A 72,089-nucleotide genomic window follows, 5' to 3' on the forward strand; every position below is an offset into this window, starting at 1 on the left:
TGTCGAGCCTGCAACTTTTGTTGCAGAAAGCTCGACATAGGGATAGTGATCCGGCGGCGGCTACGGCGGCGGCGGCGGCGGTGTTAGCTCACTTCTTAAAAGCTATATATTTTAGAAGGTGGAAGACCTGGATGCTTCATATTTTGTATATAGATGCCTCATGTTACGAAGTTTCCGTCAGTCACATGTCCATTGTCCTTGCCCTCATTTTCATGGGTCAGTGACCACTTGAAAAAAAAGTTCAGATTTTTTGTAATGTTAAATTCTCTCTTACTGTAAGTAATAGGATAACTATATTTAGTATGTGCGTACCTTGCAAGGTCCTCATGCCCGTCAGATAGTTTTCACTTGACCTCGACCTCATTTCATGGATCAGTGAACAAGGTTAAGTCCATATCTCAGATACTATAAGCAATAGGTCTTGTATATTCCGTGTATGGAAGGACTGTAAGGTGTACATGTCCAACTGGCAGGTGTCATCTGACCTTGACCTCATTTTCATGGTTCAGTGGTTATAGTTAAGTTTTTGTGTTTTGGTCTGTTTTTCTCATACTTTATGCAATAGGTTTACTTAATTTGTTGTATGGAATGATTGTAAGGTGTACATGTCTAGCGGGCAGATGTCATCTGACCTTGACCTCATTTTTATGGTTCAGTGGTTATAGTTAAGTTTTTGTGTTTTGGTCTGTTTTTCTCATACTTTATGCAATAGGTCTACTATATTTGTTGTATGGAATGATTGTAATGTGTACATGTCTAGCGGGCAGATGTCATCTGACGTTGACCTCATTTTCATGGTTCAGTGGTCAAAGTTAAGTTTCTGAGTTTTGGTCTTTTTATCTAATACTTTATGTCATAGGTCAACTATATTTGGTGTATTGAAATATTTTATGATCTATATGTCAGTCGTGCAGGTTTTATTTGACCTTGACCTGGTTTTCACAGTTCATTGCTCAGTGTTAAGTTTTTGTGTCTTGGTCTATTTTCTTAAACTATAAGCAATAGGTCAACTATATTTGTTGTATGGAAGCATTGTTAGCTGTACATGTCTGTCTGGCATATGGTTCAACTGACCTTGACCTCATTTTCATGGTTCATGTTAAGTTTATGTGACAGTCGTAATAAAGCTTTATATTTAGGAGTATCAACATAATATCATTGATTAGTAAAGAAGGCGAGACATTTCAGTGTGTGCACTCTTGTTTTTCACAAAACTACGAAGTGGTACTATGAAGTTAAATGTTGAGGTGGGGCGATATACAAATATACCAAGAGAAACCAGATTATGTCCTTGCTGTAATATGAAAAGTGTATAGATTTATACAGCTGCAGTTTTTACCAAACTATTACTATTCGTGGCCAAATGGGACAAAACTGATGTATTCATATCAAACAAAATCTAGATCTTTAGATGGAAAATTATGTAATTACTTGAAATCTGCCTGGCTGATTAGATAACATCTAATAAGTTATTTGTCTATTGTAATATCTTATAATATTGTTTCTCTGTTGTTTATTATGTGTCACAATGTAAATATGTGTGTGTTACTATAGCATGTAACTACTGCTGTGCAGATAAAGAATTCATTCATTTGAAATAATCATAGAATTAATGAAAAAAACAAGATTTAAAAAAAACCAACAACAACATGATCATACTATGTGCGAGTAAGAAATCACAGAGGAAATGCAATCCAATCTCTTCAAATAAAACAACACGAATGTTAAAATCATGAAAAATGACGAAATAATATTGATAGATCATACACTCAACAGTAAAAATAAATAAATGTATAAACATGACGAATGTTTGATAGTTAAATAGCTGACACTTTAACCACTTGCTTAAAGAGTTTATTTTATTATTCATATATTATCGTATACATTTTAATTTTAAATTCTATCCATGATAAACAGAAAAAGGATAATAATCAATAGACGGTGTGTGTATTTGTGTTTGTATGTGTGTTGTAAAGGTGACTTAGTTAAGGTCATATATTCTGAAATGGACCAAAGTATGTCGTTTTTAAGATAACGAGGAACACTTTTGTAAGTGAAAAAATACTTTTCTTTCCTAAGAAAACCAATATACGCCTGAAAAACTAATATTTGACTTTCATGAAAATTGACTTCTTTATTTTTCTTGCAAAATCTTTTAACGGTTGATGTTTTTTATATATGTTTTCTATTTCTTTCGTAAACCATACTATCTCAAGTCAAAGGAATGTATAAGTGAACAATTTCAGTCAGTCTGAATATTTTATTCAGACCAGCAATGCCACGCCATCTCGCCATGGCCGGTCCAAGCAAAACCATATGGTTTGAACAACGATATCACAGTTAGTATGAACTTGCACCAAACTTTATTTCCTGAAGGCAGCAGTTGTTGATATTTCTCTGAAATACTGTAAACAAATGCTGGAATGGTTTTATCCGTCAACTGGACTTTGCATTTTCTTCTACAGATTTGCTAATATCGTTATCTGTTTCACGTTTGATTCTGTCATTATCAATGCTGTCCTCTGTATCTGTAAAAGCTATATCGTCTTCGAGATCATTACTTTGGTCTCGTTTCTTATACCCATATAGAGACATACCACCTAAAGAGTCTATGCCTCGTTTCTTAAAATCGTGAAATCCCATATTACCAAGTGTATCCAATCCTCTTTTGTAATCGTGGAACCCCATATTACCAAGTGTATCGAGTCCTCTTTTGTAACCATGGAATCCCATATTTCCAAGTGTGTCGAGTCCTCTTTTATAATTATGAAATCCCATATTACCTAGAGTGTCGAGTCCTCTCTTGTAACCATGGAATCCCATATTACCTAGCGTATCAAGTCCTCTTTTATAACCATGGAATCCCATATTACCTAGCGTATCAAGTCCTCTTTTATAACCATGGAATCCCATATTACCTAGCGTATCAAGTCCTCTTTTATAACCATGAAATCCCATATTACCTAATGTATCTAGTCCTCTTTTATAACCATGAAATCCCATATTACCTAAAGTATCAAGTCCTCTCTTGTAACCATGGAATCCCATATTTCCTAGTGTATCTAACCCCCTCTTTTTAAAGTCATGGAAACCCATATTTCCAAGTGTGTCCAATCCTCGCTTCTTATAATTATGATAGCCCATTCCACCTAATGTGTCAATGCCCCTCTTTTTTAATCCATGGAAATTCATTCCTCCAAGAGTATCTAAACTTCTTTTCTTGAAATCATGAAATCCCATGTTACCAAGAGTATCTAACCCTCTCTTTTTAAAATCATGAAATCCCATATTACCAAGTGTATCTAACCCTCTCTTTTTAAAATCATGAAATCCCATATTTCCAAGTGTATCTAACCCTTTCTTTTTGTAGCTATGAAATCCCATATTCCCAAGTGTATCTAAACCCCGTTTGAGGTAACTCATTCCACCTAACGTATCTAGTCCACGTTTTTCCTCATTGTTTTTCTCTATATTTGATTCTAAAAACATTCGCAGCTCCTCAGCACTATTTGGATTCACTGTATCTTCCAGAACTATTTGATCACCCGGTGACAGTTCATCTAGAAGTTTTGCATCCCATGATCCATTCTCAGAATCAAGTAACCTTTGTAGTTGTTCCTTTATCTTAGTCCAATTAATTTCTTCTTCCGTTTCTCGAACGTGCGTACGGTGATTATTAACGCCGGAAATCCGGTCCAATGGTGTAATTGGTGTTGTTGTTAATGTCCATTTCTTTAATTCTTCCAATAGCCTACTTGAGCGTTTTTGTCTGAATTTGTCCTAAAAAAATAAAGACAAACATTGAATAACATAACATATATAGGAAAATTAAAACATAAAACATCAAGGGCAATTTCGTTTGTAATATTTGGAATTCCATGCCCCGTTTGATAATCGTTAAAGATATAGCAACTATATTTACAATCTATATGTGCCTCTCCGGGCCAAGGCCGGTTATTCATTGGTTGTCATTGGTTTGTGTTTTTCCTTGTTTGGTGTTTGTTGATTATTTCATAAATGAGGTTGTAAGTTTTTTGTTCGAATTTTATAACATTTTCTCATCTCGAGGTTTATCATAGTTGACAATACTGTATGTTCTTTCTCGTTGTTAAAGTCGTATGCTGTCATATCATTGCTTACATCTTCTCCATTTTAATTCGGATGGAATTGCAATTACAGAATATAAAGCATCATATGGTACCTATTGCAATCATATAAAAAAACTTTCTACATGTGTAACAGAAGATAATTCGCCTTTTCAGAATCTAAAGGACTCATTGTTTGTACACCAAAATGAAAATAACGTTACGTCATTGGTTGGATTTCCATTGTTTAGAACATTTAGAACCAATCACAACGTGTTGATGTACGCTTTTGAAAATATTACCCAGAACGCATCAGATTCTGAAATGGCGAATTTACTAACAACAACTGTTTGCCTTAGTAACGTAGAACCTGCTAATAACTTAAATGTAAAGCAATGCAGAATCTTGTAATAACGACTAAATGTGTGGTAACTGAAATTCTACTAGAAACAAATCATGTTTCAACAACGCTTGTACGTGTAGTGACTTATATTTCCCTATCATCGACGTTTTGTGATAGTAACGAAGATTATCTTAGAAATAGCTATAGGTGTAAATGAAAAAACTATTTTGTATGCCCCATTTCTGGGCATTTCTGGGCATTTCTGGGCATCATATTTTATGGTCTGTCCGTCCGTTTTTCCGTTCGTCGTACCGTTCTTTCGTCCGTCTGTCCCGTTTCAGGTAAAAGTTTTTGGGCGAGGTAGTTTTGATGAAGTCCGATCAACTTGAAACGTAGCACACATGTTCCTTATGATATGATCTTTCCAATTTAAATGCTAAATTTTAGTTTTTATCTCTTTTTCACGGTCCACTGAATATAGAAAATGATTGTGCGGATAGTTCATCCGTGTATTAAGAACACATTCTTGTTTTAAATGAAAATACAAACCTAGATTTTAAATTATTTCAAAATTTATTTTGAGAAGATTGACTTGTTTAGTCATTGGTTGTTGAACATGAATTTAAATCTTATTTCCCCTGTAATTACCGCTGTTTCATTAACTAACAACTCAATGCAAAAAAATAGGGTAATTCAATTTAGTTATTATGCTTGTATAAATAGACTTTGATGTTGAATAATTTTACTGAATTTGATCATGATTCTATTTAAGGGTGTGTTGTGTTGTATCAGAAAGTACTTTAAAGTCAAATTCATTTAAATGCATTGTTAATTTTGACTATGATAGAATAAGAGTTGCAATTCACAGTTCAGTAAGGTTTACCAGAATATTTAGGAAACGCAAACTATCAATATAACAATATTCTATGTTAAACACGTTCATAATGTTACCGTTGATTAAAATTTGTGGGTGTTTAAGCTCTACACCTGCGTATTGGACTTGATGTTTCAACTCAGTTAAATATGGCACTACTAATGAGTCTTTTGTAGACGAAACGCGCAACTGGAATTCCAAATTATAGCCCTGTTAGTGGATGAGGTTTTGGTCTCCTCAGTAATTAATTTGAAGAAAAGAGTCATCTATAACATAAAACCAGATAAGGTTTTAGAGCATACGCTCATTGAATTTTAAATGAACATTTATATGAAAAAGTAAAATGACAAAAATACTGAACTCATAGGAAAATTCTGTCCGAAAAGATCCTACACAAATGGCAAACAGCCAAAAAATTTAGACAGAAAATATAATGTTTTGTTACTAGTCACAGAAATTTCAAAATTGGTAAATTTTGTCCCAACTTGGAAACTCGGGAATTTATAAAGCTAGTTAAATTAAATACACTCCTGTCTTTTGAAAATGACCTAAGGAAAACGTCTGTGTACCTTCAACCGGACGTTAGTGTAGTTCGGATGCTATCTTAGTTCTAATGCCTCGAATCGGGCGTTAGTGTAGTTAGGATGCTATCCTAGTTCCAATGTCTCCAATCTAGTATTCAAACTTGGCAAACAAGGAGGTATTGACATTTCTATCTTCAATGCTACAATAATCAACTTTAATCAGATATCATTGTGTAAAGGATGTACACCCTTATAAACGAGCTTATTGTATTCCAATCAAAGCATATTTCCCTTGAGAACATACGGTCGCAGTTGTAATTATTATATTTATTGTCACCGGAAGACGCGTGGAAATTAATTTTTAAGACACGGACAGTCAATGTATGAAATGATTCATTAGTTTAATTGAAATATTCAGAAATGAATGATCACTTGATGTGATTGGTCAATCATTTATTACTTGTACCTGAGGTTTATTCCGTTAGAATCAATAGAAGGAGATGTTTCAGAGAGATAGCAACCAAACAGAAGTAATATCTAGAAATATAGCCACTATAACGAATTTCTATTGGTTAAGTACAAATTTTATAACCAAGTTCAATTAATTGATTATTTAAATTAAAATTGTAAATTACTATGAGCTATGAAATTGATTCAACATTGAGATGAAAATACCAAGAGTACAATCAAAAACCACAAGTCGACAATACCATGTTCAATACAAATGTTAGGCAGACAAAAACAATCAAAAAACGAAAAACTCTTCAAAATTCAGGGGTGAATTCTTATTTACTAAATTGTATATAACCTTATATCAATGATTGCATTATATATTGGTAATACCACTCATTCCTACTTAAAAATTGTGCATATTATATATGAAAACATTCACGTTACAATTTAGAAGTACGAATGATTCTAAGCATTAAAATAATAAGGCATTTTATCTTTGAAGTCATAATAAGATTGATTTGTCTCTATAAAATCACATAACATTTAAAATTGAAAGATTGGATTCTTTCATTAATTAATTACGTGACGAGACACCGATTATTATTGAGGTTTTGGATGACGGCCTTATTTTCTATATCATTTAATTTTCTACATCATTCTTGTCTCTATTTTACAAATGTTGTCTGTTGCACCTCATTATTTTCCATTGTTTTTTTTTTGCTATTTTTCATTATTCATTCGTTTTTTATTTGGCATTTTATTCTGCAAATTTTGCCCATTATTCTGTTTATTCTAAAAACCCTTAGCGACGTGTTTTCATTAAACACTTTTTTGTATTTTACTGTCCCTGCTTTTTTCGCAATCAGAAACTGAAATTTCAAATGTTTTTATAATTCATCAATTGAATTTAAATTTCTCTATCTTTTAGCTGAACCTTGTATAGTAACTTTATCATGAAATGCTGACTTGACTACAATAATTAAGCGAATACTTAACCACATACTACGAGGAGAACACAAAAGATGCCTTAAACTCGGTCAAGGTAATAGAGCTCATTTGTGTTAAGTGATTCAATTAAGATTATAGTCACGACAAGGGTAGTGTTATAAATTGATGTATAGTTTTAAGCTTAATCAATCTGAAACATCTGCTATGTCGTAAAAAATAAATGAGATACAACTATTTGATGCTAAGTTCTTAAGAACTAACTATAAATTTAACAAAAGTTACCACTTAACTAAACAAGAATATGTCAGTTCTGTGGAATACGATTTTGTAAGCAGAAAAAAACATAGTGAATTTTATTGTCTTGATGGTGTATACAAATTATGTTAATAGTCATTCAGTTTGCGTTTTCGTTACTTATATTACCCTAAAATATAGGACTCTACAGTTATATTTCTACCATTTTAAATCCACCTTTTATGTCACACTTTGTTTATACAGGCTCTAATCGGTCTTCATATATATATATACAAAAAGTAAATAACAGATATACCGAACACCAAGTAAATAAACTCATCATAAATACCATGATTGAAATTTAATATATACGCCAAAATTCAATACGAAAAGTCTCAAATGGCAAAATCAAAAGCTCAACCACAGCAAACGAAAAGAAAACAATGTTTCTTTGACATTGATCTTTCTATCTGAGTGTAAAGTTGATCGAATTCGTAAGTGTCACTCTGATTCATGTAGAAAAGAAAGAAATAAGATGTCATCTAACGGATATACGTCAACGCGCCATTAATGCAACAAACAGTGAATTTAAAAACATTTATCATTTACAAGCAGACAATATGACAATGTCACATCATATGTGAATGCAGATTTCGATCGGTATCAAGTAAAATCACAAAAATATCGAACTCCAAGGAAAATTCAAATCAGACGGTCCCTAATCAAATAGCAAAAACAAATGATAAAACGCATCAAACGAATGGACAGCACCTGTCATATTCCTGACTTGGTACAGGCATTTTCAAATGTAGCAAATGGTGGATCATACCTTGTTTTATAGCGCTAAATCTCACTTGTATGCCAGTCGCATCAAATTCCGTTATTTGTACAACGATGTGTGAACAAATTAAAACAGACATAATCAGTAAAATAGTCAAAATATGGTTACAGCAGTCATCACTGTGTTACAATCTCAAAACAAACAAAAAAGCACAAAAAAGCACAAAATAATCTATCAAATTAGAAAAACCACATAAATTGTTTCGCGTGTTTGGCGTCATAAAATTGTTAACGTCACATAGGAAGAAATTTTGTCGTTCAATTTATATTCAAAAAATATAATTCTATTAATGCATATGTCTGATAATATTTTGAATAACGTTTTTGATTTTTTTTATATGATTATTTTCCTTAGTAAAAAAGTGCTTTCCTGCATTTTTCGTGGAATGCTATAAAGACAAGATAGAACAGGAAGTAGGAATTCTCATTAGAAATAAATTTAATATCCATTCCACACTTTAAATGTGGAGAAAACAATGTCCCAATAATGGAAGATAAAGCTTGACAAATGGGACAAATACAGTAGACGGCTAATTCTTTTTATAAATTATCACTTTCTTTACGATGTGAAACGGACGAAAAAACAAGAGTAATGGAGGGTCAATAGTCATTAATAATTCAATGTTCATTTCCGTATTACTGTAGTGGACATCAACTTCGTCAATGGCTTCTTTGGTCAAATAAGTATTCACAAGGCGTATAGTTGATGAGCTGTTGTTGCCGCTCTAATTAGAACGCTGTCCAGAATTGAGGAGTTTTACACAGAGTAATTTAATATTAACTACACCATTTTGAGATCATAAATAAAGTTGAATTGTATACATAGGCTATTTTTTTCTACTATTCATGTCAAAATAAGCATAGTCTATCTCAGTATGTAAAACAGTGATATGTAAAAATAAGCATAGTTTATCTCAGTATGTAAAACAGTGATATTCAATGTAAATTTTAGAGGATTTACAGTTTGATGGGGTTAATGCCATGTTGTTGAGAAAAAGGAGAAGTCAAATATCGTTTCATCCAAATTGATGATGAAGTTTCTTTTGATGACTGAATATGAGATACACAACATATTGAATTACACATATATGTTGCGTTCAGTGGCAATTGTGCTATGTAAACAATTGCCTGCCATACACAGCGTCATTTTCTTTAAAAGCAGAGAAAATAACGAAACAACATCAATAAGTTAACTAATGCGTTGTCAAGTAGACAAACTTTCAAACAATACTTATAAGTATACACAAATCACATTTGATATTCACTATAAATGAAGATGTATAATTAAAGGTACTTGTCGAAAAAGAAATTGCCACTTATATACTTATATAACCGCGAGACCCATCTTACTGAAGTCATTGTACAGGAATTGGCTCTTGATATCGACGCGACCACTCGGCTGTTGAGATCGAAGCAATAATTTTGAATTTGAGATTGACGCCTTGTGAAAGAGTGAACACATTCAAAAAATGTTTAAGGCAAATTTCATATTGCTTAAACTTGAGTTTCTGTGAAGCATGTTTTCCTGTTGTCTGTTTTTGCCTTTTCATTTTACCAAACTGATTGTAGTTTTTCTATGACGTGTCACGGTACTTTTTTTTATCCCAAATTCATGTATTTGGTTTTGATGTCATATTGGTCATTCTCATCGGATTTTGTCTAATGCTAATTTGTCCGTTGCAGTGTGTGTTACATTTTAATGTTGTGTCGTTGTTCTCCTCTAATATTTAATGCGTTTTCTTCAGCTTTATTTTGTTACCCCGATTTTGTTTTTTTTCCCCATAGATATATGAGTTTTGAACAGTGGTATACTACTGTTGCCTTTATTTATTGGTATGATTGCCTTTTTTATCACATACTTTTTGAAGATACGTAAAAAGTACTTCAACATAATAAAACTTTTAGTAAAAGACATAGTCTACCTCCATATGATATTCCATCTCCAAGTAATCAATAACAATCTCATCAATATAACATTTTCACGATTCACTAAAAAATTGAACCTAAATTCATTTTAATTTTAGTTTAAAATACCAATTGTACTTTTTGAATACTATCAAAAGTTACATTGTATTGAATCAGCTTTGTACTTTTGTTCTATTAACAATTACTACTGAGAAGAGTCCATTAAATAACAATGTCATTAATATATAACATAGAATCAAAATGCCAGTATCTGAAACATATCTTAGTAAACATGTTTCTTTTAGTATGATTAATTTTTCATATGATATATGGCAATATTTCACTTGGGATGCTATTATTACATCGTTGTTACACTTTAAACGGTGACAATTAAGTTTAAATAACTGTAAAAATGAATTATATTTGTGACATAGAATTTTCAAATCAAATTATAACAATTACCCAACCGTTGCGTAAGTTCATTACATTCATATGGCCGTGTTTTTCGCCGATCGAAAGATTTATTGAGCATTGTTGTAGAATTTAATATTATAGTCATCTATTTAGATCCTTTTCATTGATATTTATTAGTAACAGATTATGTAACATGAGATTAATATCGGTGATAAAGTCGAGACAAAAATAGGGGGAGTGGTATCTGAGGATTGTCACGAAATGAATGGGAATTAAGGATACTAAAAGACGAAAAACGAAAATGAATAGGTGTGACTTAATAAGGATAACAAATTTTCATCCTTAAGACCAAAGATCAAACATATTAACAATTACCAGTGACCGTTCTACCTTTACAGTGAGAAACCCGCATATCGTATAGTAAATAGTTCTCAAATGTCCCAGGATTATAATTTAGTACGCCAGACGCGCGTTTCATCTACATAAAACCCACTAGTGACGCTCATTTCAAAATAGTTATAAAGCCAAACAAGCACAAAGTTGAAGAGCATTCAGGATCCCAAATTTCAAAAAGTTGTGCCAAATACGGCTGGGGTAATCTACTTATAGGATAAGAAAAATCCTTAGATTTGCGAAAAATTCAAAGTTTTGTAAACAGCTATAATAGGCTTTGGTAAGACAAACTGTAAAACACTTGTTAAGAAACAATCATCAGCACTGTGTATGCTACAACAAAGGAAAGCAAATACGACAAAAATAACCAACTACAAAACACTGGATAACAGTTTCGTGTTGCTTATTCTTTAGTTTTCTATGTTGTGTCATGTGTTCTATTGCTTGTCTGTTTGTCTTTTTCATTTTTAGCCAGGCGTTGTCAGTTTATTTTCGATTTATGAGTTTGACTGTCCCTGCGATATCTTTCGTCCCTCTCTTTCAAGCATTGACTTATTAGAAACTATTGCAAATTGAATCATTAGTCCCAAGTCGTCGCTGGGCTTTTAAAATGTCGTATATGACTTTTTGGCTAAAATACTTTTTGACACCAATGGTCTTGCGGGAGGAAATCTTTGGTATTACAAAATAGCATACATTTAGACCAATCAAAATGTGTGAAATAAGACATATTACAACGTTGCCAATGTCAGTTGTTTGTAAAGTTTGCTTCCAAAATGTTGTATGAAAACTTGAAAATCGTTGTAGAATGGCTTTAGGAAAACAATAATTGTTCATTTCTTTATTTCTGTGAAAATAATTTAAGTTGGATAATCCAGAAATATCAAAGGTTTTATTTCACTGCTGCTATTTACAAAAATGTTCAAGTTCACATACGACATTTTGGAAGCATGCATTTTGTCAAAATTTTCAAAGCCTGTTTGTGAGATATTTTTTCTTGATAATTTGGTAATTTACAACATTTTAGAAGCCCAGCGACGAAGTGAATTACCCATGGAAATCCAAGAAGCCAGAGCTACTGCTCTATAAGACATGGAAATCCAAGAAGCCAGAGCTACTGCTCTATAAGACATGAAAATACGAGGAAGTTTAAAATAACAAAAAGAGGAGCAATAGAACAGATAACAGTGTGATCAAAAGAGGAACAATAGAACAGATAACAGTGTGATCAAAAGAGGAACAATAGAACAGATAACAGTGTGACCAAAAGAGGAACAATAGAACAGATAACAGTGTGATCAAAAGAGGAACAATAGAACAGATAACAGTGTGACCAAACGAGGAACAATAGAACAGATAACAGTGTGACCAAAAGAAATAACAAATAGAAATCTTGATTGCTGCTACAAAATATATACAATATTGAAATCAAACGTTCTACTCAAAACAGAAAGACTTAAATTATATGCGAAATAAGTAAAAGCTGCATGAGTGTTTATGTCAATTGTTGTAAGGTTATTAAGATCAACAGGGACGCATAATGTATTGTTTAGTGTATATGTTCCTGGTGTTATTTCTAAAAGGTTACACAGGTCAACAGAGTCGCTAACTGTACAGTTAAGTATGTTTCTGGTATTATTTCTTAAAGGTTAGGATGGTAGAAAGGTGGCTACCTGTGTTGTTTACGAAGTTCCTGGCATAGTTTCAAATAGTGGTTTGAGTGGTGCAATGTTTCTTGAGTTGGTTTATACTGTCGTATACATTCAATATGATTTTACTAAGTAGGTGATATATGTTTCATTAAAAGGTCAGCAACTCTTATAGAATTTGATTGCACAAACCGTAAAGCTGTAAACTATCACAAAAGCTATTTTCGTTTCATTATTGTATTTGAAGTGAAATGAACAACAAGTACACAGTCAACGTATTATCAGATATGTCAATAGTTAAGTATGGGATATTTTGTTTATAAATAAGGACTATGCAGATTTGATATTTACTTTTAAAATTATAAAAAAAAGAATGAACGCAGTTTCGACAGTGCTAATATATATTGATTATGTTATTGGAATTGTACCTTTGTATCCTGGATCTAAAAAGGTCACAAAGAGCAGTCGGTACACAAAGTAAAATAAAGAATATAGCAAGGTCAGTGTAGAGAGGCCATTCTTAGATAAAGTCGTACAGCATTCATTATCTACGAATCTATCAAATATAAAAAATAAGAAGATATGAAGGAGGCAATCAACGCATTACATTGAAAATACAATAAGATATATCAACAAAATAAAATAGAATTACAGAAAGAAGCAAAAAGACTGGGAACAATTTCCTTGGAAGTAATAAGGCAAAACTTTAAAGATATCAGGCTTATCATTTGTTTCGCAAGACTGGCGTTCCGTTTTCATGAGACTCATGAGTGGCGCTCGAAATTAACCAGGTGAAAGGCCAATTAAAAACGAAGGTCAAAAGTCTTTTTCCAACAAATCTTAATTTTCCAACTGCAGTCTTACTTTTATTGTCCTTTTAACATTTTCTATTTGATCGTCACAAGTGAGTCTTTTGTAGACGAAACACACGTCTGGCTTTCAAATTGGTCAGCCAAATTGATTCTACAACAACAACAACAACAACAACAATTTTTTATTTGTCAATTAAGACATTAATTGCCTAATCGTATCAGAGATTACAAAATGTAAACTTTATAAAATATCGGCTCTCAATGTCAATTATAATTATATTTAATGAATCTAATGATTTTGTACTGTAAATGATAAATCAACCTCGTACATGTGAAGTAATGTCATACAAAAAGGATACAATCATCCACTCTTATTTGAAAAGTGTATGCTTAAAGTTGGGAATGTCACCTAACATATTAAATATCCGATGAGTTTGGACTTTTGAACATATAAATTCCATTAGAGTTTAAAAGATTGATTATTTTCTTTTTTTCGGTAGAAACATCAATGTGATTTTTACCAATTCTAATTAAAGTTCTGTAATGAAATCAGAAATTTGTATGTCAGGTTTTCATGACAGTTTCATTATTTGTTTCATTAGCCCCCAAAAGCATATTGCAATACAGAAAACATAAATGATAAAGAATTTATTGGTGACCTTCTACATTTACTTGCATGAGTTTTAAAGAAAATGAATTAGGTTTTCAACCTGTCACGATGTTAAGAGCAATTGAAATGAATTTTAATGGTTTCGTCCTTGATTGTATCAATACCCTTGTAATCAGAGATCCGGTTGTGACAAGGCCCGATGGTGACATGTATCAAAAGCCTTGTAATCAGAGATCCGGTACTGACAAGGCCCGATGGTGACATGTATCAATAGCCTTGTAATCAGAGATCCGGTACTGACAAGGCCCGATGGTGACATGTATCAATAGCCTTGTAATCAGAGATCCGTTACTGACAAGGCCCGATGGTGACATGTATCAATAGCCTTGTAATCAGAGATCCGTTACTGACAAGGTCCGATGGTGACATGTATCAAAAGCCTTGTAATCAGAGATCCGGTACTGACAAGGCCCGATGGTGACATGTATCAATAGCCTTGTAATCAGAGATCCGTTACTGACAAGGTCCGATGGTGACATGTATCAAAAGCCTTGTACTCAGAGATCCGGTACTGACAAGGCCCGATGGTGACACGTATCAATAGCCTTGTAATCAGAGATCCGTTACTGACAAGGCCCGATGGTGACATGTTTCAATAGCCTTGTTATCAGAGATCTGGTTGTGACAAGACCCGATGGTGACATGTTTCAATAGCCTTGTTATCAGAGATCCGGTTGTGACAAGGCCCGATGGTGACACGTATCAAAAGCCTTGTAATCAGAGATCCGGTTGTGACAAGGCCCGATGGTGACATGTATCAAAAGCCTTGTAATCAGAGATCCGGTACTGACAAGGCCCGATGGTGACACGTATCAAAAGCCTTGTAATCAGAGATCCGGTATTGACAAGGCCCGATGGTGACAAGTATCAATAGCCTTGTAATCAGAGATCTGGTACTGACAAGGCCCGATGGTGACATGTTTCAATAGCCTTGTAATCAGAGATCTGGTACTGACAAGGCCCGATGGTGACATGTATCAAAAGCCTTGTTATCAAAGATCCGGTACTGACAAGGCCTGATGGTGACATGTATCAATAGCCTTGTAATCAGAGATCTGGTACTGACAAGGCCCGATGGTGACATGTTTCAATAGCCTTGTAATCAGAGATCTGGTACTGACAAGGCCCGATGGTGACATGTATCAATAGCCTTGTAATCAGAGATTTGGTACTGACAAGGTCCGATGGTGACATGTATCAATAGCCTTGTAATCAGAGATCCGGTACTGACAAGGCCCGATGGTGATATGTATCAAAAGCCTTGTAATCAGAGATCCGGTACTGACAAGGCCCGATGGTGACAAACCATATGATGTTCTGTTAATTTACTGTTTTTACAATATAAAACATAATTATAACTACTATTGATTTTATAAACACAGATGAAAGCCTCAACTAGATTCGACACAACCTTTATATAAATTTAAGTTTTTAACGCAAGTGCAACGATAATCTTACTAACACGATACGCCAGTCTGATGTACTTAAATTAAAAAATTTAATTCTTGTGTCTTTGATTATTTTGTCACTAGATCATTATGCTGCCATAAAGAAACGAGACCGAATTAAATGTAGTTAATATTAAAATAAGAAAATGAGGTACGATTTGCAATGAGACAACTTTCCACAACAAACAAAATGATATAGAAATTAAGGACTATAGGTCACCATACGGCCTTCAATATTGACCAAACTCATACCTCATAATCAGCTATAAAAGTCCCCGAAATGACAATTCAATCGAGAAGACTAAGTGCCTAATTTATATATAATAATAACAGATAATGAACGAAAATCAAATAAGATACATAGCAAAAAACAAAAACCACTGAATTTATTTTATTTTATTTAAACTGGAATGCAATCGGAACCGTTACACAAAGGTTTTGTTCTATAATTTGAAATAATACGAAGTTACAAACAGGCAGCCGCAAATTATGAATTTATGGTAAGCATAGGTTTGAGAGAAAAAAGATGAAAGGAATCTAATTCTCTTTCTACATTGTATAAACAGAAATTGACGACAGAGAAACTTGTCACGTGCCCACTTAATACTCACGTATACTTTGGATGTTAAAATAATTCATATAATAAATCGCATATATACCTTTTACTTATCCTATTAATAAATTACTATTCAAACGGACTACTTTGTATCCTGAAATAGAAGATACTTATATACTTTATTTAGATACATTATCTTTCTTTTTTTAGGTTATTTTCTTTCTTTCAACCAGTTTTCTTTCTCGAAATTGTAATGCATACAACATTTATTACATTTTCTATTCGACCATTTTTTTAAGCTATCGAAGGATAAATGTAACTACAAATATGGTATGGGGCGCACCAGGGGAAATTAATGTTGGGTATTCATTCTATCATTGTATCAATATTAGATCATGAAATTTATGTAAAAACAGTTCAAGTGTAAGTAGCATATTCTTATGCATTGTCATCTTTCTATCACACCATTATATCTGTACTTTATATGACGACTTATCTAATTTGTTATATTTTGGCCACGAGCATCACTGAAGAGACATGTATTGTCGAAATGCGCATCTGGTGCAACAAAACTGGTACCGTTAATTTTATTGTTTTAAGTATCATTTAAGTAGTGTGTTCTATCTATAGCTGATAATTTCTATCGGAAACACCTCCAATAACCACGTAAAGAGTCTCAAGGATATAATAACTTCCCACCATTCATTTTACCGGATGTGCCCCATAATATATTTTTAGTAATGCTCAGCCTTTGATAACTCATATAATCGAATAATTTGTTACATGTTTAGAACTTTTAATCATAAGTACATCTCTGTAGATACAGTCTCATTGAAACATCTGTATCAAACGCTTTCATCAATTATATCGGAAATAAATTTGAGACCATGCATTGCCTCATCAATTGTATAATGATGGATCTATTTTCTTCAATAGTTTACATGATAGAAATAGTTGGTTTTGTCACCTTTGTTGACATCGACATATTTCATTCATAGATATCCACCATCCTTCAGTAATATATTGAGATTGGATCGTAATCTATAACATTTAGTTAGGCTTTTGTATTTGTGGTTTTATCATCAAAATGAACCTTTAGACCTTCGGTAGTGTTATTCATCATGTTACGAAAAATTATAACGTAATTTGTAATTTATATACTAGTATTTGTTGCAATTTTCGTTAAAATGTTCCATTGCAGACAACAGAAAAGGAAGAAGAAAAAGAAGATTAAAAGAAACTAATAGCCGACTCTATATGATACCATTAAATATAACTTCTTATTGGTTCCGTCGTTACTAATTACCTTTTGATTTTCTCTAATTAGTGCCTTCGATTTTAAAACGTGACAACATATTTCTAAAAGTTGATCATTGTTCCGATAACGTTAATCAGTGCATGATTTTTCTCTAAGCAAAACTCCTTTTCATGCTTTTAATGCTATGCTAAGTGCATATAAATCCTTTTCAACAAAACCTTTGTCAAATGAAGTGAAACATGAGTGAAGAAATGTAATCCAATTTCATTTAAAAAGTTAAGTACAGTACAGTTCCTTCATTGTCTCTGACTCTTAAATCTTAGTGCGTCCCTTTAATCTAAGAACACTTTCTTAATGTGTAACTTACTAGGTCTAACATAGTTATAGATTAAACACATAGATAATCAAAGTGACTGTGATGAAAATTTGAAATAAAATATATCCAGATTTTTTGCGATATTACAACAGTTACTGTATGTTTATACTCATTTATTCATAATTTGAAATTTATGCTTTTGCTTCAAATTATTCATGATTTAGGTTTGAGAGTTAGACTTTAAAAAGGATACTTTTATCAGTAATGTGTTGTTTACATGTACCAAGTTTGGAAAATGGCAGTTGTTGTTTACTTGTTATTGTGATTGATAGCGTTTGATTTTGTTTTTAATTTTAAGGACGTTACCTTTTTGTATGTGTCTTGGAGTTAGATATTTTTGTAATACTTTTGTCTTGAAATTCAGATTTGTTTTTTATTACCAAACACATATCGAAAAAATAAGTTTTTGTTCCCTTTATATTAAATTCTCTTTTTAGTGAAAAGATTTCCTTTAGAGTCATGTTTATTTTTACTTTTTTGTAATGGTTTATATATATTCTCATCATTTTATTTTAAATAAAAGTACGCGTGTTTTAAAGACAATTTATATCTTATATTTATGACTTATATTCGAATAGTTTTACAATCAATCAGACCTTTAAATTTATGAATACATTTTCCTGATTATCACAGTACCTACTTACATTGCAGAACCAAATCTTTGTTATTGAATTTATACAAATTAAACGTCATGGAAACCAAACAGCTGGTACCTTCTCTTGTTTAACATTCATATAAACATTGTTTTACATCTCTCTAAGAAAGTTTGTTCCTGGATGTTAATAATAATCACATTTGTATTCTGTCTTTTTATATGCAAATAAGACATAGTTTCTTATACAGCATGTCCAACAAATCATATTGGAAAAGAAACCTTTTATAAATATGTGTCCGTAAATGACAAAAGACTTCCAATCGTAACTACTCGGCCATTCTCGCTACGCAGTACAATAGCCTCGTATGCACTACGGAGAAATTCTTCTTAAATTGTTGGCCGGAATTGTAGTGATCCGCGACACAAAGAAGTTCTATCCTCCAGGTGGCGCTATAATTTGGTTACATATCACAGTAATCAAGAACTTTAACTCTGCCAAATATTTTGGCGCGAAAGAAGGAGCAAAGTAAATAAGTAATGGTAAAAAATTTGTACCATTCCAGTCGAAAAAATATAAAATTCAATCGGATCGGAAAATTTTCCGGACAGGAGCAAGTTAAATCAGTAGTGGTAAAAAAAATGTACCAGTCCAGTCGAAAAAATATAATTTTGAATCGAATCGGAAAATTTTCCGGACAATGATTCCTCCGCCTAATGCATACGAGGTTATTTCTTCGTGCAACCAGAAAGGCCGAGTTGTTCCGATTGAAAAGACTTTTAGAGCAACCGAATGACTTCCGGAGCAACCAGGTGCACTTCCGGACCAACCGAGAGTACGTCACTTAAATGACAACACTTACTTCTTAAGTAAATGTTACATGATCTTACTAATTTAAAAACTAACTGTTTCACGACCTTACACTGTTTATAAAATTACTGTGAATGACTTAATTGTTTTAGAATAATGTTTTACATGATCGTACTGTTTTAAAATAAACTGTGACATACATTGATTCTTATGGTTTTAAAGATAAACTGTGACTTGATGATACTGTTATGTAAAAAAATAATGTAAAATTATTTCATTGTCACAGATTCATGTAAAACATATTTCGTGACATTTTTTTTTTCAGAGACTTGTGTCTTTACTAACACGCACAAGGTATATCATATGGTTATACCAATTTCTATTTTCTTTTTGTTGATAACTGAAGATGGAAATTGTGAGATGCTAATAACAGTAACACTATCGACAGAAATACTAAGAAGATATTACACCAATGTTTTCTACCTCCAACCTATTCAAGAGTTTTGAATAGATTGTACAGTCTAAAACAGGTCCATTAACAACAAGTTCCCTTTAAGGACAGACACATTTATAAATAATTTGCGACAACACATGTCAATATTCCTCATATGAGACGGACTCGTTAGCATGATTAACCATTTTCAGTTACTTTTTTATGATATGGAACTATTATTCCAAACTGAATTCCTATCTTCGGTAAAACACAACAAAATAAACGTTACAGTATTTGTTAGATGGCATTTTTCAATAACTTAGTATTTGATATATTGGATTGCTTAATAACTCACTATTCATTAGAATGTATTTCATAAGTTTTCGTTATTATCCTTAAAAGGTTTACATATAGAGGCACTAACTTAATTATTTCAGAATCTTTAACAAATCAAGATATTCCAGGATGCCAATGAGACAACTCTTAACCAGAAACTAAAAGACAAAGAAGCCAGCAACCATAAGTCATCACACGGTTTTCAATAGTGTACTAAACCTTTACCACATAGTAAGTAATAAAAGGTTTAAATGACAAATATCAATCGATTCAAACGAAAACAAGAATATGATATACAGAAGCAAATGAAAACCACTGAATAAAAGACTCCTGACTTGAGACAGGTACACACAGAATGTGGTGACAAATCTATGTAACCTTATTTATAACAATCCACAGCTAAAACATTTGACTTTTCTACTCTTTACACCAGTATTCCACATTCCAAACTAAAAGACAAATTGAAAGAGTTCGTATTGCTTTGCTTCGTAAAAACGAATGGCCAACGTAGATACAAGTATCTTGTCTTAGGGAGGGATAAATCCTACTTTGTAAAGGATCACTCTGATTCGAACAAAAAATTCTCTGAAACTGATATTATCAAGATGCTTAATTTCTTGATTGACAACATATTTGTTACTTTCGGAGGACGTGTTTTTCAACAGACTGTCGGCATTCCATTGGGAACAAACTGTGCCCCTCTACTTGCCGACTTGTTTCTTTATTATTATGAAGCTGACTTCATGCAGGAACTTCTTAGGAAGAAAGATAAGAAGTTAGCAATATCCTTTAACTCTACTTTTCGCTATATAGATGATGTTCTTTCACTAAATAATTCAAAATTTGGTGACTATGTGGAACGCATCTATCCAATCGAGCTAGAGATAAAGGATACTACAGATATCTCATATCTTGACTTACATCTAGAAATTGACAATGAGGGTCGGTTGAAAACAAAACTTTACGACAAAATGATGATTTCAGCTTTCCATTTCTAAGTAGCAACATTCCACATGTTCCAGTAGCACCTGCATACGGGGTATATATCTCCCAATTGATACGATATTCCCGTGCTTGCATTTCCTATCATGATTTTCTTGATAGAGGGTTGCTGCTCACAAGGAAGCTATTAAACCAAGAGTTCCAAATAGTGAAGTTGAAGTCATCCCTTCGTAAATTTTACGGACGCCATCACGAGTTGGTTGACCGTTATGGAATAACCGTTTCACAAATGATATTGGATATGTTCCTTACATCGTAGCTACAATCCCCTTCCCTTTCATGAATGTGACCTACCAAATTAGACTATTTACCGGATTTGATATCAAATAAGCAACACGACGGGTGCCACATGTGGAGCAGGATCTGCTTACCCTTCTGGAGCACCTGAGATTACCCCTAGTTTTTTGGTTGGGTTCGTGTTGTTTATTCTTTAGTTTTCTGTGTTGTGTCATGTGTGCTGTTGTTTGTTTGTCTTTTTCATTTTTAGCCATGGCGTTGTCAGTTTGAATTAGATTTATGAGTTTGACTGTCCCTTTGGTATCTTTCGTCCCTCTTCTACAGTTTAAACACAACTTAAAAATACCAGTCAGATTTTACAGAAAGCAAACCAAACTCACATTAATGGCTGATATACTATCATGATGTCCTACCAAAGTTTACTACTGTACTTTCGAGAAGATGTGATACATGTACAAGGGAATTAAAGAGACCTACTCAAGGATCGTCGACTGAAATTCCAAATAGATTGTATACATGTACAGGGAAATTAAAGATACATATAACCTACGCAAATGTTGACAACTGTTGTTCTGACCAAAGTCTGGAAATGTATACAGGGTATAGGGAAATTATAGAAATTGAATGACGTAATGAAATACTAGACACCATATTAACTTTCAATTGTGTGTTATCTCAAATGATTTCCTAAATAACTGTTATTTCATCTGCCAACAGCTAGACATTTGATCCTCTTTTCAACAATATTACGACTTCTCATCACTTTAACAATCAATATATTTTCATTATCTTTCAGAAATGAACAACTACAAATTTAAAAAAAGTTATAACAATATATGAATGTCATTTGGGTTGGACATATTGTTGGGAAAGAAAATAACCTGAAATCATTAGAATTTCTGCTGACATGTTCATAAATGCATTTTATCTAGATGACATGAAAACACTAAATTTAACAGAAATAATAAGTTATCCCTTTTAAGATCATCACAAAAATAATCTATATTTATCAAAGTCGAATTTTGTCAATACAGATTGCAATGATATCAAAGTCAGTGACATTTTTTTACTCCTTTAGAATAATTGATCCTTTTAACCCCGAGACTAGCGGATAAATAGGAGCATCTAATATATTAAAGCAGCTTACACAGCTTATTCTACATGAGTAATTCCTTTTAACATTAACATCGTATAACATATAGTTTGTAATACAATTGTCAGTGTTTTAATTTTTTTTAAAATGACACTGTATAGATACAAGCCCTTAGAGATTGCAAAATACAATTGATTTTCTCATAGGTGTAAACAGTAGCATTACGAGATTTAGTTTTTCTATAATTTGATAATTTGTTAAAACCAAGTATCAAGTCAAGAATTGTTTTCCATTTGTTCGGTGTGTTTTGTCATCTGATTAAGGACATTCCGTTTTGAGTTTTGCTCGGAGTTCGGTATTTTTGTTATTTTACTTCAAATGGCAAAATAAAAAGCTCAAACACATCAAACTAATGGATAACAACTGTCATATTCTTGAAAATGGTAGATTGAACCTGGTTCTATAACTAGACATAATAGATCAATCTAAATCACATTCGTTCAACTAGCGCAAGCAAGTTTAAACCATTGAACTCAAACAGAATTTGTCATTGACAGATTTCAGAGATCTAGATGATGAAAACAATCTATCACCTTTTACCTAATACAACATGGCAGATATCTTTTATCATTTTTTATTGTCAATGATGATCCTTGAACCGTGAAGATAAAATCCGACATATCGGACATACAGACAGAATAGAGTATTGTATAGAAGAACACAAGACAAGGACTATTTAACATGTCATTGTATAGTTATAAGAGGTTATTAATCGTAGAACAGTTGTATACATTTCGGTAAAGATTAAACTAGGTTAATGATCAACATAGATATAGCTTAATATTATCAAACAAATCATCTAATTAAGCTATCTCACAAAAATGTATTATATTATATTTCACATTTTCTGGAAATGAAAAAACAGCAAAAACAAATACAAAGCAAACAGATTTAATTTAATAAATGAAAAAAGAATTAAAACAAAACAAAAAACAAGCAACACACACAAACACACAGACAGAGGAAAACCTTTATTTCACTATAAAGGAGAGTAATTTGTTGGACACCTTTCCCATAACGGTCTTCTCACTAAATTTGATAAAATGTGTCTATTTGATATATGTGTTAACCCAAAAGGTGATTCGAATGCAGTCGAAACACCTATGTGTATGGATAGAGGGTTTAATTGTCGTTTGATCCACTCAAGACTTATTTAAGGTATACGTCATGCTTAACACCAGACATCAGCGATAACATAAGGGGGAAATATCTAGCATATACAACTCATTATATCCTCTATTAAAGCTATTAATTATATAGTACTTGACTTCCCTCGTTATACTGTTTTATTGCCGCGTGTAGTTTTATGATTGAACCAATCTATAGATACCACGAACTGCTGTATAAAACAATCCTGTCGAATGCAGAATTTGATAAAAAGATCAAATAGCAATAAAAATTCTCCTTTCTTGTCTTCTCATTACCAATAATTAGCATTGAACAGAATGTCAATACTCTTTAGACAAAATCGACAATTACAGACATCAAACGTGGCATTACTGCTTTGATTTTGAGTATTAAACCAATGAATTCCTAGTTAATCACCTATCGTTTATTGCCTAATTGACACACGTAATTAAAGTACATAATTTGTCAACTTTAGTTAAATGTCCGTGTTATTACATGATAACCTATAAATTAAAAACCTGTATTTTATCATGGTCTGAATTAGGATATGCCTCTATCTATAGTAGTTAAGTGGAAACCAAAATACTTTTCTCAGTTATTTAATACAACATGCGTTTTAATATGAGATTTGTGCAGTCGCCTACGAAATTAAGATGGAAAACGCCAATAGAAGCCGGTGTAATGAAATTATATATGCACTCTACATGATTTACTCCTTAGTTAAACCTTAGGTTCTGTTTACCATTTAAATAAAGACAATAATTAGTAGGGCGCGATCTCTCTGGTTAAGCTTGACTTCGTGTTTATTTAATAGGACGAAAATTCAAAATACATGTAGAAATAATTGGTGTCAAAATGTTCTGATATTTGTACAATGGTGTTATGCCATTCAAAATAATCTATAGTAAATAAAGTCATGCATAAACCTCTGTTTTATGTTTGAGTACGAAATATTCATTGATTCTTTTAATTAGGATAAAGCCAATAAACTGGTTAGTTCAATACCTATAATACTTACTTGAGTTTCAATGAATAGTATGTCTTTCGACTAAATTCGTTTTATTATTTAGAAAATACCGTACGAGTTTTCAATTTTTTACTTCACTGGGTCGATACCTCTGCTGGTGGGTTATCAGGTGTAACACCACTAATCCGTGGCCGGCCAGAAAGCACATACCAGAAAGTAGTACACATTTAATCCAAAATAGTTCCTACGCATGAGTTTAACTTTCAAAATATGTACAATGTTTAGATATTTTTGGTATCAAATGAAAACTGAAGGACTGGTGATCATTGTAGAACACTTTTTATTTTGAAAATTAAAAAAACTGCACCAAATTTTGAAAAGAAGGTACATTTTGTTTCTTTGTCAGATCTGAAGTACCTGTTTTGGTACATCCGAAGTCCCGGGAACCAGTTCTTTCTTATATGCCATTAGAAGCATGTTGATTTTTTCAGTACAAGACACCATAAAGTGTTGCTTTGAAATGCAATGATTGCCACTTTATTTGAACTTAAAACAAAAGAGGTGTGCCTGCTTGAAACGGACGAATTTAACATAGAAAGCAATGGGACCATGGATTAGTGGTGTACTTCCATCATTCCCCGATGGTATCATCAGCTCAGTAGTAAGTACTTTGGTACTGACATGATTTAACAAACTTTACTAAATTTGTCCGTTTATAAATTTTGAAATTATCAAGAAACTAAGGTTTCGACTCCCTCAGGCAAAGTTGGCTTTGAATTAATTTGGCTATTTATTTTAGGTATATTTTTGACATATAGCTCTTCAACGGTTTCGCTACTTATACATCTTCGGATTTCAAATGTTTGGATTTGAGCGTTCCTGATGAAGGTAAATCCAGAAAAGCGTTTCAGACGCAAGACATTATTAAACGTCTTGTTTTCTTTTTTTAAATATATAAATGGACATCGGTACCATATCGAGCTGATAAGATAAATAGTTCAAAGTGCTCCAAATTCATGTTCGAGGCACGTCCATGCACATGTTTTCTCTGACCACTACATGTACGATTTTGAATGTTAACAAACCATTTTTACTACGAATTTCACTTTAAGAAATTTTTACTCTAATCCATTCATGTACGACGGTTAATTTAATATCTTTAAAAATGATTTGAATATAGAGGCGGATCTTTCCATTCGATTTATATGTTTGAGCTTTTGATTTTATCATTCGATAAGGGACTTCTTGTTTTGAATTTTCTTGCTATTTTACTTTGGGAATATGGTTCCTGTTAACAGTTTTCCTTGATCAAGGTATCGTAATTCTTAAGAACAGGAAACACCAAATATATCATAGGCGGATCCAGGGGGGGGGCCTGGGGGGCCCGGCCCTTCCTTTCGTGGGAAAAATTTGGTTGATTATATAGGGAATCATTGAAGCATGACTGGAGCGGGCCCCCTCTTAGGTCAGTCAGCGCCCCCCCCCCCCCCCCCTTAGGAAAAGTTCTGGATCCGCCACTGTATATTGATCTGAACGGTGGTTCCCTGATCAATTATTCAAATTTCCATGCATGAAATTTAATAGAAACCTAGAACTTAAATGAAAGAATGTTAAAAATACCGAGTGGTTTACTTCATCTCAAAACTATTAATACATGTATGATAAGTTTCTGTATTACGTGTATACCCTGCACTGAAGACAGTATTTTGTATAAACTGACTCACGATTTATTTATTGTTTGATTATAGTTAACAAAGTCCAGTCATTGAGTTCACTTACATTAAGTACTATCATTCATAATTAAAAGTTGTCGAATACATAAAACTCATGATATAATTGGCAGCAACTGTCATTATTTGTATGATATAATTTTTGATGAAATAACCTTAAAAAAAGATTTTAGTCCTAAAAAGGCGACACAATCACTTTTGAGGCAAATTAATCATATCTATGTCTGGTATCAAATTGTTTCTATTTTTATACTTTACTTGGAAATAATAAAAACGCTTCCTATTACACATACATAAGTACTGATGTGAACTCGGACAGATGTGATCATAACATATATATTTCCATTTTAAATGATGTATGGTTTCGTGGTTATTTTGTTGTGGATCTACCTCTCAATTTCCCCAACTTATGAACACTTTTGTTATAGAAATGCCACACCTATAATTTCATGACAAAATCACGTACTTTATGAAAAATTATCGTAGCTTACTCACATATGATCGAATTGAATTGGTGTGTTGGTGTACTTTAAAACCTTATATCAAAATATAATTCATATTATTCATTAATTATACTTATTGAAGCGGTTTTGTGTTTTAGTAATAACTGTTAAAAACACAGTAATGAAATTTTCTGATATGTAGACCTGTAATTTATACTTATAATCTGATAAGTTGACATTAATTTGTTTTATATATGTACTTTTGTACGATATAGGATGGTTGCTTCAGTACGAAAATAATTCAATGTAATATGTTGAGCAAATGAAACTCCATTATACAGAATCTTCAAACAAGTATTGAATAGACTTACAAACAAAACATTACATGAAATCCTCAACTTGATATTTTTTTGGCTAGCCATCAAACCCAAAAGTTTTTTTTTAATTTCCGGTACCAATTCAGGAATATGGCAATTGTTATCGTTTCTATGTATGCTGGCGTTTGTTCTAAATGCACTTCTATGTTCCTGTTGTTCCTTTGTTTTCTTCTTAAAAATAATGTCTCCAAATTTTAGTTTGTAACCCGGATTCGTTTTCTCTCAACCGATATATGAGTTTTAATGAGATATACCACGCAATGACTTGTTGGTTTGCATTTATTCAAATAATGTCTTCAAAAGATTTTTAAAAAAATCCACTTTTTGTTTAATATATTTCAATACGAAATATTGAGATATGTTCAAAACGAAAATTTTCATTCGTATTTCAATGAAAACCAATGATATTAATTCTACTGAAATATATGTTTACACCGAACGACAGACGACAAACTTATATGACGTCACACATCCTGTTCAGACACATTCACCATAACACAATAATTACTAGTAATGTTTCATTATTTCTTTATAAGATATTATTCTAACATAAACTATTCATAAAAAATCACTCACCAGAAATAAATTCAAATGTCAAGAACTTACAAATTATTTGTCTGAATCTGATATACCACGCACTCTCAATAAAGGCGATTTACTCGCCTGTCGTAAGCAGATGGGAAGTTTAAATTTCTCGGAAAATGAAAAATGAGCATCTATAATACTAAAATTACGAGGTCCAATTTGTCAGCCGTCATCGGGTAAAAACGACAAATCAAAGAATCCAACTCTATATATAACTAATATAGGACAATGGTGTAGATTAAAAATTACACCACTCCAGACCCTTTTGTTTTCCACATAATTAATATTCCCAATAATTAACAAGTTCCGGGTCTAATCCGATACCGATACCAATAGTATATTCACCTGTTAGCTATTACCTTATCTGTACGTTCCGCATTTGACAAGCGCACCACCAAACGGTGTATTTAGGATTTTGCTATATACACGGGTCATAATCAAAGGGCTGACACTACTAAATTCAATCATTGTCAAATTGTTCCCTATTGTAGCTTTATTCAGCAATCAGCAAGACTTTCTAAGATAACTAATATAGGACAATGCTGTTGATTAAAAAATACCCCATTCCTGGATAGCCTGGACCTTTTGTTTTCCAAATAATTAATATTTCCAATAATTGATAAGTTCCAGGTCGACGGGTTCAAACAGAAAGATTTGAAAGCAGAGAAAACTGTGTATCTTATAATCGACATGATTTTATCAGATGACAATACCAATTACTAAAATAAGGCTTAGGCATAGTTATATACTTTAATTCAGTCACGGACCCGCGATATCACGGGTGTGTACTTGTTAACCTTTAAATTAGCGTCCTCTCGTTCTATACATATAAAATTGTTGTCTCCCCACGACAGAATTTGGCGACTTTTTTTTTAGCATTTATTATTCCGAACTTGTAGAAAGATACCACATTTATAATTGTGGCTACCCCATACTTGGAGCGAAAAATAAAAATCAACAGTACGGTCAACATTACGACAGAACAGATGAATTATTTTTCCCATGATGAACATCACACTTTAAATGTATTTCCTTACAATCTTGATAATCAGTCATACATTCATTTACCGACGGGTTATACATCTGTTAATGTCCAAGAATTGGAGGGTTCAATACTCCAAAAACTAATTTGTCTCCGCAAACAGTTTATGCTTCCTTCTAAGTATTGTCTTGTCATGTTCGTCTGTAAATAATTGATAAGTCACACATTGTTCGTCTGTTAATAATTGATAGGTTACACATTATTGGTGCTGTTCCTTAATTTGCAACTTGTCTATTTTTGATGATTTACTTCCAGATTGGGCAAGGTACGAAAGTTGTTAAAAAATTGTCTGGGAAAAAAATTTAAATAATGATTATAATAGAAACAATTGTTTATTCTTTAGTTTTCTATGTTGTGTCGTGTGTGCTGTTGTTTGTTTGTCTTTTTTTTAGCCATGGCGTTGTCAGTTGTTTTGGATTTATGAGTTTGACTGTCCCTTTGGTATCTTTCGTCCCTCTTTTATAATACCATACATCCTGATGGTTGACGGTCGTTATTCGAATAAGGTAAGATACACACTTTAAATTCTATTTAAGAATTAAAAACGTATCATCAAAGGCATTTCTTTAAATCCGTAGACAAATCACAACAAATGGGATAACTCTAGAGAAATTCGAAGACAAAACTCAACAAATCTGATAACTCTAGAGAATACACAAACTTTAATTTAATGAATTGCTTTTTGTTATGCCTTATGACTTATTTGGTACCTCTCTGTTCTTCGACACAAATAAGACTATTTGATACACTGGTTCCCTGTTTATTGCTTCTTTAATATGAATTCGCTGACTATCACACAAAGACTTTCTAATTATCTCCCTTGGGAAGAACACTCCTTTATCACTAATTGGACAATAGACAGTAAATAGTGTTTATGAGATCACAAAACAACTTATTTTGCAAAAAACTTCAATCGTATCCTCGTAAACAACGTCGTTTGATAAATAGGTTGCTGATAATACTGCACTGGCACGGCTTTACATTTTAAGATGGCTTTATAGATACTTTACTCGGCGATAATCAACCGAAACAGGTAGAGGACCATTTTTCACTTAAATTTACATGAATGCCATTTTAAAAAAAGTTTCATGATCCAATGAAGGATATCGTTCGTAAACTGAAGGATTCGTTACGACAAATTCAATGAAGAAGACACCATTCGTACATGTAACGAGGACTGGTAAAGACAGAATTCGATGAAGATTATCATTAGCAAAGAGGATTGGTCAAGAAAGAATTCAATGAAAAATACCGTTCGCAAAGATCTAAAGATTGAAAACCCCGAAAAGATGAAATTTGAGAGCATATTAACAACAAATTGATTCCTTATTTAAAGACCAAAACATTTAACTAAATACTTTTCCTTAGCGAGTTGCGCGCCTATTTTTATATACAATTAAATAATTTTATGAACTGAACATTCATAAAACAAACTATATTCATTTACATCATGCCAAATTAACCTAAATAATTCAGTCGTTATATTCTGCTGTTCTATGATGGTTGGTCAATGGTAGACAGTCGTCTCCTTGAAATCCTACCACATCTCCTTATGTTATACAGCAGACAAAACAGCAGTTAAACAACTATATCAGTCACATTAACTCTAAACAAAGTCAGACATTTACTTGAGATTAACAGTCAAAGCATTCTAAGTAATCATTTATATATGAGGATATGTCATTCGTTTTGTTTTATTTTTTGAATTGCATCATATAACACACAAAAACGGATATATTGATGCCATTTTTCTTTTTTATATACATCCTGTTATCCTTATTTCAGTGTATTTTTTTTTTAGATATTTTTTTAACGTTTGGTATTTCTAAATGTTTTTCGTTTTTGACCTTGCATTGTTACGTTGTTTTTTTATTCGACTTTTGATTTTTGAATGTATCTTTGGATGTTCTCAGTTTAATTCTTATTTTATCTTATAAATATATTATGACGATATAATTTCTTTATTACAAATACATTGTCAAATAAATCTGCTTTAATCTGTACAAACGATACTTCAGCACGATTTATAAACCTACCTTTACTTTTTGGAAAAGATAATCAAAACTTCATAAATGGATGCTTGCTTAATATTATAACAAATATTTAGAATGATATAATTTAAAATTTACCTTTTATGTTGTGAAAAGAATTACTTAATTTTTAGGTTTAAACTAATGTTTTAGTCCCAATTGATTTGAATTGTTGATCTAAATGTAATTGATATTTGCCAAATTTTTGTTTAATGTTGTAGATTTTGAGATGTTATTAATTTGAGATATTTATTTAATTTATCTAACAATAGCTATAGAATTTAGAAACAATTACTTCTGTCAATAGCGAATCACGTACTTTAAGTATATATAAATTAGTCTAAGCAATCTGATATTCATGTTGAGTTGAGCTGAAAGTTCTTAAAATTAATAATTCAAAGAAGGTGATAGTTTATGTGTATATTTGAGTTTCCTTGCTTATGATGACTTTGAAAAAACCCAAAACAATACACATTACAAATACAAAAGTAAAACAAACAATGAAATTGTTTTAAATTGTCATTTAGGGGCCTTTTATAGCTGACTATGTGGTATGGGATGTGCTCATTGTTGAAGGGCGTACAGTGACCTATAGTTTTTTTTTTTTTTAATTTCTGTGTCATTTGATCTCTTGTGGAGAGTTGTCTTATTGGCAATCATACCACATCATTTTTTTTAGGTATGTTTGATTTCATATTATAGGTAAAACAAATATGTTAGTCATCGTTTTTACCTTGAAATGAGTTTTGTGGATCGAATAACTCAACTAAATGGTTTACCCTTGCGTCACTTCCAGTAATGACGTTCGTTTACTTTTGATAGCTAAACACGCCAAGTTTACGCTTACCCATTTCTAGCTAAGGGGTTAATTTAAAGGTAACACGGAAACAGATTCAATGAGGTCAAATTATTCTTCTTTAGGTGGATATTTCCTAACCGATGTTACTTCGCTTATTTTGACATAACTGAACAGAACATGCGTTGAAGGCAAATTATTATTTTACTTTCATTAATGATTGAACAACAAAAAATCACATCGTAATTTTTATTTTTGTATCTCGTAGCTAATGCCCCTGTAATTAAGACAAAACGTTGACTATTTGTTTGATGAGTTAATCTTGAAGCTTAATACACTGTGTTGATTGAACCGATACACCGTCTTGCAATCTGTCATGTTTTTTTTCCTATCTGTTTTTTACTTGTCGTCTTACATTATACTAATATAATATGATCTTGTTCTTTCTACTAAACTCCTTCATTCCAATGGTGAAATATATCTTCCTCGTGTTGTTTTAAGGGTTTATCGAAAGTTTATCTCAATTTCAATTAAAAACTGTCCAATGGAGAGCTAAATTTATCTTTCCATTAAGATGCTTGTGGTCGTAAGTTTTAAGCCTCGAGCAATTAATCAATGTATTATAAACTTCGTATTTTCTGAAGTTAATGCACTGAAACTGTTGTTTAAAAAAGGAGTGGATATGCCAAAGGTGGCAACTAAATACTTAAAGTCGAAGGATATCAGACTGCACCTTTGTCAAAAGAAAAACGACAAAAAGAACAATGGTTACAAGCACTAGTCATTAGCCATGCTGAATCACACCTGACAGTGTGAGATTCTCCAAGAGGATAAAGAATGAATCTTTGAGTAAACATTTAAATTATTTGCCCTTCTTGATGTTTAAATCGAAATGTAAAAAATACTTGAGAATCAAAAAAGAATGTATACATGTGTTAGCATGAAATTGAAAATTCATGTTGTTGTAAAGTTATCATATCATAGTGAAGTATAACACACGCGATATATATACAGCTATGGTTAGCTGGTTAGTCGGTGCTTGATAAGAAGTATTTAAAAGCCCTTTCTTATTAAACCTATAATATAGTTTTCTGTTTTACATATTCCCCATTTATATTTTTTATTTTAAGTTTCACATTCGCCCATTTCTTGGGTTTCCAGGAAAATTAATCAGTAGCATGTTAACTTATCATTCTCATTTTTCTAGACAAGGATCTAACTTGTTCGAAAGTTTTGAAACAATTACAATATATAATTAAAACAATTAATTTTCACTCAACCCACCTACACACTACGAAAAACCTAATGTTTTAACGATGATAAATACAGTAATACTGTGACTGTTACACCAAGAAAGTTAGATTAAAATTAAACAGCATATGCCTACATTAAAGGTGATATCTAGTAAACAGCTTTATATGGCTTCAGTACTGCGTATGATTTTCTGGATACGACGAGCTATAATAGTATCATGAAAGTTCACCTCACGTTTGCTTCATTCATATCAGTACTGCGTAGGATTTTCTGGATACGACTAAAGCTATAAAGGTATCATGAAAGTTCACCTCACGTATCCTTCATTCATATCTAAATCTCATATTTTTGTTAGCAAATAAAATTACAAGATGTTCCTGGTAGAAGTATTGACAAATTCCTTGATGGTTTGATACGATGTCTTGATTAATATTTCTTATATTTGTTAATATTGAATTTTTTACTTCATAATATGGAAATACGGTGGAGGATACGGCTTACAAGTTTAACATTTCAAATACAAAAACTAAATCAAACAAAAGAATATGAAATTTAGATTGTAACATTTGTTTTAGCATTAGTTGTCATATGGTGAATTATTAAACAAAAGGAAACTATTAGATATATCGTTTCCAAGGTATTACAAGATAAGGCAAAATTAATAACGTTGGGAAACAAGAATAATGATATTAACTCTTCAGATCTAAAAGGAAATACAAGGTTATTAATTTTTTTTCTATTAAAAATGTTAATATTTTACCAACTATATTGCATTAGTTTCATCTTAAGGCAATCCACAGGAGAGGTTGGTAGCTTGAGTCTAGAGTAGATTGGTGGATATTCTTTAAATTGACATTATTGTGAACTTTATACTTGCGTGAACACTTTGATCATCAAACAAGATAAGACATGAAGGGGAGTACCGAAGCAAACATAATCAACATTTTGTTTTCTTACAATAAGATTTTTTAAAAACTTATTGTTTTCAAAAGGTTTACTTGAACAATTCATTGATTTAAAAAGCTGTACACTAACAACATTTGAACAAAAAAAAAAAAAAAAAAAAAGGGTCATGGTCATTAATGATAATAAAAAAAATCAATTAAATTGAATAGAAAGCAAAAAACATCCATAACCCACCATAGGTATCGGATGATTATGAGAACATTAAGTTTAGTTTCCTCCTTTCAATATTTTTACAGTTATGTAAGTGTCTTTTATGGCTTGCTATACGTTATGTTAGTTTTTTGGAAACCCCAAAAATGGGCGAAAGTCAAACAATACATAATTATCTATCCTTTAGATTAAATAAGAAAAAGATGAGGAGTACGTCGTACTACGCATTGACTTTGGGGCGAATCATAGCTGTATATGTTTTAAAACACATCGTAGTATCGATTCTATCAGTGTAGTGTGTAGTAATTTGTGAACTTTTTCTTCTTTTTGCCATTGTGTCTTTATTCGGTTTTTGTTGTCATTATGTTGTTTTATTCTTCAAAAAAGTTTTAGTATTTAGAAGTATATCTATAACAGCGTAGTTGTATAGGTTAATCTATAAGTTCGTGTTTTTATATTCTCCCCATGATATCATGATTTAAAATTTTCAGCAATATGTATTTTTATTTTCAAAGACGATATTTCCGAATTTTGATGACAAACAGATGTAAACTACTGCGTTATTTGGTCTCTGCTGGATATGTGTTTCATTAGCAATCATACCAAACCTGGTTTTTATAAGACGTTGGATGTCCTTGTCATTCAGATGCCTACCATAATGTATTTGTAATTCAGAGATACCACGGACATAGATATCTAAATTCCAGGAACAACATACCCTTCCGAAGCACCTAAAGTCACCTTAAGATTTGATAGATTCGTGTAGCTTAATTATTAGTTGTCTGTGTAGATAAAAAAGCAGGTTTTCCAATGAATCTTGACGCTTCAGTAAACTGTTGAACTCTTTACCACTACGTTACATTGCAGAAAAGATCATAATGCAATGGTTTTCTTTTTTAAAACTGATGGTCATCTATAAAAAAAATATTTTAGGAAAAAAAAAATCATCAACGCTAACTGCCTTTCTATGTACACGTTTAGAAGGCATGCTTGTTTTGATTGTAATTCAAAAACACTTATGAAGAATATCTCTTGTTTTATAATTATATTCGGTTGTCTGCACTTTGTTGTGTTTGTCGTTTGAATTTGTCTTGTCAAATAAACGACCTTCACAGATTTTTAATTGAAATTCTCTGTAAAGTTAAACATACACATATGTTTTACTTGGATAATTTCTACTAGATTAGAGAAATCTTTGTCTGTTGGATTGACCAGTATTATATCTGAATATAATGCAAATTGATTGATATTTCGTGTTATTGGTTAGAGATAAAGGACGAATATTTTCTTAGACATCTAAAATAAATATCACTATTCAATGATTCATATAATGGCTTTATGAACATACAAATAGGGCAAAAAGTTCAGTACTTCTTTTTAAAATTGAGTGTAATTGAAAGCCAATGCTTTAAGAAATTTAATCTGTTTTCTTCTAGTGAGAATTTATTAACTGAGTTTTAACTTTTTCCATAATATCATTAAAATATAAATAAAAAAAGGGGTGAAAGGGGACACACAGGGGTAACAAATATCGAAAAAAGTCAGACAATTTAATGAGTTAAGAAAAAGAAAACGAAAAAAAGTAAACAAAAGTTCGCACACCACAACTATAAAAACTCAATTTTGAGCGGCTCTAACATTAACAAAAACCGGAGTGAAGTTGGGTAGTCCGAAAGGTAGATATATATTTCACTAAATAACTCGTATGCAACTGACGCGATTCTTGCTCGTTCTAGATCTTTGCAAAAGAAAAAAATTCATCATAACTATATTTTTTTAATATTTAATATGACTTTTATACCTTCACTAAAAAGTTCATTCCGATTAAAAATAAAACTCGTTTTGTCAAATACAACCCAAGCTCCCCATATTATGTTACTATTTGTCAATTTATTTTCTCACAAGTCATTAGTATACATTAAAAGGTAAATCGGTTTATTACCGGGTATCATCGATACCATTCGTATAACCTCGGTCGTTATATTTATACATCTTGTTTCCGTCTACTAAAACTTATTCTCTGTGGAGTTATATCAATAATTTCAGCCTAATAACATTTAAATAAAGCTTGACGTTTTCAAATAAGATTGACGTATTATTTCAATTGTTCTTAAATTGAAACAAACCTTGCAGATACTAAGTAAAAATACTGATACAGACTTTGATCAATAACGACTTGTTTACTGAAAATCATTGGGAATTATACAACACCTTCCGATTTTTATGTTTTATTGTAGTTAAAACATTAAATTTGATTTTAAAATCCCTTTATAAATAAGTGTCTATAAATAAGAAAATCCTTCTTTTTTTCATACTGTGACTTAAAAGATACAATTATGTACAGGCAAGTGCACTGTAATAGAAATTGCAGATAACAATTAATATTCATCTGAACAATTTCAAAATTATATTTTATCCAATACTAATAATACGTTTAGAATAAATAATATTTGTAAAATGTTCTAATAGCCTTCTATAGCTGACTATGCCATTGTCAAAATAAACTAAACCTTTTATAGCTGACTATGCGGTATGGGCTTTGCTCATTGCTGAAGGCCGCACGTTGACTTATACAATGTAACTAACACTTTCTGTGTAATGTAGTTTTTTGTGGCGAGTTGTCTCGTTGGCAATAATAATTTAAAAAGAATTATACTTTTTATGAGTTATGTACTTTCTTGATTCTAGTCCCAATAATCGACCATCTACATTTGTGAGAGTAAAGTTCGAAGGCCGTACGGTTACCTATGATTGTTGATATCTGTGTCATTTTGGTCTCTTGTGGAGAGTTATCAAATTGGCAATCATGCCACATCTTCCAACATCTATTTATTTTTTCTGTGATGTCCTTTATTTTAAAATAAATGGGACGGATGCGATCGACATAGTCATGACACGTGGAACTATTTTAAGTAAAATGATTAACTCTCAATCTTAGCTATCAGAGCGTTGAATTGTGAAATTCTCCCTAACATCTCTTTTGTTCTAAAACAAGCAATCAGACTATCACTTCCGGTATGTTTTGTTAGTACGCGTCATAACTGTGTTGTATTCATTTTTTTGCGCATGTCATTCCTTGATTTTATTTGTCATACCATCCAAGATTTTCAGTATGAAATTAAGTATGAAACTCCGGAAAGTCCAACATAGACGCTGTCAATTATCAAATTCGATACATATGTTAGATTAAAACTGCCCTTTATAACATTTTATGTTCTTGTAAGTCTATTGGATGTAACGGTTAATTAGAGGACAACAAAATAAAAGATTGTACAAAAAATGTAGCCTTCAGTTGAATGTTCAATTCTATAAAAGTCATTTAATTTATTCTATTAAGTTCCTGGTTAATAGAAGTCATCAGAAAAGAGTCCGTACAGCTCTCTGTCAAATGTTCAATATGATAAAAGTCATTTGATTTACTGAATAAGATCAATTTGTAGAATAGTGTTGGGAAATTCACGATAAATCGCCGAGGTCTTGTCACTTTATTCTCATGTGTGACGAATGAAGAGACCCATCTTCTTCATCTTTATACAAAGCAATGTAAGAAATAGTCAAAATATGCATTAAATCCTGTAGCGTTAAATTAGAAAGATCTTGATGGAACTATATTGAAAAATATTAATCAAATTATAAGGTTATATATGTACTTCCATTACTTGTTATTACCGAGCCTTGAATCATCTCTTGTGAACAATACTTATAAAGCCCCAGTAACACTGTCACGTTTTAAAACGTTTTGAAATGCTATGTTTCAACTACATTTCAAATAAAAATGTCCCGTTATTTTGAAAGCTAGGTTTTACTAGGTTTTTGCTACGTTCTTGTCACGTTTTGCTTCGTATTAAAACGTGTAGATCCACGTTTCAACCACGAATTGATACGTTTTGACACGTAGTAAGCACGTTTTGTTACGTTCCGCTAAGCTTTGATACGTATTTACTAGGTTTCTATTTCGTTTCAATTTTCGCTACGTTTGTTGTTGAATTTTATACCGTATGAAATACAGCAGCTATTATTTATTACACGTTTTATTGTGCCAATATCAAAATAATGCATTGAAAAGCAAACGAAAAACTTGACATCACTCATAATTTCATGTTTGAAGCATTAAAATGTAATTATAAGAATTGGATACATCTTTGTATAATAGTATAGCGTTGTAAATGCGTTGATCGTCAGCACATTTTCTTTATATAATTGATATACAAAATATGCGTAGGTCAACAGAAAGAAACATTTTTAATTCTTACGAGTAAAGCTACCTTACTCCTACATTTAATTTTAATACTTCGTACATGTTTTTGATTGTGTGTTATGTATGGGTCATTTTCAAAAAATGTCGAATTTTGAAATTGAAAAAATTATTAAAAGTTACTTATTCAAACAACCCTCTACATAAGTAAATCATAACAAACAGTACTTTAAGAACAACATATTAAAAGATGCAATCTTAATGATGTCATACAAGAATATGTTGAAACATTTTTTGATCGGTGGTACATTATTTTGTCTATCCTGTTACCATTTTCAAAAGAAATTTTGGGTTATTAAGAAAAGGTTTAGATAAAATGTTAAGCTTGTTTTACGTAGACAATTAGATGGTTTTCAAGAGAATAAACTTCTATATATATTCATTCTGTAATATAATAGATTATTTGCCAATTTTCCAGGTTGTACTGAAAAATGCCTCTAAAAATTGGTTTTCAAAGGTTGTAAAAATTACCACCAGTAATGCAAGTCTAAGATAGCAATTTATATTGTTTGGCATTTTTTCACCCTTTCAAATAAACCCAACATCAAGTAAATCCCTCATAAGTTAGTTTACTTTTCTCTATATTTCATTGGTAACAGGAACGTACGTTTCTGATATATTACTATATAAAAGTCTATCCTGTTACCTTTTTGTCTATCCTGTTACCGATATCAGTATTGCACCTGCGAATGCTTGAATTGGGAAGATTAAGACGTTATAACCTTAAGATGACTTCAAACAACGAAATATTTCATTCGTTTTGCACCTATATGTTAAGATAAAAAAATTAACGACGTTTTTGTCTACAATTGTCTATGCTGTTACTGTAACCATAGCAACCATAGTAACAGGATAGACATAACAGGATAGACAAATTTCTTCGTTTTTGATTGCTGTTGTGAAATAACTACTCCCTTTGGTGAAGTGATTATGTTTTTCTATTGTGAATTTGGTTTCCAACACGTTATTGCACTTTTTACAAATATACTGTTGGTGTATTTAATCAAAATTGATGGTAACAGCATAGACATAAAAAAAAGTACGCTCTATTTTTTTCACTAAATGTCTTGAAATTTCTTTTCTCTACACTGTCGTTCAAGAAACGAGGCGTTTTAAATGTAAAGATTACTTTGCACTTTTGAAATCAACACTGACTGATTCAATATTCATAGGGAGAATAATTTCACGGCTGATTTAAGTAGCGGTAACAGGAAAGACATGAACCTCCTGTACGCAGATTCAATTTAGTTTGTAGATAATATGTTACATACAATGATATAGAAGCTACGAATTTTCGTTAGAGTAATATTTAACGTTCTTAAAAAGTCCCTTTTGTAGATATCAAGGCGATCAGAAAATCGCAAAAAAATCATTTGAAATGTGTTTTTCTGACACTGTACGCAGACAAATACCCCCAAAATGGGTCTTAAATGCAGTTTAATCTTATCAAAATAGATGCAAGGTGTGTTTATTATTAATGTTCTGAATCACAAATCCGACAAGCTTTCATTTAAACCATTACAACTGAAATTTCCATTAGAAATAAAAAAGTTAGCATGGGTGTACTGAAAATTCGACATTTTTTGAAAACGACCCGTATACTTTCCACCCCGGAAGGTTACACCAAACGCTATGTCAATACCGGAAGGTTACACCAAACGCTATGTCAATACCTCAACGGAAGAGATACTTATATCTCATTATATTCTCTCACCTAAGTACTGTTCAGTTAACATATTTTAAAATAAGTCATCTTCAACTATAAATAGAATTGTCATATTACTACCAAAACATGTCCAAAATTGTTTTTTTCTTTTTCACGATTATCTTTATATTGCTTATTTTATTATCATTTTTTTTTAATTTTCTATATTCTAATGTACTTTTGACAGACTCTGTATCTTTTCTAAATCTACTTAGTAAACGCTCCTTTTAACAAAAGAATGTTGAACATTCTACAAAAGTCGTATACCAGAGGAACATATCAGACAATGGTATTGATTCCTGTACAAGCAACACGTGCGTCTGGATTACCCACGCGCGTCTGGAATACCCGGATGTTACAGGTACATCTCGTGGTTGCAGGTACTGTTCGCTCCAGGAAAAGATTTTGGTTGGTTGGAAATTTAATAAGGCGATGTGGTATGATTCCCATTAAGACCCAGCTATTCAACTGGTCCAACTTATGTGAACAATGGCAACTATAGGTCCCCATATTTAAAACAATGAGCAAACCCCATTCCGTATAGTCAACTATTAAAGGCACCGCCGTGACATGTTAAAATGTGTGACCATGAGCATACTGTTGGTAAAAAGCATTATTGGTAATCTACTAATGATAAAGAAGTTACTTAATGTGTAAATGACAAGTAGCAGGAAAGAATAGGACAATATTCAGCTATAAAAATATATTTTTTTTATTCGATTTGTTCCTTAGTAATTATTTGTGACACATTCTTTTGGGAAGATGAGTCGAAAAACCTATTAAGTTTATACTATTATGGCTTGATACATATTGCGAATTGACAATGACAATCATATACTAGGTGTATAAGGCTAAATTGAAGATAGTTATGGAAATATGTTTTTCTATATGATGGCAATAGTGATTATGACAAGCACGCAAACGTGTCCACTAGAAAAATAACACGGATGCTTTCTCATGCTAAAAATCATTTTCATTATTCTAAGTTAATATATTGAGCTCATTTGTGAAATACGATCAGACAAAACTGATGGTAAACCCAGCGATAGACGGATATAACGGGGTGAGGCCAGATGCTTAACAAAGCTATGTAATATGAATGTAAATGCTATTCTTCTTCCCCCGTAGGGAAGTAACTGAAATGTCCTTTATCTGTTCATATATAATTCGAACCTAATTCATGTATGGAAGATCATTAACTATTGTTCACATTATTATTGAAATAATATATCTCCTTTCCACGTGCACGTAGCTGTCTTTTCAGCAATTACAGAATACGTATAAAACTATCACCTATACAGATTTAAAAAAACAGAATCTCCTGTTAAGTTCCTCTTTCTTAGCAATTTAAAAGAAGGAACATGGCTTGGGATGTTTGAAGTTCAACTTGAGAAGTACCGATAATTTACATGGCAAAACCTTTAGAAGCATCACTAATTTTAAAAATTGCAGAACTTTGAGAAGTACCGATAATGTACATGCAAAACGTTGCAAAGTCCCGATCATTTACATGAGAAACCCCTTATTACAAAAGATCTACAAAAAACGTATGGAGTATAGTGACTAAAACCAAGGTGACTTGTAGAAATCTAAAACAAAAGACAGGTGTTCTAATAGTTCATTTTACTTCGTTTGAAAAAATGTAAAAGCTAAATTCAAAATTATTGAAACAGTCTGAATCAAGTAACCTGGTCATTTTTACCAGTTGTTATTCACATTTAACAGATTATCCTAAATTCAGATTTAGTAACTTGACCACAGTTTTACCAAAATTATCAGACTGTCATATTCGGATAACTTTGCATTGTATTTCCTGAGGCCCTACAACGTTTTACATTATTTCAGTCTTTTATCTAAGTTAACATATAGTTATAGGAAGATGTGGTGTGAGTGCCAATGAGAAAACTCTCCATCCAAATAATTTATAAAGTTAGAATATTATAGGTCAATGTACGGCCTTCAACACGGAGCATTGGCTCACACCGAACAAAAAGCTATAAAGGGCCCCAAAATTACTAGTGTTAAACCATTCAAACGGGAAAACCTACGGTCTAATCTATATAAAAAAAAACGAGAAACGAGAAACACGTATACATTACATAAACAAACGACAACTACTGTACATCAGATTCCTGACTTAGCACAGGTGCAAACATTTGCAGCGGGATTAAACGTTTTAACGGTACCAAACCTTCTCCCTTTTTCTGAAACAATAGCATAACATCACAACATAGAAAACCACACGATAAAATATAGTGTCTATTAAAATAAAATTCACCAACACATGTACTAGATCTATGATAAATGATGAAGTATATAAAGTTTAATGAAAAAAATCAAAAAAATCTGTGTTTACAATGCATATAACTTACAATATTCTAAAAAACTTAAGATTTAGAAAACTATATACACAATATAACAATGCTACTGTTGATCATCATATGAAAATATATCATCGAAGGCTGCTTACAAGATACATGTTAACAGAATTCGGTTAAACTGTTTATAACAGAGGTAAAAATTTGTTATTTTTGACAGTTGAAGCAAGTATAATGAACTAGCTCAAGGTTCTTAATGTTATCAAGTGGATAATGAACGTTTTTGTTCACTTTCTAATTTTGTATTCTGTATTCGTTTCTCATGCTTTCAAATTTGACAACTAATTGAACGATAAAATGATTCAATTTTAGTTCAAAATAAGTCATTGAAATAATTAATTTATCTAATTTTAAGTTGAAACAATCAGTTTATCTTTTGATATGAGTCGAATTTATGAGTTAATTTTGTACAGTAATCTACGTCTGTTTGTCTAAGTATGAAGATACATGCACTGAGAAGGAACGATCTAACAATTATCAGCGGACAAAAGTGTAACGGAAGGAATGAAAAGATGACGTCCAAGTAATAGCCAAAACAACATTTAACATAAAAATAAATATCGACCAACACTAACGCCACAAAAACAATATTGCTTTCTGAGATGATAACAGGCAACAGATAGCAAAAGAAATAAAGTTGTAAAAATGGTGAAGAAATATACGAAACTAAATGTCGATATCATCTTAAGAGAACCAGAAAAGAAACACGTGGAACACTTATTACAATGAGATGTTTATAATGGACTTTACATTAAATTTAAGGACTTTTATAGGAAAGATTGCAGAATTATAAGTGTTAAAATAAGCAACATACTTGTATCAAAAGAAAAAAAAACCAAACTCTATACAGAAGACAACCATTGTAGTGAATTATTTAATTAAAAACAAAACCACAATTATTAAAATGTATGTAACATGAGGCCAATTGAAGCAGTATTTAGCATGCAATAAATTTTTTTTTCAAAGTGAGTTTGAATTTTTATCGTTTATTCATTACTTTGCTTTAAATTAGTCAATCATATCGTTATTTAATATTGCTTGTTTATTTCTTATGTTTTTTTGTGTATTGGTCTCTACTGTTTAACATTTACCATATTCTAAATATGTTTTTAGTGCTATAGCATAGTTAATTCTTTCTAAAATAAAGAATTCATTCAAATTAAAATGAAAACAAGGAAAAGTTAAGCTGTTTCACTTAAGGTTCTAATCAATACTAGCGAGAAAAAAATCTCTGTTCTATCAAAGATAATCATTTTGTAACATTTCCGCATTTTAAATGAAAACCTTTTATAACTATCTTAGATATCAGATAGCACTTTGCTTGGCGGATATCGTACCTGCAGGGGGAAGGTTTTAATCATAAACATTCATTTGTACCATACACTTGTATTTCCTTTTTAATATATTTCAACAATATGATCAAGTATCTTTCAAAACCGGTTCTTTCAAAAGGTAACTTGACGGAATATTAACGGTTCAACATCATGAGTTGTCCTTAATATTACATTATATTTTATCAGTTTCTTGTACAAAAAAATATCCCAAACGTTTTCCTATATCAAGCATAAACATGAAAGATTTATCTAAAGTCGGCTGTGATACATAAAAACATTACATCGCAAGCTTTACACATATATATATATATTATATATATATATCTGTGATTGAAAATCAAGCCATTTAAATTCACTTAAATTATGGGATACGGCTGCGATTCAAGAGTTCTCGTATGTATCTAACTATAGGGTATATCATTTTTTTAAATACCAACGCATTCTAGATATATATGTTCAAAAGTCACAGAAAACTATGAAAATATACGTGGGTCTCGCACATACAAAACCAAACAGAGAGTTTCTGCTTATCTATATAAAAAAATAATTTTATCTTTTTTATGAAACGATCTTTTGACATCCAATTATCCTGCGATTTGAAAACAAAATAACGACCACATCTAGACTTAATTTTTGTTTTTCTTCCAGAATTAAAAAAAAAACTATATATAATACATGAAATGTTATAATTCAAAAACAATGTTTTTTGGGGGAGACAAAACCTTCTAATCTTTATTTACAATTATTCTTTAAACTCTTTTCTTTCTCGTTACCTCAAGTTAAATTTTGTACTGCTTTCAGGCAAAACTGTTATATTAAGGATTGGATTAATATTAATAAATATTACTTACAGAGTTTCCTTCATTCTTTAAAGATTTCCCATGAATACTAATTAGCATCAAGCATAATATTCCTGGTAGTAAGGTCTTTCTCGTCATCCTAGGACGGAACTACAAGATATGTCACTATATACAATGTTTCTCCAAGCAATTAACACTTTGGATATGTCTTTGGTAATTTTCCCGGAATTGTCGCCTCTTTCCGATATCCGAGCGGGTATTTTATAGTCATTATGGACAAACCCACGACACACGTGTTATGGGAGGCGTTATAAAAGTTTGTTTATCTATTGAAGTTTTATCAATATCTGTAACAATAGACCGTTCGAACAAATAAATTACTTCCTTTTCAAATTGAACGAGAGTAGTTGTCATTTTACTTCATTGTCTGCCATTGGTCAACTTCGGAAATAAATATTCAATTATTAGTCCGATTATAAACATTTGCTGTAAATTTGTAAAAGCCACACAGTACGTGTTATATGTCAGAGCATGAAGTCAATTGATAAAATGACTATTTATAACGACAACATCTCGCTTGACGACTTAACGAGCACTTGTTAAGTGATCTGATAGTTTTACTAATTAGTCTCGAGTGGTGCTATGTCATTTGTAGACTGTTCTTAAGAGAGGCGTACTATATCAAATATTTGTTTACTTATGTTTCTAATAGTGTGTTGAACATCTTCCAGAAATGAATTAAAATATATATATTTTCTATTATAAAGAAAGCAGACTAATTTTAAAGAGAGAACCAAAATGAAATTAAAAATACTGAAAATCTGTGAAGAACCGTAAAAAAACAAACATACACATGTCCACACGACAAGAATTAGGTTATTAACGTTTTATGAGTATATATAGGAAGATGTGGTATGAGTGCCAAATGAAAACGAGACAACTCTCCATCTGAGGAATGTTTTTCCATATCTCAAAAATTACCATTGGTTTTGCTATTAAGATTTCGCGTGTGACAAATATAGACAAAAATCCCAACATGTTAACCTGTACATATGATGTAATATAAAGGTTAACTCATTTATCTTTTTTGTCAATTTGCACTTGATAACTAGCACATTACACTGTATCATTGTGTATAGCGATGCCGACGGGTTATATTTAACAAAGCCGTAAATTTCCCAGAATTTCAACTGCATACTTTTTTTATGTCATTTTATCACCATAGTTTTTGTGCACCTTTGATTAATAGGTAATGTAAAATTGTGTGTGTTATTCCAGGTAAGACCTTGGTGGTTATCATAATTATATAAATGTTGTATTCGCTTTATCAGCGTTAAAAATAAAGGAGATTTGAACACTGGCATGATTGTCAATCCACCAAAGTTCAAATGAAGTGAATATAAGCAATTATAGGTAACCATACGGTCTTCAACAATGTTTTTTTTTTTTTTTATGTTTTAACGAACCCAACTACAATGAACATAAAAAACACGGGACCTGCCTGGTAAAGGTAAACTTTCTTTCAGTTATTTGGAACTGAAATTTTGATCGTGTTGGCCCCTGCATAACGTTTTGTGTGCATCCGTTCGTTCGTCCGTGTGTCGTTCCTGTCTTGTTAACGCTTTCGCGTGTACAATTCTTGCCAGATTTTTATAAACTTATACTATAAGTTACTATCAGGAATATCGCAGACAAGTTCTTAATTTTTGAAAAGAATTATGCACCTTCGAAATATTTAATTTTTGGAAAATGGCCTCGTTAGCGCTCTCACGGGTCCAATTCTCGGCAGGACATTTGAACTCTGCGACTGTCATACCAATGAGAGGTCTATCTAGCTCTAAAACCAGGTCAAATTCATCCTATTCTAATTAATAAAATACCTGTACCAAGTCAAGAATATGACAGTCGTTATCCATTCGTTTGATGTGTTTGAAATTTTGATTTTGCCATTTGCCTAGAATTGTGATAGAAAAGGCTAAACGTGAAATAAAATATCAGCGAAAAAAGGTAGGTTTACAGTATCTTTTTTTTGTTAATTTTTTTTGTACATTTGTTAGACCGTTAGTTTTCTCGTTTGAATTGTTATACATTTGTGATTTTGGGGCCTTTTATAGCTGATTATGCGGTATGGGCTATCCTCATTGTTTTAGGCCTTACGATGAACTATAGCTGTGAATTTCTGTGTCATTTGTTCTCTTGTGGAGAGATGTTTCACTGACAATCATACTACATCTTCTTTTTTATATACATTGTAGATGTACTATAATTTTAGTAGAGAAGTACACTAAGCAATACAAATATATACTATTATGCAGTGTACATGTAGTATACATTATGCAGTGTAGTATAGTAAATTATGCAGTGTACATGTAGTATACATTATGCAGTGTAGTATACTAAATTATACATTATGCAGTGTAGTATACTAAATTATACATTGTGCAGTGTAGTATACATTATGCAGTGTACATGTAGTATATATTATGCAGTGTACATGTAGTATACATTATGCAGTGTACATGTAGTATACATTATGCAGTGTAGTATACATTATGCAGTGTACATGTAGTATACATTATGCAGTGTAGTATACTAAATTATATATTATGCAGTGTAGTATACTAAATTATACATTGTGCAGTGTAGTATACATTATGCAGTGTAGTATTCATTATGCAGTGTACATGTAGTATATATTATGCAGTGTACATGTAGTATACATTATGCAGTGTAGTATTCATTATGCAGTGTACATGTAATATATATTATGCAGTGTACATGTAGTATACATTATGCAGTGTAGTATACATTACGCAGTGTAGTATACATTATGCAGTGTACATGTAGTATACATTATGCAGTGTAGTATACATTATGCAGTGTACATGTAGTATACATTATGCAGTGTAGTATACTAAATTATGCAGTGTACATGTAGTATACATTATGCAGTGTATTATACATTATACAGTGTAGTATACATTATGCAGTGTTTATATAGTATACATTATGCAGTGTAGTTTACTAAATTATGCAGTGGACATATAGTATACATTATGCAGTGTAGTATACTAAATTATGCAGTGTACATGTAGTATACATTATGTAGTGTAGTATACTAAATTATGCAGTGTACATGTAATATACATTATGTAGTGTACATGTAGTATACATTATGAAGTGTACATGTAGTATACATTTTGCAGTGTAGTATACATTGGGCAGTGTAGTATACATTATGCAGTGTAGTATTCATTATGCAGTGTACATGTAGTATACATTATGCAGTGTAGTAACACATGCAACATAAATATACCATAATGCAGTGGAGTCGCACACTAAATAGAACTTAAATATACCATTTTAGAATATTGATCAATATGATCAAAGTAAAATTAAAAAAATAATCATAAAAGATGATGTTTATGTTATTTACTTCATCTTTTGTGAACAAACTTTAATTATAAACGCTGAATAGAGGCGTAAAAACTTAAAGGGATTAAACCAGACAAGTTAATGCAGCCTGCTTCATAAACAGTTGGAGGAAGAATGATTTCAGTTGTAATGCCATAAACAACAGTTTTATACATATTAATAAAAGGATAAAAACAGAAGATTATCGAATTCTGTTTTAAAATAATCATAAAACTGTAACCAAGTCATACGTAAATGATTTAGAATATAAATCTTTTTTGTGCGAATTTCAGATTTAGCATATTAATAGTAACAGCTTTTGTTATAATGAAATTAAAGTTTAATACATTTAGTATTTAACAGTTTATTGTCAAGCACGATATTTAATATAAAATAATTGAAATCAATATGCAATTAAAAAAATGAAAAGTTACATTTACCAAATTTATCATATTTTAATTGTGTAAAGAAGTAATTAATATCTAAATCATTAAATATTGAGTACTGTTAGATCTATTCTTATTTTCCCTCTAAAACTAGGTAAATGTTACGATAATATTATTGGATATCGTAAAAACGACCACTGAACATACAAAAATACCGTACCACACTGATATATAAAAAGTCTAATTAGCATTTCTAATAAGATATGCTAGTTTATAGTATGCGCGTATAAAACAAATTGGGTAACAGTTGATCAATTAAATGTAGTAAAGGGATACAGTTTTGATCCCATGGTGACTTCTTACGACAATTAGCATACACACCTTTTTTACCTAGTCAATTCAAATATGTAATAAACTGAGAATTACCTTTAAAAAGCAAATGGGGTCGAGATTTAAGTTATTTGGTCAAAAAACTTAATTGTTTCAAAATATAGACACAAGCAACTTTTGCAAAATCATCAGGAATATCTACTTAAAAAAAGTTTGCTTTAAATGTATGTAACAGTTATTTATAGTTAATTCATTTTAATTTAATTATCATATTTTTAGAAAAGAGGCGATTTTTTTTTCAACTAACAACAACATACCTCGTTGATTTGTCTATAATATTTGGTATAGATAATCATCATATATTATCAAACTAAATATCATTAAGAAGAAAGTGGGGTCCATGTACTCGTTTCATAGTAAGGATTAAAATCAGTAGTAAAATACATCTATTTCCGATCTGTCTCTGATTGACGTAGCGAAACAAAAACACATATTATATTAGTTACGGCATCATTGCCCCTGTAACTGTATCGTATGTTCTTATGTTGTAAAATTGAGAATGGAAATTGGGAATGTGTCGAAGAGACAACAACCCAACCAAAGAGCAGACAACATCATAAGGCCTTCATTGCAGCGAGAAACTCCCGCACCCGTAGGCGTGCTTAAGCTGGCCCCTAAACAAAGATGTTCAGATGTTCACTAGTTCAGTGATAATTGACATCATACTATACTCCGAAATATACACAAGAAACTAATACTAAAAACCACACAAGACTAACAAAGGCAGGATGCTCCTGGCTAGGGACAGACATACAAATGTGGTGGTGTTAAACATGTTTTTGAGATCTCAACCCTCCCCTAAAAATCTGGCCAATGTAGAAAAAAGACACACAACAAAACACACATTAAAATCATTTTAAATTAAAGAAGTCCGAGTCCGATGTCAGAATAGGTAACACAAGAAACTAAACAAAATGACAATGACACTTAAGTTAACAAAGGACTACTAGCAGTTACTGACATGCCAGCTCCAGACCGCAATTAATCTGATTGAAAGATTATATCTTCATCATATGAATATTAAGTAAAATCCCACCCGTTAATGGTTTAGTATTATACCATCATAAAGCAATGACAAGTACATAACTCGTATCTTGCCAACAACTGGTTTTAGAATAAATGTGCTTATTTCCGATGCAAAGACCCTGTAAGGGAAACAATATTAAAGACAAAATATTCAATCTTTAATGACATGACAAAACTATATCCTTTCTTACTAAGTTTGTTAGCTTTTAAGGTGAATGCCGATTTTTTTTGCTTTGTAGAGAATATTAACCCTAACGGGAAGGATTGTGCCTGATGTTCATATGATGAAATCATAATCTTTCAGTCAGTTTAATTGAAGTCTGGAGCTGGCATGTCAGTTAACTGCTAGTAGTCAGTTGTTATTTATGTATTATTGTTATTTGTTTATTTTCTTTGGTTACATCTTCTGACATCAGACTCGGACTTCTCTTGAACTGAATTTTAATGTGCGTATTGTTATGCGTTTACTTTTCTACATTGGTTAGAGGTATAGGGGGAGGGTTGAGATCTCACAAACACGTTTAACCCCGCCGCATTTTTGCGCCTGTCCCAAGTCAGGAGCCTCTGGCCTTTGTTAGTCTTGTATTATTTTAATTTTAGTTTCTTGTGTACAATTTGGAAATTAGTATGGCGTTCATTATCACTGGACTAGTATATAATTGTTTAGGGGCCAGCTGAGGGACGCCTCCGGGTGCGGGAATTTCTCGCTAAATTGAAGACCTGTTGGTGACCCTCTGCTGTTGTTTTTTATTTGGTCGGGTTGTTGTCTCTTTGACACATTCTCCATTTCCATTCTCAATTTTATTACCATAAATAAATGGGTGTGAAATACCTAAACGTATAAGATGTTTGCATGTTGAATTATATTTATGAATTATTTCCTTGTACCGATAATAAAATTTAGTAAATGTTTGACAAGTTTGTGAGATCGAAAAGCCTAGTGTAATAATTTTTCAGAAATACACAAATTTCTCTTGCTAGAATCTAATACGTTGTTACAATTCACGAGCAAATATTACACGTTGAGACATATGGACACCATAAGATTGTGACAAGAGAACGTCACCATGTGAAAATGGATAAATAACGATAGGAAATAAAAGTCATCTCTTTTATCATGCACTTGGTATCGAGTTTCCCGTTAATGATATAGATATCAAAATTGAGGAAAGGGCAGCGTTTATTATTAGTATAATCTGTATTCAAAGTTAATTCAACAGGATAAATCTCTTTAGTGTACATACTAAAATCGTCATTATTGAGAGCCAATATGTCATCCAAATATCTAAAAGTATTGTTAAATTTTGTATCTGATGTTGTTTCGATGGGTCTTTGCTGATGTGAGTCATAAATTGTAACTCATAACAATAAAGAAACAGATCCACAATAAGTGGTGCACAATAAGTCCCAATAGGAATTCCGATATACGGAATATCCAAAGCGAACGAAAATGTTATCTAGTAACAATTCAGGGGTAGTTAAAGTATCCAAGCCTGTCCAACTGACATAGTTCTTTCGTTTGTTGTTAATAAAAAATGATCTGAAAGAGTTTGAACATTTGTATTCATATTCTGACTTTTTAAATGCACATTTGATTAGGCGTATGATTTTTTTTAATAAGAATATAAGGCAAAGTGGTATATAGGGTAGAAAAATCAAAACCTTTGAACAGATTAAAAATCACCAATATAAGCATGCAATTTATAATGTATTTTTGAAACTCCAAAAGTAATTAATTAACTATTATCAAAGGCCTCACAATTTATTATTAGGTTTTTGATTGTACCAAGTGTACTAGTAAGTAGAATAGACAAGTTAGCAGTGGAACAATGGCTTGAAAGCGAAATAAATATATATGTGTAAGGGGTGTTGTGTAGTTTCAGAAGCCAGACGAGTACACGTTTGGATTGCTATTTGTATATAGAGGGAGATGATAGATAAGGCGTCTGCACTTGGATAGGCGCTGTTGCTGTAGTAGTGAGAAGTTAAAAGTACAGATTCCAGTCTCGGTCAGGGAGGAAAAAAGAGGGACGAAACATACCAGAGGGACCGTCAAACTCATAAATCGGAAATAAACTGACAACGCCATGACTAAAAATGAAAAAGACAAACAGACAAACAATAGTACACATGACTCAACATAGACAAATAAAGAATTAACAACACGACCCTCACAAATATCTAGGGGTGATATCAAGTGCTCCGGAAGGGTAAGTAGATCCTGCTCCACATGTTGCACCGTCGTAAAGTAATGCATCAGATCAACTCCAACATTTTTCTGCAAATTCAGAAAATCACTAACTAAATTGTCAATATAACTAAGAAGATGACAAGACATGGAGAGATAATACCGATTTTGAATTTTATGCTCGAACAGTCGAGTAAGTGACAAGTACCACTATATGTTTGAATGCAATATTATTACTTAGAACAGTGTATAATACTTATTTTACAAATATAAATAATGCAAATTATTTCATGAAGTAATGCCCAGGTATCGTAAGGAAGTTTAAAATGTTTTATGTTAGAAATTATTATAAATTAAGGAATGTATCTCCCTCATGCAAAGCTCTGATTCCTTTCACGGATTTGGCTATACTTTTTGGAACTTTTGGATTGTAGCTCTTCATCTTTTATTTAAGCTTTGGATTTCAAATATTTTGGCCACGAGCATCACTGAAGAGACATGTATTGTCGAACTGCGCATCTGGTGCAGAAAAATTGGTACCGTTATTGTTATTAAAGAATCTTTGCTCATGTATCAAATATCTAAAAACTAAAGATGGTCCTCCTGGCCTGTTACTCGTATAACTTTTTTTATGTTTTCTTTATATTTCATAATTAAATTTGTTAGTTTTCTAAACATGTATCGTTTTTATATTGTAAATTTTGTGTTTCTTTCTTTTTTTCTTCACATTAATAGTATATCTGTACCGATGTTATGCATTGGATGTTTGAAAATAAAAATGTAAAGTGCAAAGGTAGGGATAACACAGACTTCAAACAGCGTTATACTACTTTTGCCTTTATTCAGAATGTATTGTACAAACTATGCTTTAACATTAGTATAAAAAACAAGTCCACGAGTGGGGATACGGATGTGTACCCCATAGAATCGATCTGTGAGGGGAATATATGTACCCATAGGGTCGACCAGTAAGGGGGAACATTTGTACCCCATAGGGTCAAACAGTGAAATGTAAAAAAATACTGAACTCCAAAGAAAATTCAAAAAGGAAAGTCCACAATCAAATGGCAAAATCAAAAGTTCAATCAAATCAAACGAATGGATAACAATGAGGGTGCAGATTTGTTTCCCTTAAAGTCCACCAGTCAGGGTACAAATGTATAGCCCAAGTCGACCAGTGAGGGTGCACATTTTTTGTTGGGGTTCATGTTGATTATTCTTTAGTTTTCTATGTTGTGTCGTATATATTTTTGTTTGTCTGTTTGTTCGTTTCAGTTTTAGCCATAGTGTTGTCAGTTTATTTTCGAATTATGAGTTTAACTGTCCCTCTTTTTTACCCCATAGAAATGATGACAAACCTGGTAAATAGTATAATTCAGTAGGTCACATTCATTTAAAGGGAAGGGGATTGCAGATACGACGTAAGAAACATATCCGATATCATCTGTGAATCGGTTATTCCATAACGGTCCGTAAAATTTACGAATGGATGATTTCAACTTCATCATTTTGAACTCTTGGTTTAATATCTTCAATGTGAGTAGCAGCAACCCTTTATAAAAGAAATCATGATGGGAAATACAAATGTGTCATCATAATTGTATTTTTTCTGAATCAATGCGATTCATCACTAGGTAAAGATTGTTTTAGAATTTGTTAAAGGATATTTAAACAATATTTGCGATGAAAAATTCTGTTTCTACTTCCTGAGAACCTGAAGTCACACATGGTTTGGTTCTGGTTCGTGTATTTCAGGCATAAGTTTGCAATATATTGTTTTGTAGACCGCTAATTTTGTCTTTTTATTCGATGGTTTTGTTGGTCTCTCATCAACATTTTCAAGGTCAACTTTGAATGAGGGAATTGAATCTTTAATTTCCTAATGATTTCGACATGCGGTTATGCATAATCAAAGCAATGTGAGTTATAAATCATGTCAGTGTTCAAACCAAAAAGGGTCCAAGAGAAAAATAATTTGTGAACTTCTAACATCTCTTCTTTCGTGAATAACTAATGTGTATGAGGGTAATACCAAAATTGCTGTAAGTTCACATATCCTATGTTGGGCAATCCAAAAAATGATTGTATATATATTAAAAAAATGAACTCCAAGAAAATTCAAAACGGAAAATCATGGTGATCATTAGAAATTGCCTTACCTATTCTATGTGTTTGTGTCTGAATTTTCGAGGTAAATGATTTTGCGTTCCTATCTAAAAGATAGTCATATGGTCATATGGCAATATGATTCACCGATCGTGTAAAAAATGTATAACAAAAAACCACACTCAACGGCACATGAAGAAAGGGAAAGTCCATTCAAAACGGACACAAAATCAAACGGTATCAATCAAGGAACAAGTGAAAAAACAACCGCTATATTCCTGACAGGTACCCGCATTTCCTGATTGATTAAACCTGGTTTAAAGCTAGTTAACCCTAGACAATATTGTGTAAACAAACAAAACAGACATGCTGAAATAATGTGACAATAATTGGGACCCAGAAGCCAATTACTGCGAAAACATGCATCACAGACAATTAACACAAGGGACTAAGAAGTTTAAACAAACATTTAAATGGACAAAGACGCCAACAAACAATGTGTAGTAGACGTTAGACGATCGCTTGGACCAAGTAGAGATGAGGACCCAGTTGATAAGCAACGCCCACGATACACAAAACAAGAATTCTCCCGATTTAAAAACAGAGATAGATAAAATATCAAAACAGTTAAAAAGCAATAAATCTAATGCACCCAAAGTTGATCATCTATCAATGATATGAAACAGGGTAACGATAGACTACAAAACGAGTTTATTAAAGTTCAATCGAAATCAATGTGTAACAATCTTATTTTCTATAACATTCTTGAAACTACAGATGAACACTGTCCTGAAACAATCAACGCGTTTTGCCATGAAAAACTTAAAATCGAAAATTCTGTTAGATTACATATTCCAGATGGATACCGTTTGGGCAAAAAGGTTGAACAGATTATACCTATTCTTGTAAAATTTGCTTCATTTGCTAATCGAGATCTAGTGAAAATAAGTGCTTAAAATTTGAAAGATTGGAATCACGGAATTTCGGAGCAGTTGCCGGTAGAGATTCAAAACACAGCTGGAAAGCAAAACTACCGACACTGAAGCGACTATACGATGAAAATATCAAAGCCTATTTTGTGAGGAATCAAATTTACGTTGGAGGAAAGAATACGTTCCATAGGATTCGTTTAGAGGACCATTAGAACTTGAAATTTTTGTGCTGGATTGTTTATGGACTCAACTCGATCTATAATGACAACGATTTTTTGAATTTAGTAAATATCTATGATGTTCTTTGTATTTGTGAAACCTGGTTAAATGATAATAGACGAAATAGATGGATTTGTAAGAATATCTTGCATTAATTGTAGCACTAATATAGGTACACGAAATGAAGGTGGAATTGCTATTTATTGTAAACATTTTTTATGTAGTGGTATCTCGATAGAAAGAAAATTACACTGTGGTATTGTCCTTATCAAATTGAATAAACACTTTTTTACCATTGTTAATAATATACATATATGTTTTTCCTACATTCCACACGAAAAATCAAAGTATTATCAGATCTGTGACAACGATTTTCATGAAATTATTGAAAACATTATTCTTGAATATAAAGAGAGGGGATCAGTATTTGTATGTGGGGATCTGAATAGTCGAGTAGGTGAACTTAATGATATTTTGTGTGATGATAATTAAGATAAATATGTCGAAAGCGTTGAACACGTAGAAAACCCCTATAACATTCAAAGTAGACGTTCATTGGACAAATGTGTGAACTCTTGTTGTAAGCTTATTCAACTTTGCTATACTACTGGACTTACTGTCGCCAATGGTAGACTTGGTGACGATTCAGATGGAAAGTTTACTTTTTGTAGAAGTAGAGGACGAAGCGTGACCGATTACTTACTGGTATCGCTGAACGACTATTATCTTATTAGTTACTGCAATTTTATGAATTCTCTGATCATTCGCCATTATATTTTCAACTTAATTTCTCAAACAACAGAACAATTATCACAAGCTACACACGTATATCAAATGGGATCAAATAAGAATAGTGATTACATGGAAGTCTTACAAACAGAGCGCAGTGCGTTGTTCTCATTGGTAGACAACATCTCTTCTAAAAACGATTTGAATACAGCTGTAGGGGAAATTACTCGTATATTACTGATAAAACTAAAAAAGTTTAGAAATGGATGACAACCTGTAAACAATCAATTCATGTATAATACTCATTCAAAGAACTTCAAATCGTAAATTCATACGTTTACCTTGGAATGTTGCTGCACTTTAACGGGAATTTCTTACACACGCAAAAGCGACTATCCCAACAAGGATCAAGAGCCCTCTCAGCACTCTTTAAATGCTTAGATAATATGTACAGTTCTACAAAGCAACAATGTCTTCTTTATGACAGTATGGTTGGATCTTTCGAAATATGGGGTTTTCACCGTGTCAACGACATAGAGATGATTCATAACCGTTTTTGCAGGTTTGTTTTAAAATTAAGGAACGTGCTCCTATTAGTTTTCTTTGTGGCGAGCTTGGTCATCTACCTATGTATGTTTTGAGAACACAATTAATCTTAAAATATTGGTTACGTATTGTTATATATAAATAAACTCATAATAGATACCAGGACTAAATTTTGTCAGCTTAATATTTAATTTGATAGTTGACATTTGTTGATTTATTTTAGAACGTAAAACATAGCAATTCATTGCTGTTTTCCTAACTATACATGTTTGTTTGATATGAACAAAAATCGCTGTTCTTCCTGTACATTTTACAGCAAATTTTATTTTTTTTAATTTGCGTATATTTTTTAAGTAGTAGCACTGTAATGGTGTCAAATCAAAAAAAAAAACAAAACATCTAGGTGACCTAATTGTACTGTAATTTATTTTACTATTAGTCAGAAAAACGCGACAGCTTAGTTATAAATCTAGGGATAATTACATATTTAATCTTGACATAGACACAGTAAAATGTAATTAATGACTTTTTATCTATCATCGATAATTGTTTCTCTAATCCTGATGATTTCTTGCTTATTGCATAGAGTAAAGGTTTTATGGATGAAATGCATATATAGTGACAGGGATAGATTTCTTTATTTATCTTATTAAAATAGATTTCAACATATGAAATGTCAATTGATCATTAAAATATATAGGCAGCAACATAATTTTAGAATATAAAATGACGCCTTTAATAAGAAAAACTTACTAACTCCTCCCTTCAGACATGCCTCGCATGCGTAAATTTTTTATGTGGATATTTATTTGTAATTACATTACATCTTATATAAATACCCTATAAATGTATAAACTACCAACACCTGAATTCATGCATTTGGAACCATCTACACAAGCACTGGTATGTCAGTATATCAGTGTTTGCTAGCTTTTTAAATCTATACAGGAACAAAATAAGCAAAATATACCAAAAAGGATAATCACATTCGTATGTCGAACACAAACTGTTGTTAGTGAAAAAGGCTACGATACTAGCACGTGAATAATAAATGAGACACGCAGAATTATATACTACTAAGAACGTATTGCAAAATGATGAAATTTGATATGCTGTAAAAATGTCAAGTATACAGTTGAGTTAAAGAGCAAATTTTAATTATCTTTAACAATACCTTCAAAGCGATCCATTGTTCAAAGCACATTACCATATGTGTCCGTTGCCTGTGCATTATAATGGTTAAACATTTTGAAGAAAGTGAATTATCTATTAATGAACTCATCATAGATACCAGAACTAAATTTTGTATATACGCCAGACGCGCGTTTCGTCTACAAAAGACTCATCAGTGACGCTCGAATTCAAAAATGTTTAAAAGGCCAAATAAAGTACGAAGTTGAAGAGCATTGAGGACCAAAATTCCTAAAAGTTTTGCCAAATACAGCTAAGGTAATCTATGCCTGAGGTAGAAAAGCCTTAGTATTTCAAAAATTCAAAATTTTGTGAACAGTAAATTTATAAATATAACCATATCAAAGATAATTGATGTCAGCACGAAAGTGCTGACTACTGGGCTGGTGATACCCTCGGGGAAATAAATCTCCACCAGCAGTGTCATCAACCCAGTGGTAGTAAATAAACTCATCATAGATACCAGGACTTACTTTTGTATATACGCTAGACGCGCGTTTCGTCTTCAAAAGATTCATCAGTGACGCTCGAATTTAAAACCATAGTATTCACTTTGGTGTTGACTTACAATTTCCCTTTTGTAATTGGGAGCAGTCCTGTGCGTAATTTGTATATGATGTTTTTCGTTTTAAATAATGTATTTCAGCTGCAAGCATCATAGAAAATCTTGATATATTATAATCAGGCAAGTTTTAATTTCTTTTTTATTTTAATAAACTTATTAAACTAGTGTCTTCCTTGTAATAAGCATTATGCAATAGTTAATCATATATGCTTCTCATTAATATCAAAATAGTATTAATCTTAAAGCATTCAAAATTGTAGAGAAAATACCAAGTGAGAAAACAATATGTCATAACACCTACAATATGATCACAAGAAGAAAAGAAATCTATGAAAAACAGTTTCATAAACAATACCAGGAACATTTACGATTTGACAACACAAACGGCACAACAACTGAAGGATTTCAAGGAATTATGAGTTCTACTAACGACAGCCGTTTCATTGCTTACGAAATATAAATAGAAAATATTAAAATATTGCAAAATATTTTATCTAGATTTTTGAAATCATTTTTGGTTTTTTAAGTTATCAATATCAAGGTTGAGTATTTGGAAAATTATTCACAAAATAAATGATACTCAGCAAACATTAATTATACACACGTGTCTTCAAGTGTCTTATCATCTTCAAGTGCCTCTCTTATCTTAATAATTGATATTTTCGTGCTAGGGAGTCTGTCTACTTTAAATCAACGTAATTGTACTTTACAATTCAAGAACGTTTAAAAGGTGGAATAATGTATATCAAATTATCGAATGTGATACTCTCACATTAAAATCATTTGAAAATATTCAATTCTATTTTTTTCGATCGCTCTCAATTGAACTAATTAAAGTGCGATTTTATCATATTATTGATAATTAGTGTCTATCTAATTAAAATAATTGAGAAGTACAGTTTTTTTGTTCGTATTTAACTTATATATTAAAATACAACTGTAAAGACATGTATGGCTTGGGCAGATAAATTTCTGATCGGGTCAAACACTTTATTTTTAGTTTCTATCAACACTTTTAAATAAAAGAAAAAACAATAAATATAAAAAAAACGGAAATAGTTACCATGACGAGACTTGTATCGTACATACTTTCATATCAATATTCAATATATTCATAAAGTACAGATATAGCTTGATGTTCTGTGTGAGCCAAGGCTCCGTGTTGAAGGCTGTATTTTGACTTAAAATGGTTTACTTTAATAAATTGCGACTCGTATGGAGAAGAGTTCATTCAAACTTATTCCACATCTTCTTATATCTTTATCATGAATGAACTTTATTTCAAATATTTATATAAAAAATGGAGTATGAAAATGGGGAATGTGTCAAAGAGACAACAATATGAATGAAACAAAAACATTTAAGCATGTGTATATACACTTTTGAAAATGTTCACTTTTTGTGTTAATAAAAAGAAAAGACATAACTGTTCCATAGCTATTTTTTGTGTACTTAATCAATCCTTAAGATTGACTAAACGTAACCTTTGTGTGAGGTTATTTAAAAAATCCTAAAATATTAATATTTGCTACATATCATTAGACTATTTGACAAATAGCTATTCTTTTAAAGACGTACGTGTAATGGCCAGACAAGTTGACATATACAGTGCAAAAGAATGTTAGCAAAAGACGATAGTTTTGCAGCGTTTGTTCTTTTGATAGTTTTAAAAGTGTATATAACTATACATCAAAGATCAGAAATCGCCAACGATTAATATTTTGAGAAATATGAAAGTTATTACGACTCCCGAAGATAAAATAGTTGATTCTACGAATTCAAACATAATAAAAAATATCAAAATTTGCCAGCGAACATTTGAAAAACTTAAACCTTTTTTCGTGCAATCAATTCGTCCTAAAGATAAGCAAACATGTTGTTGCAGGTACCATATAGAAATTCGTGGTATTTTCAAAACTTGCATGGACTTCCGGCGCAAAGTACTGAAAAATAGTCCTGCACTTCAAGGAGAATTTATAATTTATGAAAATATTAAGGAGCTTGTCAACGAAACCATATGTAAAACCGCGGAAAATGTAGACAAACTTAAATGTTTACAAAGAAATTGTGATAATTGTGGTGTTCACAATTTTAAGTTAACGGAAGAAGAAAAAAATGATAATTTAAATATGTCTACAGTACAGTGGGAAAGGTATGAATACGTTAATTTAAAACGCGGATCTAAATCATTAAGAAAGCTTATGCTCGTAAAGAAGTCAACTACACCATTTGAAATGTTCTCTTATTTTATACAAATTCTCCGTACTTTTCCGTACCACCAATTTAGCGCTTCTTGGCAATCCGACCAGTTGCGATCCTTGCTAGACAACTTGCCTCTAAATCATTGTGTAACAGTAAATGATTACTCAGAGAGCTACAGATGTTTTGATAACACTGAAATCCAAACAGGATATTTTCAAAAAATTGAGGTTTCTCTTCATGTGACTCTTTTATACCGGCACGCGATTCTTGAAGTAGATGGTATAGAAAGTTCAGTGGATAACCCTGTTATTATTAAAGAAGAATTCTTCGTTATAAGTGAAGATGACAAACGTGACCAGTACTTTACTCATTATGTCCAAAAATCAGTTTCTGAATATCTACATGAAATTAGCTATAATCCAAAAGTTATGCATGAATTTAATGATGGCTGTGCTACGTAATACAAGATCCGTCATTGTTTTGGTCTGTTAGCAACGACATTTTCTGATTTAGGATATGATTCAATCATACGAAATTTTTTTGAAACTGCGCATGCAAAAGGTGCCCAAGACGCGGCTGGTGGTTATATAAAGAGAGAGGCCGATTTTTCCGTAATCCGTGGTCGGTCATCCATTCAGAACGGAAAAGATTTATTTAACTTTTGTAATGATAATTTACAGAAACCAAAATCAACCGGCTGCAAGCGCATAATTTTTAGATACGTAGAAACCATACCCCGAAATACGACACAACATTTTAAAAGCATTGCCGAAATCAGAAAAATTCATTGCGTTAGAACGACTAATAACTCCGAATTGATGGTGACTGATTTGTCTTGTTATACGTGTGATCAATGTGTATCAGCAAATTATGAATTATGTCGTAACTTTCGATTCCGCGGAAATTCCCGGCCAGTTAAAATTGTTCGCGAACAATCAACAGAAAATCATGCAGTTGAAGAAAACAACAGTGGGGATTCTTTATTGGATTTAAAGCCGTTGTCGCGGATGATGATGATTCCGATTATTATTTAATGAAAACTTTAAGTGAGCCAGAAATATTACCGTCAGCCGTCACAGATGACTGGGGTATTTCCTTTCCCAGAGGCGCTAATGTTGTGAAAGGATATTACTATGATATTGTCAGTAAGCGTAATTTTACATACAAACTTTTACCAAAAAGACTTGCAATTAACTATTCCGTATCTGCCAGGTATATTTTAACTGAATCCGAAATTACAAAATCTGGAAATTGCATCAAGCTGAACGAAGAATTACATATGAATGTTTTAGCAGCACTTGACGATATTTAATCATATTATTTATCAAATCGCTTAATTTCTAAACGATATACTATTGGTGATAATACACATATTTATACGGTTTGTCCTTGTATGATTAAAAATAAATATAGTGGTGTATACCGATAGTGAAATATTAAACCGTAGTCTTTCTTTCTTTGTATGCAGTACCCCTGATATATTTTAAAAGATTAAAAGTATCAAAATTAAAGCTCGTTATCTCTATTCTAAAAAAATAAAGCCTGTTCAATTAGGAGTTAGAATGAAAAATTATATTGGATTGGTCTCTCACGGCATTTATACTCTTTTGTAATACTATGCAACTACCCGACAAGAAAAAACATGAAAATGGTGCGCGTTTTCAAAAAGACGTTCAAATTTAACGTCATTTTTCTGTTACACTTGATGGTAGCAATATCTAACGTTGCGTCATACCAACGTTACGAGTCTTTCAGAAACTTCTGATCCTGTGCAATCCTCGTCCTTTACTCTCTTTTATATTGTTGTCTAATTGGCAATCAAACAACATATCCTTATATTTATAGACAATTTTGATAAAAGATCTAGATACGAAGAACACATAGTTTTGATGCTATTCTTAAATTGAAGTGATCCTATGAAATGTATTGTTGACAGACAAAACAATATTATTTGAACTTGGAATTATAACCTTTGAAGGATGCGCTATCGTATACACGTTTTGTCAAAATACATATTTAAATAGAAATAACGTTAAAACGAACAAGATAAATATAACGGCAGTATAACGATATTAGTGCTAATGAATATTATTTATTGGAGATATGATACTCAGTTTGTAACATCACGGTGTCTATAATAAGAAATGAAGTCATCAAAATGAAATTAAAACCCAATTATATCTTCCTCCCACCTATTAGGGTATCTACAAATTTATTATGATATTTGATCTATTACGATATCCCTTAACAATACTGTACTATTTGATGAAATGATGCTTTTATCTTTCTAGACAAATTCCTTTCGTAGCTAATTGTAAACATTAAGAATGATAGAATCTTTGTTATGGATTGTATGATAGTTGTTGTACTTAATCAGTGCTGTAAGTTCATTGAAATCTGTTTAAAATTGGGTGCAGTTTAAAAGATTCAATGCAATACATTTTGATATGCTAATCGGGCTGGACAACACTATTTTGTCACAAAATATGCCATACAAAAGTTTAATCCTGATAGATATTGATAAATTATTTATTTTTTTACTACGCCGTAGTCGCATTTTGTTTAAATTCGAATCATCAATGACAATTAAATCAAATCAAATTGCAGAACCTAAAACAAAACAATAACTTCTCCTCATGTAAGTTTTTTCCGATCGCAGATTCTGAGAATTTTGGATGAGGGCGTCTAAATAAATATTTATTTCAAGGACCCGATTGCGTATATTTTTATATCAGATATAGCACGATAAAGACCAAAAATTGCAAAAAAATCATGAGTGGAAAGATATATATAATGTTCTTAATACAAATTAAAGCAGATTGTTGTCCTATCAAATATTTCGAAATAAATAATTCAGAAAAAAAATAATGTTTTATTATACTCATTCAATTTTACACAATGTGCATTGCCTTTCATGTCCATCACTCATTAAGTTTCTTTCTTTTTAATACATATGACAATAGTTGTGAATGCAAACATTTTAACCTACCCGTTCACTCGGATAATCTTTCAAACGGATAACCAGTTACCCGGTGATGAAGTTAAAGTCGTCCTCAAAGATAACATACGTAGTACTTTGCTTATGTATAATTATTTGATATGATATATTGCAGTTTGTCGTGAAAGCCATTCCTATATCATTGGATTGTAAAATGTTTATGGATGAATATATGTTATTGGTTCGACCACTAAACATTACATGTGCATTTCACTATTTTCAATTGGTATCTGTTTTTAAACATGAAGAAGCATTAGATTAGAATGCGTATCCCCGACATATTCCTTATGTTACTGTCCCAAGACGGGTAGGGAGTATATAATTAAGATTCCTTATGTTACTGTCCCAAGACGGTAAGGAGTATGTAATTCAGTGTTCCTTATGTTACTGTCCCAAGACGGGTAAGGAGTATGTAATTCAGTGTTCCTTATGTAACTGTCCCAAGACGGGTAAGGAGTATGTAATTCAGTGTTCCTTATGTAACTGTCCCAAGACGGGTAAGGAGTATGTAATTCAGTGTTCCTTATGTAACTGTCCCAAGACGGATAAGGAGTATGTAATTCAGTGTTCCTTATGCAACTGTCCCAAGACGGGTAAGGAGTATGTAATTCAGTGTTCCTTATGTAACTGTCCCAAGACAGATAAGGAGTATGTAATTCAGTGTTCCTTATGTAACTGGCCCAAGACGGGTAAGGAGTATGTAATTCAGTGTTCCTTATGTTACTGTCCAAAGACGGGTAAAGTATGTAATTAAGTGTTCCTTATGTTACTGTCCAAAGACGGGTAAGGAGTATGTAATTCAGTGTTCCTTATGTTACTGTCCCTAAGACGGGTAAGGAGTATGTAATTATTCCTTATGTTACTGTCCCTAAGACGGGTAAGGAGTATGTAATTAAGTGTTTTCCCTCGGCATATTCTTTATGTAACTGTCCCAAGACGGGTAAGGAGTATGTAATTCAGTGTTCCTTATGTAACTGTCCAAAGACGGGTAAGGAGTATGTAATTCAGTGTTCCTTATGTAACTGTCCCAAGACGGTAAGGAGTATGTAATTCAGTGTTCCTTATGTTACTGTCCCTAAGACGGGTAAGGGGTATGTAATTAAGATTCCTTATGTAACTGTCCCAAGACGGGTAAGGAGTATGTAATTCAGTGTTCCTTATGTGACTGTCCCAAGACGGGTAAGGAGTATGTAATTAAGATTCCTTATGTAACTGTCCCAAGACGGGTAAGGAGTATGTAATTCAGTGTTCCTTATGTAACTGTTCCAAGACGGGTAAGGAGTATGTAATTCAGTGTTCCTTATGTAACTGTCCCAAGACGGGTAAGGAGTATGTCATTCAGTGTTCCTTATGTTAATGTCTCAAGACGGGTAAGGAGTATGTAATTCAGTGTTCCTTATGTTACTGTCTCAAGACGGTAAGGAGTATGTAATTCAGTGTTCCTTATGTAACTGTCCCAAGACGGGTAAGGAGTATGTAATTCAGTGTTCCTTATGTAACTGTCCCAAGACGGATAAGGAGTATGTAATTCAGTGTTCCTTATGCAACTGTCCCAAGACGGGTAAGGAGTATGTAATTCAGTGTTCCTTATGTAACTGTCCCAAGACAGATAAGGAGTATGTAATTCAGTGTTCCTTATGTAACTGGCCCAAGACGGGTAAGGAGTATGTAATTCAGTGTTCCTTATGTTACTGTCCAAAGACGGGTAAAGTATGTAATTAAGTGTTCCTTATGTTACTGTCCAAAGACGGGTAAGGAGTATGTAATTCAGTGTTCCTTATGTTACTGTCCCTAAGACGGGTAAGGAGTATGTAATTATTCCTTATGTTACTGTCCCTAAGACGGGTAAGGAGTATGTAATTAAGTGTTTTCCCTCGGCATATTCTTTATGTAACTGTCCCAAGACGGGTAAGGAGTATGTAATTCAGTGTTCCTTATGTAACTGTCCAAAGACGGGTAAGGAGTATGTAATTCAGTGTTCCTTATGTAACTGTCCCAAGACGGTAAGGAGTATGTAATTCAGTGTTCCTTATGTTACTGTCCCTAAGACGGGTAAGGGGTATGTAATTAAGATTCCTTATGTAACTGTCCCAAGACGGGTAAGGAGTATGTAATTCAGTGTTCCTTATGTGACTGTCCCAAGACGGGTAAGGAGTATGTAATTAAGATTCCTTATGTAACTGTCCCAAGACGGGTAAGGAGTATGTAATTCAGTGTTCCTTATGTAACTGTCCCAAGACGGGTAAGGAGTATGTAATTCAGTGTTCCTTATGTAACTGTCCCAAGACGGGTAAGGAGTATGTAATTCAGTGTTCCTTATGTTAATGTCTCAAGACGGGTAAGGAGTATGTAATTCAGTGTTCCTTATGTTACTGTCTCAAGACGGTAAGGAGTATGTAATTCAGTGTTCCTTATGTAACTGTCCCAAGACGGGTAAGGAGTATGTAATTCAGTGTTCCTTATGTAACTGTCCCAAGACGGGTAAGGAGTATGTAATTCAGTGTTCCTTATGTAACTGTCTCAAGACGGGTAAGGAGTATGTCATTCAGTGTGTATCGTTTGTTGCTGAATAGCCTATTTGTTATTCTTTTATTGTTTGTTCATAAAACAGGCCGTCAGTTTTATTTGAATAGTCTTACATACATTTTGCGATTATGAGGTAATTTATAGCTTATTTTGTGGTATTGATTTTGCTCATTGTTGAAGGCCGTTAACTGACCTATGCTTATCAACTTCTATGTCATATGCTCTCTATCTAAATATACCGCATCATGTATTCGAAAAGACGTTTTTTGTCCATAAAACCTGCCATCAAAACAAACTGAAAAGTAGTGTTTTAATAAAAGGACAAGTGAAGAAAGTTTGCTTTTGATGAAGTGATAATAAGGATTGGTTAAAAGTTGAAATATGGTTTTGTTTATTTATAATTAATTTCTAGATTTTAATTTCTATTACATTCTCCGTAACTTTGTGTATTGTTTTACACCAATTAACATAAGTTAAACGTGATAAAAGATCTCACCCTTTTTCATAAACCCTAATATTTTAGTTTAAATTAGATTCACTTAATCGGACTAACGCTCTCATTGGTGAATCTAATACAGGCTTTGGTTATATAACCTTGTATGTGACGCATTACCTCGCTGAGACAAACATAATTAAAAAGAGGGTAAAAATGGACACTATAGAGAACCGTCAAGCTCCTTCAATAGTGTAACAAAGACAATTTATTTCAAACTTTAGTTTTAAAATGATTTTACATTGTAAAACTATTGAATGTGCTCAGCATTTCTCTATTGTTTAAAATAAACTTCCATTGCGTTGTAGTTTGTTGTATATTTCGAGTATCCAGGGAAAACAATTAAATACGTCTTTCACAGAAACGTGATAGAAGGAAAATTAAATGTATATTTTAAGCATTTTGAGCAACTGTAACTTATGTAGTATTTGTTGTTGGCAAAGTACATTCCTAAAAGGTAATTAAGTTCTAAATGTAATTACGTTCAAAATGTAATTAACACCAATGTTTTATACATTTCATTTACGATCATCTGATAAGATAACTTTTTGTTAATATTTGATCAAAAAAAAATAAATCGCTATAGCATTTCATTTTATATTTATTTTGTGGACTGATATTTGCTTTATGAAAGCGTTCAGCATATTTATTCATGATAATTTCAGGTAATTTAATGTTTTCGATATTGGCAACGGGATGTTATGTTCTGTAAATTATCAAGTGACCATTTAACTGTTATCTAATTTAATGGTTTTGCTGTTTTATGATTTTTGTCTTTTGTGGTCTCTGGTACCGTTGTTTTTATTGTTGTGTGTATGTGTTTTTTTCAAGTTGTGGTTTTTCCACATCTATCGCTTGTTATTCATGTTTGATTCGTTTGAATTGGTCCTTATTATTGTTTGCCGTTCATTGAAATTATTGAAAAACTACGGTTTCTATATCCGCAGACAAAGTTGACCTTATCAAGGTTGTGTTATTCTAGGCTCTTTATGATCATTTAGCTCTCAAAATGTAAATGTACTTATATATCTCTAAGTTTTCATAAAAAAAAAATATAATTACAATAATACTGCAACACTGTTTACTTGCGTTTAAGAATAAACCATGTGTGGATTTTTAAGAACTGAGAACTTCGGAAATTTTAAGTATCAGTTATTTTCTAAAATAATCAAAACCTTTTAATTTCCTAAATTTACACATGTGTTCTATTGTTTGTCTTTTTGTGTTTTTCATTTTTAGCCTTGGCGTTGTCAGTTTATCTTCGATTTATGAGTTTGGCTGTTCCGCTGGTATCTTTCGTCCCTCTTTTACACCGCCATAACAAACGAGAAATTAAAAACAAACGTGTTAAATACATCCTCCACACTGCAGTCCACCATAAAAATGGTACCATACCGTACACATTGATTTAACTACGATAATAAAACATGCTACGCCGATGAACAAAAAATAAGTATGCTGTAGTTTCTTATAGACATATTTGTTAAATTGAAAGGTAGAATTTTCCATTTAAAAAGCTTTCATACGGAGTCCAATTGATCATTCTCCTAATCGACATCTCCTTATTTTCATATAAGTTGGAGTTCCTTCAAACATTTAAAAAGATCGGAAAGGCTGGCTTAAAAATTCTGATCGGGTGCCATTAATATTACCTCTTAAACTAAATTAAAGAAAAAAGAAAACTAACAAACAAACAAAACAAAAAATTAACATGAAGAAAACTCCAAACATAAATACCTCACGCAAAGGGCAAAACAAAAAACTCTTTCACAATAACCGAATGGATTAAAACTTTTTGGATTGCATTTACAATGTTCCGTCTGTTATATAATATCCTTAAAAAACTCATTTAGTTTTGTGAATATTGCATAACACCTAAAGATGTTAAAATCACAATTGGTAGTATTATGACTTAAAATATCGTTACGAATATTTGGAAAGATAAAGTTATGATATTCATATAATTATAAACATTACAGTTTGAATGACGCTTTTGTAATTACATTTTCTGTACAAATGCATTGAGTTTTGAATAAATGCTTCCGTAGTTTACCGGTGTTTAAAAGTTATAAATTGATTGAGAAAAAGCAATCCGGGTTGCAAACCAAAATCGAGGGAACACATTAATTATAAGGGGAAAGTAAAGGAATAACAGGAACAACAACATTATTTCAATATCAAAACACTTAACTATGAGTAAAACAATTATTCTATGACATAAATCACTTACATTATTACATTATTGCTTTATATTCAGCTTTCAGGGGTTGTAGTCACATCATCCCTTTACGTTATGATTTTATGTTTCAAAAATTAACTAATGTGGCTCAAAATATAATTGCTCATAATAATTATTTGAGAAATGGTAAGATTATTATAAATCTGACAAACTCGTATGCAAATATTTGGCAATTGTGAGTTAAAATGAAGAAATTATAACTTTGAATCTTTCAAACAATATTAAAAAGGAATAGAAATTGCTTCGTTTTGAACATTGTTTTCTCATTAAAACATTTAAAATTGTGATTGTAGTTCATCCAGTTGGATTTAACAATAATTTCAAACTTGAACTCTTTACAAAAAATAACACAAAATGTCAAAACAAATCTTGACAAATGAAAAGATCGGGGGCTTGATAGTTTCTTCTACCGAGTCACCTGCAGTCTAAATACGTCAGTGTCTATACTTTTTTATACAGAGATCAAGCATATTTCTCTATAATTTACTTTCTTTTACAAGGTCAAAGCTTAAGGTTGTAGTTTCTGTTTATCTATTCACTTAAATACGCATATCAATGATAAGTCATGTCTACAAATAGACAGAATATCTGGAAAAAGTTGAACACTTTTTGATGGTTAAACCATCAGTGTATTAATCATGTTTTAATTTTTTGCGAACTTGTACTAATATTCAGAATTTTTTATAAATTTTCGATTTGTTCTCTTTTCGTGTGTTGTGTTTTTGTTTTTAAGACAAGCAGTTTAAACCATTTCAAGAACTCAAGTTTATAGGCCTCAACAGTATTTTGCGACCTGCTATAAATGTCTCGCATAAATGTTGTCTACAAAAATTAAAACCAATTAACAACATTCCTTTATATATGATTTGAGATTTAACTGTAATTAAAGTATAAAATGAAAAGAACAATCATTGTTGCACGCAAAACTACGCTCATAATAAAGAGAATTCCGCTCAAAGTACAGATTTTATAGACTTTATATGGACAATGAATAATTTTATATTAAGATAATATAGCTAAAAGTACATATTTGTTCATTGACATTGAAGATAAGCAGTCCTTTTTATGGATGTGTAATTTTCATGGTATCTTCATGTTGCAAGCAGTGTTTCATGTCTTGATGTATTTCTTATGCAAATAGCATTTAATTAGGGGTGAACTGTCAAATGGGATCAACAGTATATTACCAATGTTCAAAATTATCCAAAAAATAACCTCTTCAGTTAAGATGTCATGTCAACTGGTCTATAACAGTTATCCTGACAGAACCTGACAAACTTTAGAAAAGATTAGAACTGATCCCAACCATGTCTTGTAAATCATAAGTTTAACAAAAAAACCTGAATAAACTGAAGTAAGGAGGTGTGGTATAATTGCCCCAATATTTAATCATAAAGAATATAACTCAACTGTGACGGCTCTAACGTTTAACGTAGTTACCGGTTATGCCTTTTTGTAATGTTCAGATATTGTTATTGGCCTTTTATAGCTCACTATGCGGTATGGGCTTTGCTCATTGTTGAAGGCCGTACGGTGACCTATAGTTTTAATGTCTGTGTCATTTTGGTCTTTTGTGGATAGTTGTCTCATTGGCAATCATACCACATCTTCTTTTTTATATTGTCAATTTAATAGATTTTTATGCAACTGTCATATACAAGTGAGAGTTTAAGCTAGCTATACAACCAGGTGTATTACACAAAGGAAAATTGCCGTAAAAAGTTTATTTTACATTTTAGCGAATAGCTAGATATCTTCAATCAGAGACCATAATTTGTATAATCTCATTGATAATTGATAATTGATAATTTCATACCATATTGTAAGCTAAATAAAAATAAAAATCACAAAAAAGTGAACTCAGAGGAAAATTCAATCGGAAAGTCCCTTATTTAATGGCAAAATCAAATGACAAAACACATCAAACGAATGGACAACAACTGTCATACAGGCATTTTCAAATATAGAAAATAGTGGACTGAACCTGGTTTTATAGTGCTGAACCTCTCACTTGTACGACAGTCTCATCTAAATAAATGTCAATGGCAAGTCTAAATTGGGAACACTACAAAAAAATAATAAACAGTCTGATTCAAATATAGTAATTCAGGACTTTCTTTTGGTGAATTCCCATTACGGTATTTTAGTACATACATGTGGGTGTTTTTTTATTTGTTTTCTAATTCAAAATGTCTTAACAAGTTTTGAACATTTGGAAAACGATGCTGCCTTTTATTTCAGCTACATGTTTCAATCCAAGAATATTGTATCACCTTATCAGAGAAAATAGTGTCATTTTACGTCAGTGATTACGCAGGCTGTTTACTTTTGACGCAATTTAAACAAACTTCCGGTTGGAAGCCCTCGAACATTGATTGGATAATTTCTAAAACTTTGATCAAGAAAGTTTATCAAAAAGCTGTTTGAGACATTGTTTACATTTTTTATTACATAAATTTACACAGACTCAAACTTAGTAATTGGTATTGATGATTTTATGCAAGATAATTTTATCAAATACTTGTCAAACAAACACATTTCCAGATATAGCGTGCACGTGCTGAGTTGTCGTCTGTAAAAGACTGCTTTAGGTCATCTATTTATTAAAATTGATCCCTGTAGGATGATGTCCCGTCTGGCATGTTATGAATGGAATAATCTTTGTGATTGGGTTGCTAACACAAAAGTAATGTATGTTTGTTTTTCTTCCTCTAGGTTACGGTGATTGATAGATAGCTTTTTGTTTTTTGAAAAAAATTCCCATATTATTAAGACAGATCAAAGTACAATGTAATAACTAAAACAAAACATAATTGTTTTCTTTATAAATCGACTTTTTCCTTGATCAAGTTTTATATATCAACCATGTGTGTTGATTATTTGCGTATTTTTCCCACATTAAACCTTCATTAATTAAACTTTTATTAGTAAGAAATTTATATGTACCTCAAGGCTTAAGCTAAAATATTTTCTCAAAATTATAATGATGTTGAGAGCAAGGAAATATTAACCCAATACATAATCATTATCAGGAGTGGGGAGTGGCACTCTAGTGTAACCATATTTACGTCAATATATGTTGTATTTTGAAACTTTCAACCAATAAATTTTATTATGATTTCATTATAAATGAAATATCTTAGATGTTTAAAATTTCACCATAACAGAAATGACGAAAAGTTATTAGAAAAAATGTAGCTAGTAAATGTAATGTTTCACAGCGTTTATAAAAAATGTAAAATCACCAAAATACTGAACTCCGAGTAAAATTCAAAACGGAAAGTCTTTAATCAAATAGCAAAATCAAAAGATAAAATATATCAAACGAATGGATAACAACTGTCATATTCCTGACTCGGAACAAGCATTTTCTTGTGTAAACATTGTGGATTGAACCTGGTTCCATCATATTGACAACGATGCATGAACAAAACAAACAGAAATATTAGGTAAAAATGTCCAAAAGAGGAATGCAGCAGTCAAAATTGTATTATAATCTTTAAATCATTAAAAAACAAACAAATATGTAACAAAGAAGCAAAACAAATGAGATAAAGACTAAATAATAGACCAGAAAAGGGTACGTTGTTTTTGCTCTACTTACACCTACAGTTAACCAAGCTTGCGTAAACAAATTACGGATATCCAATCCA

At 31.9% G+C, this 72,089-nt stretch overlaps 1 protein-coding gene across 1 annotated transcript; it reads right to left on the minus strand.

The window, feature by feature from the left end:
- Positions 1–1,845: 1,845 nt before the first annotated feature.
- LOC143057657 (uncharacterized) lies at positions 1,846–44,779 on the minus strand. Its single transcript, XM_076231016.1, has 2 exons — positions 44,338–44,779; positions 1,846–3,780 (listed from the first exon to the last, which is right to left on the minus strand). Exons 1-2 carry the CDS (start codon positions 44,422–44,424, stop codon positions 2,437–2,439), a joined length of 1,431 nt encoding a protein of 476 aa, XP_076087131.1. The 5' UTR covers positions 44,425–44,779; the 3' UTR covers positions 1,846–2,436.
- Between the last annotated feature and the right edge of the window lie 27,310 nt (positions 44,780–72,089).

Source organism: Mytilus galloprovincialis, chromosome 13 (genome assembly GCF_965363235.1).
Source record: "Mytilus galloprovincialis chromosome 13, xbMytGall1.hap1.1, whole genome shotgun sequence".
NCBI classification, from domain to species: domain Eukaryota; kingdom Metazoa; phylum Mollusca; class Bivalvia; order Mytilida; family Mytilidae; genus Mytilus; species Mytilus galloprovincialis.

Excerpts from the sequence above, each read along its gene's own strand:
- LOC143057657 (XM_076231016.1), bottom strand. The coding sequence starts at position 44,424 with ATGACGAGAAAGACCTTACTACCAGGAATATTATGCTTGATGCTAATT. Across the intron at positions 3,781-44,337 it reads TAAAGAATGAAGGAAACTCT|GACAAATTCAGACAAAAACG; the intron begins GTAAGTAATATT and ends TTATTTTTTTAG.